Source organism: Camellia sinensis, chromosome 11 (assembly GCF_055761805.1).
Source record: "Camellia sinensis isolate YWXY chromosome 11, ASM5576180v1, whole genome shotgun sequence".
Classification (NCBI taxonomy): domain Eukaryota; kingdom Viridiplantae; phylum Streptophyta; class Magnoliopsida; order Ericales; family Theaceae; genus Camellia; species Camellia sinensis.
This window is the reverse complement of record NC_138971.1, coordinates 21,116,721-21,188,809: the sequence shown is the minus strand read 5'-3', so window position 1 is coordinate 21,188,809 and position 72,089 is coordinate 21,116,721. Positions and strand designations below refer to the sequence as shown.

General features: G+C 34.4%; 1 protein-coding gene across 13 annotated transcripts; it reads left to right on the top strand.

Moving 5' to 3' along the window:
- The first annotated feature begins 17,157 nt into the window (after nucleotides 1-17,157).
- LOC114274207 (UPF0725 protein At4g28920) lies at nucleotides 17,158-60,886 on the top strand. Of its 13 annotated transcripts, XR_003633332.2 has the most exons (6): nucleotides 17,171-17,550; nucleotides 17,703-17,834; nucleotides 18,018-18,214; nucleotides 22,651-22,966; nucleotides 23,395-23,455; nucleotides 24,584-24,825. XR_003633332.2 is itself a non-coding variant. In XM_028216090.2 (4 exons), exons 1-3 carry the CDS (start codon nucleotides 17,287-17,289, stop codon nucleotides 18,207-18,209), a joined length of 588 nt encoding a protein of 195 aa, XP_028071891.2. In that variant the 5' UTR covers nucleotides 17,158-17,286; the 3' UTR covers nucleotides 18,210-18,214; nucleotides 24,584-24,825. The 13 variants fall into 13 exon arrangements, 6 of the variants coding, with proteins under 6 accessions (XP_028071891.2, XP_082749782.1, XP_082749783.1 ...); XR_003633331.2 differs by lacking the exon at nucleotides 22,651-22,966 and having other exon boundaries at nucleotides 17,158-17,550; XR_014343644.1 differs by lacking the exons at nucleotides 22,651-22,966; nucleotides 24,584-24,825 and adding an exon at nucleotides 47,041-47,153.
- The last annotated feature ends 11,203 nt before the right edge of the window (nucleotides 60,887-72,089 follow it).

Genomic DNA, 72,089 nt, shown 5'->3' with positions numbered 1-72,089 from the left:
AAACATGGCATGACATAAACCAATAAAAACAGAGTTATGGCATGGTAAAACAAGACCAAAAACTCACTTGGATGCCATCCCAAAGACCTACGCATGGAAGCATGCACAATGGTTCATTCATGAGGCATAAAACATCAACTTTTTAAAGCATTAAAGGAGTGATAAGTGCAAGTGTTTGAGCATGAAATATGGACTGAAATAGTATAACAAATGATTCCAAATCATTGAAATGGTCCAAGTAAAGCATGCTAGTGACTTGGACACTTAAGGCTAACAAGCAAGAATGCCTTATGGCTATACAAAGCATGGCATATATGACCAAAACAACACAAATCAGAGCTTAAGCATGTTACAACAAGGCTAAAAGCTTCATGGAGTCGAGCCAAAATCATGCTAGAAACATGGCTTAAAGCACAAAGCATGTTAAGGCAATTTCATGGAAATGCATTACAAGTGCAAGGAGCATGCAAAGGCTAACCAAACCAAATCTAAAAAGAGGTATGATATGGCAACATATCACCTAAAACATGCTGAAATGGACACAACATAGGCTAGAAAGACATGCTCAAACATAAAGCATATAAAGCTAGTGTGTGTGATTTACACTACAAGTGTATAGTACATGAAAAATGCCACTAAACCAACCTTAGACAGAGGTAAAGCATGGCAAAGTAACACCAAATACTTGCTGAAATGAAGCTAAGACAAGCTTAACAAACATGCTACCAACATAAGCCATTTATGCAAGCATACAAGACAACAAGGAGAGGGGATGACCCTCTCCTATTTAGGACTCCAAAACCACCTTCTCACCACTGAAAATCCTCTGGATTTCAGTGGTAAAAAGGTCATGCAAAGCCAAGAACAAAGGCCAAAAGGGATGGCCTAAAATAAGGCCAAACAAGGCCTAAGAGGGGGTAAACAATCCCAAACCAAAAGGTGACCTTAAACAAAGGTCTAAAGCAAGTAAAAAATTGAAATTTTATCAGTTAAGAGCTAAGCTTAAAACAATAAGCAAGAAGGGCTAAAAGCTTAAGCAAGAATGGGGTATTAAAAGCAAGTTTGCTCACCCTTGAAGAACCTCTTCAAGAACACCACTCCAGCAAATTTTCCAAGCTTAAACCACTCCAAGAACTCTGAAATCAACCTCAAGTGACCTCAACTCCAAGAGGATGGTGTTCTAGTGTGTGTTTGTATACAATAGTAAGACAATACTACACTTTTGAGTACAAAACAAGATCAAAAAAAGGAATATAGATACAAAAGTATATGTATCACTCAACCCTAAATTTTCTAAACCCTTGAGGAGGGAGGAGATGGTTCTCTTTTATAGAGAACCAAAAGCAAAGCTTCTTGAGGAAGCTAAGCAAAGGGGCTAATCCCTCCATACGCGTGTATGGAGGGGGTGAATTGTGGATGCCAGCTGTGACAGCTGGCATAAAATATCTGTATAAAGCAGATGAACAAGGTTCGGCCAGAAAACATGGCCAATCAACCAACACAAGGGCCGATCGACTAAAAAGAGTGCCGATCAGCCAACCCTTTTGGCCGATGGCAAGAAAACAAGGCTAATGGCTTCATGCCTTGGCCGATGGGTTGAGGGAATGGCCAACAAGCCACCTTCTTCCCTCAGAAGCAAAAACACAAGTGCTTGGTCCACAACCAAGCACAAAACAGTCAAGTTGAGAGATCTTGAGGCAAGGCGCGCTGCCGAGACCCCCGAGAACTCAAAACGAACACGAGCATGGATGATCATCGAGTGTTCAAACAATGACGTCCAAGTCTTGTGGATGGTCAAAAATAGGGTGTCTATAAGGTTGATAGCCTTTCTTTACACCTTGCTTCTAAGGCCTTTGTCCTTGTGTTTCCCACCTTGTTGTCAACTCTTTTTGAGCTTTTTAATACTGAATTTCAGAGTTATTTTAATAGCTAAAATCATGTTTTGAAGTCCAAAAATGGAGGAGGTAGCCTCCCCTCCTTATGCTTTGTTTACTAGCTTAACATGCTCAATGTTTTAGCTTATTTTTCTAGCTGTTGTTAACTTAATTCCAACATGTTTTAAGACTGTTTTAGACCTGTTTTAGGACTGTTTTTGTTTGTTTATTACATTTGAGCTCTGTATTGCATGCTTATAGTGTAATAGTCTTCATAGATTTGGTGGTTTAGGTCTTAACCACCATCCTATTTAAATTGATAGTGTTTATTTATGGCTTTCCATACTTGTGATCACTCTTAATCACCTCTGCAACCTCCCTCCTTTCTTGGCTTTTGCTTTGCTTTGAAAGTTGGTTCAAACTAGTTGCTTGTTTAAAGCATGAGATTGAGGTCTTGTGCTTAATGGTTTAATTCATTTGGGGTTCATTACCAACGGCATGAAACTTCTCTCATGTCTAAAATAACTCTTGGTTTGATGCTTCTTTCCATTAGAGGATTTGATCTTCACCTTTGGACTTAATTGATTAAGGAACGGTTGGTAAATTAAAATGGAGTAATTAAAAATTGGAATTAAAAGTTATGCAAGATAATAACTTGGTTTGGGTTCAATCGGACGTTAATTGAACCCTTGAGTCTTGAGTCGTTACATACTTGGTAGTGATGTAAACGGTTCAAGAGTTAATGTCAACCACTTCCCTTGATCAATTCATGATAGGGAGGAGGTTTTAGAGTCTTTACTTGTTGTTGCAGTTATTGAACTTGCACACTTTGGTTCATAGGCCATCATGTAATGAAATTACATCGATTGATAGTTTCTGAATCAAACTTGCTCTCCTTTAAGCTGTTTGATGATAAGGAGGGGTAAGTTGTGCAAACATACCCTTGAAAATACCCTGCTCTTGCTCTGTTTGCTCTCTGTTGTAGCAAGAAGAACCAGGAAGCAGTGCCCGGCAGGCCACCATCTGTGGCTGGCAAGCCACCATTTCTAGCCTGCCGGCCACCTGTGCAAAAATCCAGCAGTACCCTTTCAAGGTGGAACAGAGTTAGTTCTGAGGTGGAAAACAGTGCAAGTGTTCTACTGTACAACAGAGGCATCTGGAAGCAGAAACAATGACTTTTTCGGGTGGAAATTCGCGCGCATGCATGAGCATTCCTCGTTTCTCGAGGCGGAGTAGTTTAGAATAGTTAGCTTAGTTACTTTATTCCATGTTGTATACATCTTGTAATTCATTAGTTAGCTAATTAGAATTTTGTAATTAATTAATTAGTGTAATTAGTTAGTTCGTTCCAATTTGTAATAATTAACTAGAAGAGTTAATTAGTTGCGATGTTGTAATAACTAGCTAGAATAGTTAGTTTCATTCAGTTTGTAATAATTAGTCTATTCCACTACTAGAAAACAGGGCTTTTGAGTCGGCAGCATGCCGTCGCAAATAGCATATTTGCAGACGCAAAAACTTTTTGCGACGGCGTTTCGACGGCAACTCAAGGGACGAAAATGGTGGGGTCGCAAAAAGGTTTTGAGTCGGCAATCTACCGACGCAAAAAGTTTCAATTTTTTGAGACGGTAGATTGCCGACTCAAAAAGTGGTTAAATGTTTTAAAAAAATTTAACCCACAATTTTCTCATTGAGGCTCCCAAGTTTCGAACACACTCCATTTGGACGATTTGACCCGAAGTCACCGCACTAAGTCCACTTGACCACCATACCTCTTTCAGATATTAAATGAGATATATATTATTTATAGTATATACACTCAATATTAATATAAAAGTATATGTATAAATAAATATATTTATTAAATATAATCAAGTAAATATATATATATATATATCTTGGCTATAAAATTTTTTTTTTTTGCTACGACATCAGTTGCCGATACAAAAAGGTATAATTTTTTGCGTCGGCACAAATTTGCCGACGCAAAAGATCTATGCCGACTCAAAAGGTCTATCTTTTGCGTCGATAAATTGAACCGACTCAAGTAATGCTATCAAATATTAATTTTTTGTGTCGGCCAACGGTACTGACGCTAAAGGTTTGGTATTTGAGTCAGTAACTCTGTGCCGTCTTAAAAAGGCTACCTTTTGCGACTGTAAAATTTGCCGACTCAAAAGGCCCTTTCTTTAGTAGTGTTCGTTTTGTAATAGCTAGTTAATTAGTTTAGCTAGTTAGTTTATTCGAACCCTCCTGCGTGAGGGCGTAAATGTTGTAATAATGTGTATGTCTTCCAACCCCACGTCTTTCTCCATGTTATTTACTGGCTTATGATGGTTAGTTTAGGGCATTATATTTTGTTTAGCATACTTCATGTTTGCATCCATTGCCTTGCATGCATTGAGCTCGGCACATCATTCTAACTTGCATTGTTAGTTTTAAATATTTCTTTGAATACGTGCTCAGACTGCATGCTATCAAATCAATTCATATGCCATCTTAGTAGCTGAGCTTAGTAATTGCATATCGCATGTGTCGCATTAGTCATATCACATAGTTAGGATCATGCATTTTTCTAACTTTTTATCCTTTTGACTTGGAGTACTAGGTGAGCCTTTACTTGCTTTAGCATATCGCATGCGTGTGATTGTTGACATGTTTAGCATGTTCACCATGAGACTAAATGCTTAAGTGGAAAACTATTTGAATGCCTTTGAATGAAGGCTAATCACTTGAATTGGAATATTTCAATTAATGTCTATTTTAATATAGCGACCCCGGTCTTTTCCCATTTGATTATTGTATCCGGACTTAGGTTCCGTTTATTCTGTCATTGTATAATTGTTGTTGTCGTCCTTTATTTTCTCATTTGGAGTTATAGGATGTGTTGGGCAGATTTGTTTCAGGTTGGTTGGGTTCGTAAACCAAGTGTTGCTGTCTAGTTTTTGGGTTGGTTGCTCGAGCCAGGGCTTGGTCGCTCGAGCCAGGGTTGTATTTTGTGTCTTCTGGCTCGATCCAGCTTTGCTTCGCTCGAGCGAGCGATGCGTCTAGTATAGACCTGAGGGTAGTGCTTATCCGCTCGAGCGAGATTTTCTTCGCTCGAGGGAGCGAGGTGTATGTTTTCGAGTTCCTTGCTCGAGCGAGAATTCTGTCGCTCGAGCGTGCTGCTGGGTTGCAGACCTGAAGCATTGCATTTTTGGCTCGAGCGAGGTTTTCGTGTGTCTGGTCGCTCGAGCGACCAAGTCTTCGCTCGAGCGAGCCTGTCAGGTTTAAATAGGCAGCAGCGTGTTTCAGATCAGTTTTTCATCCACTTTCATATTCCAAAACCCTAGTTACGAGTTCTCTCTCCCTCTACACACCTTCTCTCTTAGGATTGATCTACTTAGAGTGAGTTTCTACCTTAGATCCTTTATTAAAAAGATAGAGTGAGTCGAGGGCTTCCATTTAATCTGAACGTTTGGTGATTTGGAGCACATTGGAATTTGGGTCTTCATCTCTGTCTTCTCCATTTGGGTTATTTTCTTCGAGGTAGGGATTTCCTACTCCAATGTATACGTTTTGTTCTAAGTTCTGGCATTTTAATAGGTTGGGGGTATTTTGGTAATTTTGGAAAAAACCCTAGTTGTTTAAATAAATTGAATTGTATATTTAATTTAAGGAACATTGGGGAAACTAGTTAAATTCATGAGGTTGAGCAATTTATTGATTAAATGGGGTAGTTGGTTAATTTAAATCACTCGTCCATTCAATTGTTGAGTTATTTATTTCCAAGTCTAGAAATAACTGTTTTGGGCTATCGGTGTAGGATAGTCGTGATTGTTGTAGACACTGCATGTGGATTAGGAATAACTGAAACTAATCATTGATTAAGTCATCAATTTTGACTGTTGAATTAATACAGACATTATGTGTATTGATTGTGTGTTGTATATGTTATGTGTTTACATACATTGTTTTATGTGGGAGGAGATAGGGGATGTACTCCACGGTTTAGGAGAAGATAGGGGATGGACCTCTAAACCGGATTTTGTTTGGGAGGAGATAGGGGATGGACTCCATTAGCATCACTTTTATGTGTGCTTATTTATATTGAAGTGTTTTTATTGATACAGCACTAAAATGTGTATCAAACTGGAAGTATGAAGTGTTTTAATTTGAGCCTGAGTCTCATTTGTTTGTTGACACTGGAAGAATGTGAATATGATATATATAGTTCACTGTTGTAAGTTTGGCCAGGTTCTGAGCCATATTGATAATGTTGGAAAGTAAAACGTGTCTTAGACATTAGTGTCATGAGGCAGTTTAATGATATAAATGATTATCTAGGTTAATCATCTATTGAATGCTATCGCTTTATTCATTGCTTATATTTGGTTTAGTATATTTCTACTGGGCTGTGGCTCACCCTATATGGGAACATCATTTTCAGGTTCAGGTGATAAGCTACCTCCAAGAACTTAGCTTGGAAGGACTTGGATTTTGAAGACTATTTTCAGTTATTTGTTTTTATTTGTTTGTACATGTAAACACTCAAGCCTAGGGCTTTATTTGTATTTGAGTTAGAACTCATACTTTTGTGTCCAAGTGTTGGCTTGGAAAGATGTAAGCCTGTAGGGCATTTAATTTGATGTTACATGTAATGTTTTCATTTAGTAGTACTCTGATGAATGAGATAATAAATTGCTTTCTTTTAATATTGCATGTCAATGATATATATATTATGGGTTTAGTTTGAGGGCGTGACAACTTGGTATCAGAGCATACCGGGTTTGAATACTTTGGGTACGTGGGAAGTGATTAGTATCACATTGGGTTCGTCTCGTTTGATAGAGACTTAGTGTAATGTTATATGCTTATGTGGTAATATGTTTATGTGATTATGTGGGTATGGAATGTAGGTTCTAGGATGTTGATTGGACCCTTGAGTTTCTAGTAGTCTTGTTGGAAAGGCACTTGATCACTGCTGCTTCCAACCGGAACTATAGTAACGCATTGGGACTATCATTATCCGGGAATGAAATTCGTAGGTGCTTATGTGATTATGTGCTTACGTGGAATGAATTATTGTTGTCCAATGCATTAGGACGCGAGTGTTTAGCTTCGGCACATTTATTAATGTGCTAACGTCTTTGTTTCCTTTATTAGGATGTCAGGACGAGGACGAGGACGCGGTAGGCGTGGTAGGCCGGGTAGGCAGGAGGTGCCTGTGCCAGAGGAGATTCCGGCAGTTCAGGAGGGAATTGGCCAGGCCAATGTGGCCGAGCCAGTAGGCCAGCAGGCTATGGGCGCTCTAGCCCGAGAGATAGCAGGGGCATTCAGGGAGTCAGTAGGCATTCTCAGAGCTGAGAATCAAGCTCGGGATGTTGTTGTAGATGCAGGACCTTCCTTTCTGAAGAGGGAGTTCTTCCGATCTAATTCGGATGAATTTGTGGGTGATCCTAAAGAGCCGCTTAAGGCAGATGAATGGCTCGAACAGACAACGAAGACGTTTGAGATGCTTGGCATCGAAGACGAGGGGTTGAAAGTGACCTTGGCATCTTTCCAGCTGAAGGGGGATGCGGGTCAGTGGTGGAAGTTCACTAAGGGTCGTATAGGAGGTACATGGAAGGCTTTTGTGAATGCTTTCCAAGAGAGGTTCTTATCTCCAGCAGTTAGGGAGAAGCTGAGAGACCAGTTCTGCCAGCTTAAGCAGTCAAGTTCTTTAGTGGCCGAGTTTGAGGCTGCATTTACTAGCTTGTCCAGGTTTGCACCTGAGTTGGTGGTGTTTGAGGAACGCCGTTGTATCGAGTTTGAGAAGAAGCTGAGGCGTGGCCTCAAGCTGAGAGTTGGGGGAACTATGATTCGGGATTATGGGCATTTGGTTGATGCTGCAGCCCACATGGAAATCATGATGCAGGAGGAGGAGAAAGGACAAAAGGGCTCCAAGAGGAGTCAGGATGGTCAGAGTGATGGTAGGAGACAGAAGGGTTTTAATCCTCAGCAGTCTCAGGGTAGCTTTTCTAGATCGACTTTTCCTGTGCCGAGTGCTAGTTCGGAAAAGGCAGTCAGGGAGACATTACCTGTTTTAAGTGTGGCCAGCTGGGCCACAAGTCTCCAGTTTGTCCTCAAAAGGGAGGAGTGCTGAGAGCAGCATCATCTTCGGCTCGATCTCTGAGCCAGAGTCAGGGTGGAGGCCAGCCACTTTCGTGTTATCAGTGTGGTCAGCCAGGGCATATGAAAAGGTATTGCCCGCAGTTGGGTGCACTTGGGGAGTTTGATTTACTTTTGGGCGAATCCGTTGAGGCTGCGGCCATGTTTTTTGTTGTTGCACAGCCTACACTCATGACTCGAGTGTTAGAGGCTCAGAGAGGTGACCTTGTGGTAGAATCTCTCCGTGAGAAGATTTTCGGTGGGAAGGTTGAGAAGGGTTTGACGGTGTATTCCGACTTGAGTGTGAGATACCGAGACCGTCTGTTTGTGCCGGAGTCTTGCCGAGAAGAGGTACTCCGAGAGTTTCATCATTCACGTCTTGCGGTGCATCCGGGAGGCACTAAGATGTATCGGGATTTGGGTCTCCAGTTCTGGTGGCGGGGTATGAAGAGAGATGTGGCAGCTTTCGTATCTAAGTGCCTTACTTGTCAGCAAGTGAAGGCCGAACATCAGAGGCCAGCGGGTTTGTTGCAACCCTTGCCTATTGCCGAGTGGAAGTGGGAACACGTCACTATAGACTTCGTTGTGGGTCTTCCGAGGACTCAGCGGGGTAGTGATGCTATTTGGGTGGTTGTAGACCGGTTGACTAAGTCGGCGCACTTCATTCCTATGCGCGTGAGAGATTCTGTAGATCATCTTGCCGACTTGTACATTCGGGACATAGTGAGGTTGCACGGGGTCCCAGTGACGATCGTCTCAGATAGAGATCCTCGTTTTACTGCCAGGTTGTGGCAGAGTTTGCAGAGTGCCTTAGGCACTAAGTTGACCTTTAGCACGGCTTATCATCCTCAGACTGACGAGCAGTCCGAGCGTACTATTCAGATCCTTGAGGATATGCTTCGGGGTTGTGTTCTAGACTTTAGTGGGTCGTGGGAGAGGCACTTGCCGTTGGTGGAGTTTGCCTACAACAACAGTTTCCAGTCTAGTATCGGTATGGCACCATTTGAGGCCTTGTATGGCCGACCGTGTAGATCTCCTGTTTGTTGGGCCGAGGTGGGTGATGCACCTCTGTTGGGCCTGGAGTTGGTGAGGGAAACGACGGAGAAAGTTGAGCTGATCCGTAAGAGGCTTGTTACAGCACAGAGTCGTCAGAAATCTTATGCCGACCGTAGGAGGAGACCTTTGGTGTTCGACATGGGAGATCATGTCTTTCTGAAGATATCACCTAGACGGGGATTGATGAGGTTTGGGAAGAGCGGGAAGTTGTCCCCTCGGTTCATTGGTCCTTTTGAGAGCCTTGAGAGGATTGGCGAGGCTGCCTATCGTTTAGCTTTGCCACCGCAGTTGTCCGGAGTACATGACGTGTTTCATGTGAGTATGCTTCGGAAGTATGAGCCGGATCCATCACATGTGTTGGATTGGACCGATTTAATGGTTGATGAGGATGTCTCGTATGAGGAGAGACCGATTCGAGTCTTGGATAGGCGGGATCAAGTTTTGCGAGGCAAAACCATCCCTTTGGTCAAAGTTTTGTGGAAACATCACGTAGTGGAGGAAGCCACTTGGGAACGTGAGTTAGAAGTCCGCGAAAAATACCCGGACATGTTTATCGATTTGTAATCTTGTATTTAGATTTTGTAATATTGTTGAACTTAAGAGCTTTACATATGTCTTAAGTTGTAAAACATTGAGTATGTTTTGGTAAATGGGTGTATCTTGAAACTTGCTTCATTATAGAAGCTTAGTGTAACATTGCATATGTTGATTACATTGTTGAATGTGTTGTATATATCAGGCAATTGAATTTGATATGGGAATTGCTAACATTGAAAGGAATAATGCTTAATAGTGATGCAGGTTGAAATATATGTTGTTTTATATATATATATTGTGAGATGCCTCTTGATAAAGAGATGAAATGACCAGTATTGGGTCAAGTTGTGTACTATTGAATTGTCATATTTTTAAAAAAAAAAACTTATGTTTAATTTCGGGGACGAAATTCTTTTAAGGGGGGGAGGTTATAGCGACCCCGGTCTTTTCCCATTTGATTATTGTATCCGGACTTAGGTTCCGTTTATTCTGTCATTGTATAATTGTTGTTGTCGTCCTTTATTTTCTCATTTGGAGTTATAGGATGTATTGGGCAGGTTTGTTTCAGGTTGGTTGGGTTCGTAAACCAAGTGTTGCTGTCCAGTTTTTGGATTGGTCGCTCGAGCCAGGGCTTGGTCGCTCGAGCGAGGGTTGTATTTTGTGTCTTCTGGCTCGATCCAGCTTTGCTTCGCTCGAGCGAGCGATGCGTCTAGTATAGACCTGAGGGCAGTGCTTATTCGCTCGAGCGAGATTTTCTTCGCTCGAGCGAGCGAGGTGTATGTTTTCGAGTTCCTTGCTCGAGCGAGAATTCTGTCGCTCGAGCGTGCTGCTGGGTTTCAGACCTGAAGCATTGCATTTTTGGCTCGAGCGAGGTTTTCGTGTGTCTGGTCGCTCGAGCGACCAAGTCTTCGCTCGAGCGAGCCTGTCAGGTTTAAATAGGCAGCAGCGTGTTTCAGATCAGTTTTTCATCCACTTTCAGATTCCAAAACCCTAGTTACGAGTTCTCTCTCCCTCTACACACCTTTTTCTCTTAGGATTTTTCTACTTAGAGTGAGTTTCTACCTTAGATCCTTTATTAAAAAGATAGAGTGAGTCGAGGGCTTCCATTTAATCTAAACGTTTGGTGATTTGGAGCACATTGGAATTTGGGTCTTCATCTCTGTCTTCTCCATTTGGGTTATTTTCTTCGAGGTAGGGATTTCCTACTCCAATGTATACGTTTTGTTCTAAGTTCTGGCATTTTAATAGGTTGGGGGTATTTTGGTAATTTTGGGAAAAACCCTAGTTGTTTAAATAAATTGAATTGTATATTTAATTTAAGGAACATTGGGGAAACTAGTTAAATTCATGAGGTTGAGCAATTTATTGATTAAATGGGGTAGTTGGTTAATTTAAATCACTCGTCCATTCAATTGTTGAGTTATTTATTTCCAAGTCTAGAAATAACTGTTTTGGGCTATCGGTGGAGGATAGTCATTATTGTTGTAGGCACTGCATGTGGATTAGGGATAACTGAAACTAATCATTGATTAAGTCATCAATTTTGACTGTTGAATTAATACAGACATTATGCGTATTGATTGTGTGTTGTATATGTTATGTGTTTACATACATTGTTTTGTGTGGGAGGAGATAGGGGATCTACTCCACGGTTTAGGGGAAGATAGGGGATGGACCTCTAAACCGGATTTTGTTTGGGAGGAGATAGGGGATGGACTCCATTAGCATCACTTTTATGTGTGCTTATTTATATTGAAATGTTTTTATTGATACAGCACTAAAATGTGTATCAAACTGGAAGTATGAAGTGTTTTGATTTGAGCCTGAGTCTCATTTGTTTGTTGACACTGGAAGAATGTGAATATGATATATATAGTTCACTGTTGTAAGTTTGGCCAGGTTCTGAGCCATATTGATAATGTTGGAAAGTAAAACGTGTCTTAGGCATTAGTGTCATGAGGCAGTTTAATGATATAAATGACTATCTAGGTTAGTCATCTATTGAATGCTATCGCTTTATTCATTGCTTATATTTGGTTTAGTATATTTCTACTGGGTTGTGGCTCACCCTATATGGGAACATCATTTTCAGGTTCAGGTGATAAGCTATCTCCAAGAACTTAGCTTGGAAGGACATGGATTTTGAAGACTATTTTCAGTTATTTGTTTTTATTTGTTTGTACATGTAAACACTCAAGCCTAGGGCTTTATTTGTATTTGAGTTAGAACTCATACTTTTGTGTCCAAGTGTTGGCTTGGAAAGATGTAAGCCTGTAGGGCATTTAATTTGATGTTACATGTAATGTTTTCATTTAGTAGTACTCTGATGAATGAGATAATAAATTGCTTTCTTTTAATATTGCATGTCAATGATATATATATTATGGGTTTAGTTTGACGGCGTGACATTTAAGCCCCCTTTTTCATGTGGCACATTCACAAACTCTTTTCAAAAAACAAAAATGAAACCAAATGTTTCAATTTTTACAAATTTGTCTATACTTGTGTGCGCGTCACATAGTAAGTGTAACAACTCGAAAATTTAAGTTTTCTCCTAAATTTTATATTAATATTATTTAATAATAATATAATAATAATATAAGTATATGGAATAATATATCTCATTACATAGCTATACGTGCTAAAGATATAATTTAATTTGGCCTTGGTTTATTAAAAAAAGATGAACATATTTTACTTGAAGGCCAAGGCACAACAATTAATTGTGCAAATTGTTGGCGAGATGTAAACGAGCCAGCTATGCTGCCTAACACTAGGAGGGGTGAGTCATTAATTGGAAGGAATCATTACATGGGTGATTCATCACCCAGGTCATGTATATATATATATATATATATATAGGGGTTGTGTGAAGTAAGGCACAAAAGGGAAAGAAAAAAAAAAAGAGAGGATCAAGAGAACCGTCTCGAGCAGTTGAAAAAAAATAGGAAGAAAATAGTAAGGATCAATATTAAGGTGAGTTATATTATACCTTGAGTTACCATAATATATTTTACGTATGTTTTGAGTTACCATAATTTATTTTACGCAATTTATGTTTTATAAATTATATTAAAATTTTGATTACGTAGATTATTTTCTGACCCCTATTTACTTAAATGGAAACCCATGGATCTGTTTGTTAAATTTTAGAAAGTATTTGATAATGATCTTGTAAGCAATTATTTTCTGTAAGTACCACCACAGAAGTCCCACGCCTTGGGAAACTTAAATAACCATTGGCCCCTGTCTGGCCATTTTGTGGTCCTCTGTTTGTCATGGATCCATTGACCCCTGTCCTGATTGTTACTCTGGTGACCCATGTTCTGTTTAGTACCGTGGTTATAGTTATTTATATAATTTATGTATTATATGTCAAATGATTTCCATATTACATATTCTGTATTTTAATATAAAGCTCTGTTTAGTCCCATAATTATCCATGGTCAGTTTTATGCCCTTATGCTCTTAGTATAATATTTTTCACTCTGCCATGTGCTTATAGTTGTCTACAACTTTCAGGTGACATGTCAGCGCCAGCGTATGGAGTAGGCACAAAGCACTTTGTAGACATAGTTTAGCTCGAACAATTTAATTAAATAGAAACTCCAATGATTATTTTAGTACCCTCACTTAAATATTATTTTCACTCGCGTTTATTAATTTGTTCAAGAATCGGCCGTAGGTAACTTCAGTTACTAGCTATCACGATGCTTAACCCTTGGGTACGGGGAGCGGGTCGTGACAGTAAGTTATCCTAATAAATTGGAACAAGAGCATATAATGTAAATAAAAATCACATCATGATTAGTAGAGGCCAATCTTTGATCGGACGAGCGGAGGTGCTCAATTCATGACATTCCCATCTCGTACTTAAGTTCCTGATCCGAGACAATCTTGGTGATGACAGACACGTGGCCTTTGGCACGAGTCATGGGTTTCCTAAATTTCTCAAAAATATTTAGGTGACAAGTTTGTATTTGGTAAAGCAGTCTATTTTTGGCAATTTGATTCAAAATCGATTTTCTAAAAGATTTGTCGGATTTGAACTCTTTAGTGTTTTTTTATTTCACATTACACTTGTGAAATTAGATTCAGAACCGTGGGAGTCCGATACTGTAAGGCTATTCGTCTTCCAAAAGGAGCGCGAAAAGTCGAGTTACACCCATGTGAAGGTACAACCATAGTGCAACGGCTCCAAGATACAAACCAAGCGCTCACAGCCTTCCTCATCCGATGTTCATGTTCACCAGGAAGATATGCACGAGTCACGAATAAAAGTTGTTCAAAAATACAAAAGATAGAACGAACTATACTCCTCAACAAAATCTCAATATATATTATACTCAAGTATACTATTGTCTGTCTCTTATGTACCCTTCATCTTTAGAAAACATAAAAATATATTTAAGTGAAAATCTTATAAGAATTAATACTAACATTTAATCATTACATACTTATAATAATAAAACTTAATAATAACTTTGTAGCTGAAATGTTTAAATAAGCATCATCAAATAAGCATAAGACAAATATGCCACTAAACCAAACAAAACGATATCAACATGGAAAATAAATGCTAATAGAGAAGGCATAGAAAGCTATCAGACCAATAAGCATAATTTACCTTGGCTAGGTGCTAATTTTTGGCCTACTAATTAGTTTTGCAGGATGGCCGACCCCATCTTAGACACAATTGAAATTCCATATTACCACCATTAACAGCATCAGCATCTTGACGTCAAAGGTAATATAATACCTAAACCAGCACAAATTGCCATATTTGCCTTCACAACTTTCATGAACTCCAGATTCCTATTCTGCACACATATTTTCCGACATATATTATGAACAAAGGCTAATTAAAAGCGTTGTGTTATAATACATATAGGCCTATTTTGGGACCAATTTTAGTAATCTTAACTGTTCACATTTTAACACTTCATTAAGTGAAATATTTATGTAAAAAATCAAAATGATTGAATCATATTTGTTTGGGGATTTGGTCAAAGCCCACTCATAATAATAAAACTTTAATACATTAATAACAAACACAAAAAAATTTCATTGAAAAGTCTAATACATACCATTATTACTAAAATATTAAACTTTAAAATAATATAACTTTTGATCTAGAAGTAAATTTGAAATAAAATTAGTATTTTTGGAATCTTCTCATCAAAATCTATCTAATAAGATCCATTTTGACTATGAAATTCTTAAAATAATAATAATAATTTATTACCGTCAAAATTGATGTAAACAATAACATGTCACTCTGTCTCACAGTAACATGTTACTTTGACAAATTGTTTAAGAAAAAAAGAAAAAGATATTTTACTTTATTCTTGTTCAATTATGTGCCTCCTCCGTAGGGGGTTTATGAAGCAAAGTATATTGGACTATCATTTTCATCAAACAAGAGTTAAATTGAGGGGTTTTGACTAAATTTTTCTATTTGTTTTACAAAAATAAACGACAAAAATAATTTCAAAAATAACTATTCATTTTTTTGAAATATAAATTTGATTTAAAAATATAATTACCGATATCCGATCATCTCATATTTTAGTAATTTTGTACAAGGGGAAGTGATTGAGACCCTCTCCAATCACCACCCCTACATGTACGTGGGGGTTGGTGATTAGAGGAGAAGGAAAAAAATAGAAAAAGAAAAAAAGAAAAACTGGCCAATCAGAGAGAGAGGGGGTCATGGGGGTGCCCCTTGTGGCGGTCCAAGTCATTTTCCTTTATACAAGGATTGCAGTGTAACCAAAAAAAAAAAAAAAAATTTCAAATTGAAGGGTGTAATGAGTTGAATTAGTGGTGTAAATAGAATTACCCTTTCCTTTTTCAAGAAACTAAACTTATTCTAAATAATGGTGTTTTATGATACTTCTGTTAGTTTTGATAGAAAAATTAACGGTAACTATAACGCCTTCAATTTCATAAGACTTGACTCGTCCATATTCATTATACACTCCAAATATCAATTGTATTAATCATCCGGAAGTGATAAATTATCTCTAACACATCGTTAATCATATTATAGTAAATCTCTACTTTCGATTATATTTCATTCAATTCATTATAAGATTACAAAAGGTGAATTACATGGGAGTATGCATTCATAATCTTTAAGACTTGAATCTATAACATATAATGTAATAACTACGAAAGTAAATTACATCCAAACATATGTCCTATAGGCTTATAAATACTAATGGACTTAGGGAAAAAAAATCCCCAATAAAAAATGGGTTATTTTTCGAGTTCCATAACTAATTATTTTATTAGTTTAAAGACAATTAAAACATACTTGTTAATTTGAGGACACAATTTTTTTTGGATAAAATTATCCTTATTGTAGTTTTATTATTCATTTACCTTTGACTTCCATCAACAATTATCGATTGTTGGTGTCCATCGTTGATTACATGTGACCTCTTTCTAATGCAACTTAATAGTAAAGTGAAATTTCATTGATTGTCACACAAGGTTAGAAATTTCACTGTCTTAAAAGTAGTGAAATTTCTTTGACCAATATCACTAAAATTGCAAAAGATTGGAAAATTTCCATTATTTGGAAATTCAATAAATAAGTGTATTTATTTTTTTATAAGTGTACTTTTATTTGGGTTATATCACCTCTTTATTTTTTTAACACATTTTTTCTTAAAACGTCTAAAAATGCACTAAATAAGCAAACTTCAAACAACTCTAACGTCAATTAAATTTTCATTATATTAGTGAAATTTCACTACTAATTCAATTAAAGCTTAATATAAAATTTAAATGTCTTTATATTTACAATGAAAGTTTTCACAGTGAAATTTCATTGGTTAAGAATATCTTATAGATTAATTAAGATACTAGTACATGAAAAGAAAATTTTCACTAAATTCTCCTTTAATTTAGTTGTATTTTATATTTTATTTCCATCCTTAATTATAGTGGAGTCTAAAATCACGAGAGAGTAAAATAAAATTTTGAAAAGATTGGTCTGGTGGTCTAGATGTAAGACATGGAGGTGTACATTCTCTATGGTTTGTAAGTGCATATAATTTTTTTGAGGATAGGAGTAAAAGTCTTGACTTTAATTAAACATGTTCGTGAATGATGAAATTAGTCAGCCTATTAACTAGATATCGAATTTTTAAAAAGTTTAAAAATTTTGGCCTTTCTATTTTAATTTTTAAAAAGTATTACATATCTCAAATAATCTGCCAAACAACTTACATACACATAAGATTAACACAAACCCACATATATATATATATATATATATATCTCACACCTTAAAAAAAAAAAAAAATTTATTTAAGATGAATAACATCACTCTTAGGCCTAGTTTGGGGAGATTGAAAAAATACAAAAAGTTAAAAAGTCACTATCCTATTTAAGTCACATCATCTTATTTAAGTCACATCATCTCTCTAACACATCACTTCAAACCCAACCCAAACTTAACTTATATTTCATAAAAAGTCAAAAAGTACACTTATTTAGTCTTTCCAAACTAAGCCTTAATTTTTTAGTTAAATTCTATTTGAAGGTAGATGGGCCCACGGCCCTATTTTATTTTGCATCGGGTCTGGTGTTTTTGTTTTAGGTTGGGTTGAGCTCCCTTGTCCGTCGGTTGTCTAGGTTTTCATTGTCGTTCTCGTATCATCTGTGCTGGGAGGTGTGTATGGCTTCCGATCTGTGCAACGAAAGGAAGGATTCCAAATGGGAGATTAGAGATTCACCGGCAAAGAAGCAAAGGTGCGAGGATTACGGTTCACCACCACCGCTTTGTTCATCAGCAGAAGAAGAAAAAGAAAAAGAAGACCCTAGATCAAAAATTGTAGTCTATAACTACGATGATTCAGATGTGGAAGACGACAGTGATGGAATGCATGAGTTTACTGAAAGGGAATACCAAGAACATAATCGACAGATGACCGAAAGCGATGTAAGTGTGTGTTTGTTTTTGTTTTTGTTTTTGTGCGCTTTGATTCATTTATCTCAATTTTCTTCTAAATCATATATTAATTTACTACTAGTGTTATTATTATTGTATTATTAATTTGTGGGCTTTACATACATACATACATATACAAACAGGGCTTTGATGTGATGTCGTTCCCACGCTCCTTTGCTTGCGGTACAACAACCCCTCTTTCTAATTTCAATGAGATTGCCGACGACCTCAAAGCTTTTTCCGAATTGGCTCTTAAGGAATACAATGAGAAAGAGGTGTATTTCTTTATTCAATTGAAGTTTTGTTTTGTTTTGTGTGTTGTGTGTGTGTGTGTGTGTGTGTGTGTGTGTGTGTGTGTTTTTTTTTTATTGGGAATATATATATAACATATATACATATATTAGACAATGTTTTTAATTTGCTTTGTTGTTCATATATATTGTAAAATATGTGTGCAGCATACGAATTTGGAGTTTGTGAAGGTTGTCAAGGTAAACAAAGCGGTTGTTGCTGGTTTTTTGTATTATATTACCTTTGATGTCAGGGATGCTGCTGCGGTTGATGGTGGTACTACGGAATTTCAAGCTTGTGTCTGGGATGGGATTGCCCACACTGAAGTACTCATTTCTAGGCTGAAAACTAGCACATAATCGAGGTAAATTAACTACTTTGGGTATATCATTTGTACCTATGTAATGATCTTTATTGGTCTGGCACCTTTATGTTGCTTTTATATCAATTATATTCCGTGTTGATATCAAGTTTTGTTTGCTTTGGTGGCATATTTGTCCTAATGGAATTGTGTGGTAATTGATCGGTTCAATACCTTTCTGTTGACAGAAAATCTGTGTTTAATATGAATCGAGCTTGAAACATAGGCTGATTGGGCTGGATCAATAATAGATCGGAGGAGGGACTCTTTTTTTTTTTGGGTGAATAAGAGGAGGGACTTCAATCTGTTGTTAGGTACACTTGTTTAGGGTGTTGTGTTGCAGCAAGAAATGGGTCATACTCATTTAGTTTTGTAGGATTAGGGACCTTAGGAAGGAACCAACCAAGTGATTAGAGTAGAGGTAATTTCTTTCAAGATAGCATCACCAGAATTGAAAAAAAGAAAAGAAAAGGAAAGATGTAATAAAATAAAATGACAGGCCAAGCTATCTTGAAGAACAAGGCACTATAGCCATTGGGGCCAGGAGATTTCTCATCTTTGAGAGAGAACTAGGTTTCTCTAATCCCTTCAATGGCAACATCCATGTCCAGTTTCTGTTTCTGTGCATCATTTAGCTGATCACTTTCAGTACAAGTTCATGTCTTCTATGCTTGCCCCAGCACTGCCTCCATTATGGCCTAGCAGGTTCTGAAAATAGGTAATAATCTTAGCATTTACTTGGTATCATCAGTAATGGTAACTCCATCATCCCTTGTTATACCCATAATCATATTTCTGCCCCTTCTTTGATTGACAACTTGAAAAATAATGGAGTGTTTTACTCCTTGCCGACGGCCTGTGCACTCCTAGGGATTAGTCGGACTTTGATCCAGACATCCCATTGCCAATCAAAATAAAAAATAAAAATGAAAAATAATGGAGTGTTTTGGTCCCCCAAATTGAGCCATTGAACTCAAGCCTTCTGCTTAGTATGCTGTCCTCATTCCTGCACAGCTCATTAAATATAGTTGTAGCTCTTTTCTCCACCCCAATCAAATCTGCATCATTGGGGTTGGTATCAAAACTTTTATGAACTGCCTCAAATTTGAGATCTAACTTCCTCCACCTTCTTTGAGATGTCGCCATATCTAAATTGGCTTAGCTTCTTCAACTCAACTTTCAGCATTTTCAGCTTTTGGCATAGACAAAACATGGGAGTGCCCAGAACATGGTTTCTCGAAACTCTGGCAACATAACCAAGAATTGAGGGTGGTCAGCCCAACAGTCGAAAAATGTTAAGGGCTTCTTTTGCTTAATAGGGGCAGGCAGCACTTTTAACCAAGATAGGGCTATGATGGTCACATATTCCCGCAGGGAGGAATTCTACCTCAGCCATCGGCACTTTCATGGTCCAAGCCTCATTGATGAGAGGTCTATCATTCTCCCGAAGCACCTGACCATTTGTTCGTGTGAATTGCTTTCCTCGATATTTAAGATCATCGAACTCAGCCCTCACAAATCAGTCATTGGAGTTGTGCATGTACCTGGGCCACTTGACAGAGCCCCACAAACCTACCATGAGTGCTGGTCATTCATGCTAATGCACATTACATTCAGTATGTCTTGATCCCATAGGATCCATATTCTTTCCAAAGTGGATCATTGTAATTGGACACCTTTTTCAGCTTCTATGTAATAAATTCAAAGGCCATATCCTTATTTACACTTTTGACTTTAGTTTCCGACTGAGAAGCATGGACGCGGCCGCGGACATGCAAATTTTCAACATGAACAAACACGCGGACATGCAAATTTTCAAAAATGTAGGACATTTTTATTATGACATTTTTTAATATTATATTAGCTGTTGTAAGATAGTTTTTCTATATAATTTGTTTCATGTGTTAGGAAGTGTTTGACGAGTGTCGTGTCGGTAGAAGTGTTCATACTTCTTAGATACACATATATATACAAATTGTAAGAAATATATATGCACTAGTATACATATACATATATCCAATTTGTATGTGCGGAATGACAAGGGAATCCCAAAATGCAATACATGTGTTATATACAAATTATACTTGGGAAATAGAGAGTTACATCCAAAACAAGAATAAGTGATGCCATTAATTTGAAATGGGTACTTTTTTGATTGGCACCGGAGTGTTCGGATCAAAACCTAACTAATCCCCAAGGGTGCACAAGCCCACAGCAAGGAATTTTTCGCAAGTGCACCACAATTAATTCAAAAGTTTTGTTCCAGTCCGATGGTCTCAAGGAATTGTTAGCACCTAAGAGGTTTCGATCCCTAAACCTTGGAACCTTGGAGAGAGCACACACCCACCTTCCCCCCTCCCCCCTTCCGCCGACCCAAGGTCTTGCCACTAGGCCAACCCTAGGTTTTTTTTGAAATTGGTACATTGTCCACAAATGCATCATCAAAAGTAGAGTGCTGATCATTATAGTTGGGGAAAATGTTACATAAGAACTCTAAGGTGGTGTTTGTTTTGAGGGATTGAGGTATGGGATTGGACTATTAGTCCATTGTTTGGTTCAAAATTTTTGTAGCAGACTATTAGTCCCTCTGGATTATTAGTCCTAAATCTATTGGACTATTGTGTCCCATGTGGGGTGGGGGTTGGGACACAAATGGGGGATAAGGGGATATGGGATTAGGTGGTGAAATGACCATTTTAACCCTGTACTATTTAATTATGTATTATATTTAGTAAAATTCAATAAAATTTAAATGTCTCAATTTAAAAATAAAATAATTTTATTTAATTTTTATTGATGCTTTATTTATTTAATTTTTTAAAATAGTTTTTTATAGATATTTTATTTTAAAATTTTGTTTATATTTTATTTTATTATTATTTTTTAAAATAAATTTATTTAAAATTTTAATTAAAAAAATAACATATATTTTATTGATATTTTATTTATTTAATTTTTTAAAAATACATCTATTTAATTGTGTAAAAAATAAAATAAAATAAATTTTTATTTAATCTAGCTAAAAATGATTAAAATATTAAAGATATGTTTAATATTGCTATTACTTAGTAAATAATTGAAAATGGTAAAATAGTCATTTGAACATTTATCATTCTCCATAATATCCCAAACAACCATAGGATTCATATCTTATCCATCTAAATAGTCATCTTCTGACATCTAATCCCATGACTAAACAAACATAGGATACAAATCCAATTCAACCAAATAGTCGGGGGACAATGTATCCCAGGACTAATAGTCTGAGGGATTCCAATCCCCCCCTTATCCAGTCCGTCCAGACAAACACATGCAGGGTTAATGATTTCTCTGTTGAATGAATCTAGGAAGCAACTGTACATTGGGTGGGGATGCAAATAGAGGCTTTTATAAAGGAGAAGGCTGGACTGGAAGTCCTGGGACAAGGTCCTTGGTGTGGATTTTTTGAAGAAGAATGGGAGGTAAGAAAGCAAATCAAAGAGGAATGACGAGGGAGGTGAGGGAGGAGGACGGACATGGCAGGGGAAGATGAAGACAACGATTAAGTTTGACTTGATAAATTTTTTTTCATCCTATTCTCTTAACAAGTGCGTGTTTCACAATATCTATCTGTATAGATGGAAAATATAATGATAGCACTTTAGTACCAAAATCACATGGATGGTATTTGGCTATTTTTAAAAGGCATGAGATAAAGTGCTCTTGGCCATGCCACATGGGGTAAAATGGATCATGTCAAAAACAATATTCTTAACGGAATTAAAGCTCTCAGACTAACCTTGTTTTTTTTGTTGCCACCAAATTTAGTACAATGTGTATCTTTGGACTAAACATTAGATGAGTATTGGATGATATAGCATGACTTCACAATAATAAAGTGATTTTCTCTCTTGTCAGGTATGTATTTGCCAGTCTTAATTTGGTCTTGCCCTTCCTTCTACAAACATGAAATCAGAATACATAGTGATTAATTTAAGATTAGAGAGTATGTTAACATTACATATGGTGGTGGCCTTTTCTTTCTTGAATTTTATTGATGAGTTCATGGGTTGCTATTCACACTTCCTTCCCCTTAGGACCTTTTTTTCCAGCAAGGTGGTGGGTAGGGTCGAGTAAAAGACATCACTCCATGAGGAACTTCACACTCTTTGTATCAGAAGCACTATTAATTTATCATTAATAAATGAAAATGACCAACTTCAGCGCCTCTATGAATACTTATTTGTTTACTTATTCGGAAAATAATAGATTAGTCCTACTCTTCCCATGGAAATACAGTTTAGTCCTATCCTGTTTTTATTATGACAATTCAGTCCTACTTTTCATAAATATTTTTAGAAAAGTCCTATTTTTCATATATTCCTCCTTTACCTTTTAAAGTTTTATTATGAAAACGCCATACTAGAATTTTATTACATCAGCGTTCTCTCTATACCAAGGTTTTCAAAGGCGCAATTGAGGTGCGACTTGAGGCGCATCTTGAGGTGAGGTGCAACAAAAATGCACAGATGCGTTCTTTTTTAGGTGAGACTCCAGCTATGCACATGCCTCAATCACAGAGACGTGCGCATTTCTCGCGCTTTATGCTCTTTTTATGCATCCGATGGCGAGGCTCAAGCCTTTGAAGGGTTAGATTTCAAAAATAAAAAACGGAAACGATAGAGTATTTACCTTATAAGTCGATCTTCTTCAAATCAGAGTCCCAACAACTTCGAATTAGTCTTTGAATCTTCTCCAACGAACTAGGGTTTCAAGGTACGAAGTCTATCTCTGTCTTTCTCTCAAGTTGGGTCTCTCTCTCTCTCTCTCTCTTGTTGTTTCTCTGTTTCTGTATCGTCTCTTCAAATATCTATAGAGACAGTATTCTTTAATTATTTATTTATTTATTTATTTATTATTATTTATTATTATTATTATTAAATTAATTTTGTATTTAATAAAAATTCAAAAAGGCTTACAACTCCCCTCAACAAGGGTAAAACGCCTTTTTTTTATTAAGTCTTAGTCGAGTTGAACCAAGTGTGTGGATGGTTAATTTATGTGTTATTTATTAGCACGTTGATTGTTTGTTAACAATTAATTTTGAGTTTTCTGCTATAACGACATTCTTTTTCATTTTTATTTTTTCTTCAGCATATCTATGTTATGTATGGTTTCAAATTTATTCTTACTGTTCATTTCAGTTTGATACTTCCCAAATTTCTCGTTCAATGCAATAAAATTCATCAGCTTTCCTTCTATGAGGTTTGTGTTTGTAATTTGTGTAATAACAATCTTCAACTTTTCTTGTATTTGGTGTACTGACTAGTCATGTTTTACAAGAAGGTAGTTTAATGACATACATAGACTTAGGGCTGAGCAAGAAATCCGTAAAATCTGCAATCCGATCTAGTCCAGTCCAATCCGATAAGTTTGGATTGATTTTTTGAATCCGTAGTTCGTTCCAGATTGAAGAATTAAAAATCCGTAGTCCACAGATTGGTTCCGGATTGAACCCCATGGTTCTGAATTGGAACCCGATCCGGACCGTATACAAATAGTCTATATTTTTATTATACATCCTCCCCATAATATCTTCTCTTATTCTATATAAAACCTAAAGTTAAATCTAAATCTGTATAATATCTTTTTTTATTACTTTTGTTTGTTAGTTTAGTTTTAATTTGTAATGGTCTAAATACTTACGGTGAAACTAGTTTTCTTATAGTTATTTAAATTCTAGAACAGTATGTCGCTATTATAAAATAACATGTTGCTATTGTGGAACTAGTATAACGTTATGTTTATGTTTTTATGAAATTAGAGTGTTATATATATATTTTTGTTATTTAATTATGTGAATCTGTGGTCCTAAACCGATCCAATCCGTGTTTAAATGGATTGGTTCGGATTGGTTCCATGATTTAAACGGATTGGATTGGTTCCAATTTTTCAGGAATGATAACGGATTGGTCTTGGTTTTACCCCAATCCGGTCCAATCTGGGTCATGCTCACCCCTACATAGACTAGCCTTGGCATTTACAAGCTGAAAATGTTTAGATAGCCGAGTAAAAGTTGAGGATACAACTTGAAATGATTAGAGATTCTGAGAGCCAACACCAATTTGGGTTGCCCATAATCTAAACAAATGACTGCGCTATGCTGTATCTTATTTTGAATAAAATCTATACTAATAACTGGCAAATATAGAGTGGGTGAAGCAATAACTGAACACTAAAAAAATTGATGTTGCAAGCGCTTGCATATTTGCTTTGATCACATATAAAACTATACAGCCATAAAAGTGTTTTGTATAATCCAACGTTGGTGAACAAGTGGTGGCTTTAGATGCCTCTGTTTTAAAGCTGATCGTATAGTTTGGTTACTTGCAGGTGAGATTGAAGATTTCACGAAGGTAATATGCATATGGAGTCCGAGTCAGTTGTTGGAAAGGTGTGCTTCTATGAAACAAAATGAATATAATATTAGAATCTTTGTACATGTGGTGGTAGGTTGTGTTGGTAAGGTTTTGTTGACGTCAAAAACTTTGGATATTGACAATTATGTTGTTACTTGATTTAGTATATGTCTAGATTAATATTCTAAGCTAATATCTAAACTAATATTTATAAAACAATGTCGTCCGATGATGTTTTGTTTGACAAGTGAAATGTATGACACATAACAACTAGAGTAGATTGCTTGTCTAAGTTGTATTTTAACTTTAAACATGTAAAAGAACGTAAGCCCAAAGCATCCTAAACAATGGAGATGCTCGATACGCATGCTGTTAAATTTGAAAGTGTGTGAGGTGTCTGCAGAAGTTGTTTCAATGTGATGGAAGTCAAACAGACTGATGTCTGTTTACTGTGCCTATGGCTGGTTGGTGTTTAGTGTGAAACAATGGTGCCCACATGTTGTGTTTCGCACGAATTGAAAATGATCTGTTTGAGTGACTTCAGCATAATTATCGAATTCCCCCCTTTTCGCATATTTTGTTGATAGTGCATTGCTTGAGAATTAAACCCTAGGCTCAGTTGGGAATCTCATGACTATTTTGAGACTATTTTGCACATTGTTGACATCTATAGTGCAACGACGACTCAAATCAATGTTTATGAGAGGGTGAGACTACTTGAGTGGTTTGTGAAGTATCGCATTGATCTAGATGCATTGTGCAACTGTATTTCCTAAGGTGATGTAGATAGATCCTATGGAGTGACTAACCTCATTAGTAGGAATGACAACGGGGCGAGGAGTGGTGTGTTTTATAGTCTGTCCCTGATCTTCGATTTTGATTTTTTCCAATACTCGTTTTATACAACTACCCGTGCGCCTAACAGGGTTAAAACCCGACCCCGCTTCTTCTGTTTCAATTTACTAAGTAAAGCAAAAAACCATTTCTACTACTTGTTTTTACAAAGAAAAACAAAAATTTAAAAGGACAAAAAAGTAAGATAAGATAAGCCAATTAAAAGAAATATTTTTTTATTGAAAAGATCTCACACTAGGAAAACAAATTAAAATAATAACTAAAGCCCGTTTCTATTGCTTCAATTTACTAAGGCCTCGTTTGGCAAGTGGTTTTTTAACCAAAAAGTCAAAGTCACTAAAAAAATCAAAAAGCTAACAACTCATATCAAAAAATCAAAAATTCTTTTTTTTCTCTATTTTTTGCACATATTTTCGTAAAAGTCAAAAAGTCATCCCAAACATACTGATTTTTTTTAGCTTATATTTTAGCTAAATAGCTTAAAAGTTATTAAATTAGTCTGTTCTCAAATGAGGCCTAAGTAAAGCAAAAAACCGTTTCTACTACTTTAGTTTAGAAAGAAAAATAAATAAATAGATAGGACGAGTCAACTAGGGGCATGTTTGTTTGAGCGAACTAGATAAAAGGGAATTGTAATGCAACGGATTATTAATCTTGGGGTAAATAATTCTTGGACTATTTAGTTAGAAATGATGTGTGGCCTATTTGTTTTGTCATGAGATTAGATGTCATGGGCTATTTTTACTGAATCTCATTTTTCATTAGGAAATTATGAAGAATGGTTACTTTTCAAAGGATCATTTTGTCCTTTTGAATTGTTTACAATGACAATACTAAATTTGAAATATATTTTATTTTTTTATTTGAAGTTTATTTATATTATTTTACTAAGATCATTTTTAATTTTGTTTAAATACGACATTAGAATTATATTTTCATTTATGATATTGCTAATACGAAAGGGGGAAAAAAAGAAGAAGAGAAGACTAATATATCATGAGATTAATTTATACATATTTAATGATGTGTAGCCCATATTTGTTTTGTCATGAGATTAGATGTCTAGAAATGATTATTTTAGTGAATCTCATGTTTGATTAGGAAATTATGAAGAATGATGACTTCTCAAAAGACTATTTTATCCTTTTGAATTGTTTAGAATGATAATACTAAATTTTGAAATTTTTTTTTTTTATTTGAAATTTTTTATTTTATTTTATTTTTTGGGGGTGGATATTTATTATTTTATTTTATTTTACTAAGATCATTTTAAATTTTGTTTAAGTATAACATTAGAATTATATTTTCATTTATGATTTTGCTAATACAAAAGGAAAAAAAGAAGAGGAGGAGACATATCAGATTAATTTATACATGTTTAAAAAAACAATTAAATGAAAAAAATAGATGCTATGTATTATTTTTCTTTTAAATATTAGAAGTATATATCTTTTTATTATTTTGCTAATATAAAAGAAGAAGAAAAAAAAAAAGATTGTTATATATCACGAGATTAATTTATACGGGTTTAAAAAACAATTCAATATGTTTATAAAAATAAAAGAAATAAATGTAATATATCTGAGGGTCAATTTCATCATTTAACTATTTAATCTAGAGGTTGGCTCAATCCACCTATTTCTATCCCATACCCCCGTCGCTGCTTGAAAAATGATTACGACCTATTACGGGAATCAGCCGATACGGTTGCGATTTTCGGTCACACCGCGATACCGATGGGTATCCGTAACGAGACCTAGTTTTTCCGGTATGAATCGGCCGGTATGCTACGTACCGGCCGTTTTTTAAAACTATGGATACCATTGGATTATGAGTCTTTAGTAATTCTTTTGTAATTTTTTGTATTGAAATCTTAAATATTTTCTTTGAAATAATGTGATTATAGAAACAAAAACAATAAAGTAGAATTTAATATTTCCACTGTCAATTTTAGATATCACTTGGGTTACTTGTACCTGTTTGTTTGTTTTTTTTTTTTTTTTTTTTTGAGTTAACAGAATATTATGATTGTACTGTTCTTTCTTTCTTTTCTTAAAAAAAAAAAATTCAAATTCAAATTTTGGTTGTGTTTTTGAAACATGATTCTACACCTACATTTGCAAATGATGTTTGGAACGAACTCTGCAGAGAACTCTGAGATAGGCGCGATTTTCGGAATTTTTTTTTTGCAAATTTTGTCTAACCGGTCGTCCCATCGGTTGATCGGAATAGTGAAATTTTTTTTTTTTTCAATTGATATGGTAATTTTTATATATTCGAAAAAAATATTTTCTGAATTTTTTAAAAAAAATTTATGTGCTTTAAAATAATTTTGAGTTGTATGTTTGATTATGAGATGTAATTTTTTGTATCAAATATCAATTGTCACATCAACAATTCCTTACTCAATTCAAAACTCTTTACCAAATAAATTTTCCACACTCAAATCATAATTTCAAACCTCACAAATTCAAAATACAGCTCATACTCTCAAATTATATTTTTAAAACTTTACCAAACGCAACTTAAAATTTTCATTGTTTCCTCCATTTTATTTTCCAAATCCCAGTTAAAATCATGTTCTAATTTTAATCTTGGGAAAACAGTTACCACAGTTTCAAATTTCAATGCAGCTTGTGATCGGTTGGCCAAATTCTTTGCACCAAAGTCAAGGATTAGGGGCTTGTTTGATTGGGGAACTATAGTATAGGATTTTGGATTAAGATTATTAATTTATTAGTTACAAATTTTATTATTCGGATTAGAAGTCATTCTATGTAACAAAATTGACGCATTTTTTAATACTACGACTAATAACGTAAAACATATATATAATTAAGATTATATATTATTATATCTATTGCAAAACAAACGTGGATAAAGCCTTGATAATACAAAATCTTACTATGTGGTGTTTTGGAAAGTTAGTAAAAAGCTGGTGTTTTTAGTTTTTTTAGTTTATTTTGTTTTTTTGTGAGTAAAAAATGTGAGAGGTAATATGATTCAAAATGAGTAAAAAGCTAAAAACTGACTTTTTAATTTGTTGCCAAAGCACCCATATCTGTGTAGTTTTTAAATATTTATGTTTGAGTATCTCTTTTCTATATAAAGCTTTTTTTCTCTTACTTTTATGTTTTATTAACCCTTTGGTATTATAAATACTAGCAGCAAATTTGTGCCACGCACGGAATGAAAATTGTCATAATATATAATATAGATGGTGTGATATGAGGTGCAATTTTTTTTTGTCATAATAAAAAAATTAATAAATAAGCAGCTTAATTATAACTGCATGGGGGCCAACTAGTGAAATAAAAAAGTCAGAATTGTTTAACAACAAGTTCTTCCAATGGTTTAGGAAAAAAATAAAACTATTTTGCTGAAGTGTCCAAACCGATTGATGTTGAAGAATTAGTGAATGAGTTTGTGGTTAGGTGTGTAACGCCACTTTAATCCAGAGTGCTCAAATCTTAAAAAAAATAAAAAATAAAAAAATTCTTTTTTTTTTTGTTTTTGTTTTTTTTAAGGACAACACTGGACTCCCAATCCACCATTGCGTCAATAGATTTCCAACAATAGAAAGGATCTCAAGACTTTTTTTAAGGGTAAGTTACATGAAACTAACTTAAAGTTTAGAAAAAAATATAGTGATTTTTATAATTTTGACATAATTATATAAATTTTTCTTTTAAAAAATTTAAAAAGATCAAAATTAATGCAAATGGTTTGAAGGCGCAACACAACGATATACAATGTGAAATGTACGTTTCAATATACAAGAGATGACAACATTATATATTTATTTATTTATACGACTAATAAATTTTTAATGAAAATTGAGCTAATTGTTATATGAATTAAAATCTTAAGGGAGCCCATTGTAGTTATGCTAAACTTATGAGATTTACTAATATTGTAAACTATTAAGTGATCTCTAGACCAATACCTCTTAAAAATGCACCATTTTGAAAGGGCCTGTTTGGAAGGTGATTTTTTTAAATATTTTTTTTTATTTTTTAGTTAAAATATAAAGTGAAAAAAATCCAATATATTTAGAAAAACACAAAAGTGTTTTTCTTGAAAACAGGCAAAAAATAAAATGAAAGAGAATGAATTTTAAACTTTTTTATGAGTTGATTTTTTTAAAAACTTTTTGACTATATTAGGATTGTTTTGGAAATATGTTATTTTAGTAACTTTCACCTTTTTCACTAAAATCTGAGGTGAAAAAAATGGATTTGGAATGGCTGTTGTGCAGTCCAATGGCTCCAATTTGGGACCCATTTGGATGATCCAAATCGTTCACATTTTAGAATACATCGAGTAAAACATACTTGCAAAAAATTAACTTAATCAGATATCGTTAACCCTTTTGTCCACTCACATTTGTATTCATTGTAATACTTCAAATCACAATTGACATTTATTTGTATTCATTTTAATACTTCAAATCACAATGTTTATTTGACCTTTTGATTGTATTAATTAATTTGCAAATGTACCTAAAATAAAAATAATAATATTTTATCCACACAAATTGTGATGTCAGAATTAGCCCGATTGAGGTGGAGAGCTTTGGTCTAAAAAATTGCCCACTCGCCCAACCCCCCTCTGTCTCTCTCTCCCCTTACCCACACTCTTGTTTCTCTCTCTTGTTTTCTCTCTCCTATATGCTCCTCTTTTTTCACTCCTCTCTTTTTTATCTTCTTACCTATGCTGACCTGCCGACAGCAACATTGATGCTCATGCCGACCACCGATTTTCCTTCCCAACCCCCTTCCTCCATCGTCAACACCAAACCCAGCAAACACTCTCTCACTCACAACAGGAGAACTCATTTCGCTCAGCTCCGAAATGCAAGACCTTGCCATCTTTTACGGGTAGTGGAAAGCCCAAGGCTCTTACAAGACCTTGCTATTAGTTAGGGCTCCTGCAAGACCTCGCTATCAAGGAGAGTCGGAAGGTGGCCGAAAGTCACAACGGGAGAATGCCCAATCCCTCGTTAGAATGTGTCCCACATCGCTTGGAGTTGCCTCATCTGTCACGTCCTAATTTTAATTACTCGGAAATATTACCAAAAGCCTTTAATTTAGATCCCTTTTTTTATTTATTTATTTACAAATATCTATTGCCCTCGGGTAATAGAAACATAATAACACGTGTTCTCTCTCGCAATGAATACAACAATAATAATACATGCCAACTTCCACTACGGAACTACAAATGCATAATTACAAACGTTAATGTACAGAATTCATTTCCTTCACATCTACTATAAAATTACACATAAAAGATATATGAACTTCTTAACTCTCCAACCAGGGATGAGCATAATTGCCCAGTAGGAATTTCATAGTTCCACAACAATAACTAACACATAGATAGAAATGATCATGCATGCAGGATGATACCATATAGTAAGGTGATGTTTCGTAATTTCAAAATATCATACGTAAAGTGCCTTTTTCTCAAAATTTATTTGAATAATTAAGGAAAACTTTCAACCATAAAAATTTTCCCTTATCATCAGAAAACCATAAATCCTTTTTGAAAACAATTATGTTAAGGGAACAACATTATTTTAAATTTATTAACTAATTCCAAAATATTCCTCATTTAATTTCCATCTTAATATTCTTCTTTTTATTCCCCTTTTTCCTTTTTACTAATTACAGTTATTATAACACCATAACCTCAAGTTCAAGTTCCCTTAATACTCAAAAATTGCCCTCATACACTCCATTTCCACCTGTAGATCCATTATTGCTATAACTTCTTAACGCAAAAATCCAAATCACCTTTATATTCAATAGCAGTTCTCTTACACTCAACTCCTACTTGTTTAACAACTACATCACATCCACATTTGCATTATCAATTATAATTCAACATATCACAACTACGTCACATCCACATTTGCATTATCAATTATAATTCAACATATCACAAGGATAATAAACCCTTTTTATTCAATTTCTCCATTACTTACAAAACAAAACTCTTGATCTTTCCTTATAGTTACAAATAACCCGATGAATTCATTATCACCAACCCCTTATCCAGTTGCTATTTCCTTATCCATCATTTTTAAATAATTTCTATATGCATTTCCTTTCCATACCAAATTACACATCAAATGGTAATTTCACAAGTCCATTAGAAGTCATGCATATCATCACCGACCTCAACACATTTCACCTTTTGCCGACTTGATACGACGGGATAGTGGGCGCCCAATTCATGGCACATTCCACCTTTTGCCGGCTATTATACGGCGGGAAGTGAACTCTCAAAAACCCTTTTCTCAAAAACCATATTTTTCCAAAAATCACGTTTTTCCATATTTACCGACTGTCATACGACAGGATGTGAACCCCCAAAAACATTTTCCATTTTAAAACTATTCCCACATTTGTCGGCTATTATACAGCAGGACTGTATGGACACCCAAAAATAATTTTTTCCACTTTTGCCGACTATTATACGGTGGGACTGTATAGACACTCAAAAATATTTTTTCCACATTCATCCAGCGATAAGCCTAAACAGGGCATTTGGGCACCTTTAATTCAAAACCACTCTCACATTGGCCGCTATTATACAGCGGGACACGGGCCCCCAAAAAACCTTTCTCAACTCCTCGCGCGGGTACCAACATAACACAACACAACCCAACACAACTCAACTTAACACAACTCAACTCCACATAACATAACTCAACCAAACTCAACACAACTCAACACGTTTCAACATAACTCAAAGTAATTCAACATAACACACAACAAAATTCAACACAACCATTTTAACACCATTCAATACAATTCGATATAATCCACTACAACTCTTAAACCTCCACATCATCATTTCATCACAAAGCTCATATCATCCATACCATTAGCCATTTCTTTCTCCAAGTTTGGTTTCATATTATAACATAATTTAAAACATCAACAATAAGAGTTCAATCGCAACTTTTACATAAATTTTCAAATTCTTTACAATTTCAATTAACTTGTATATGAGTAATTTAACACCTCAATTTCATGATACTACTTCCAATTTAAGCAAAACCATCAGCTATCTTCATGAACCAAATGAGAGTTTTCAAGAGAAATTAAAGCTTTTCACCAAACACATTTTATTCCAACCCTTCTACTACTTTTACACCCAAACTCGTGACCCAAACCATAACCCAACAAGTAAACCCCAACAAATAAACCCCAACTCTTCAAACCCTAACCCCCAATCTCATGATTAATCACAATATACATAAAAATATAGACTTTGTATTTGTATAAAGAAAATACCACAAATCTATCTATGAATGAGAGTATTGAAGGAGAACTAGAAACCCCTACCTCTTGAAGCAAAGAGATGACGACCCAAAAATCACCGGCGACGAAACCACGAACTATTTGGACCAAAAGGAAGCCCTTGACGAGATCTACAATCTTTCCCAAAGGATCAAGGTGAAAAGATCACTCTAGGTGAGTAGATCTAAAGATCTTGAGTGAAAAAGTTTGAGTTTTGAGAGAGAGGAGAGAACTCACGGCTTGAGAGAGAGAAAAGAGAAGAAAAAGTGAAATGAATATATGTTTGGAGCCTATTTGTAGTAGCAAGGTAATAATAGAACAAAAGCCCCAAAGCCAAATGAAAAGAACAAGTCAAAAACCCCCAAAAGTAGGGCCCAAACCAGCCTAAAAAGCTGAAAATTACACACAGGTGTTGATTCTTCGGGCAGAGGTGTCGACTCTTTAGGAAGAAAAGCAATCTATGCAACAGGCAAGGTGTCGACCCTTAGATAGGAAGGGTCGATACTAAATTCCAGCAACTAACACCCAGATTCTGCAACATACAAGGGTCGACCCTTTCAGACTGGTGTCGACCCCAAAACAAGATTTCTATGTTCCCAAACAACTTTTCAACGTAAACAAACATGAAGGAACAATCCCAACAAGATTAAATCAAATTGTACTCCTCCAAAACCAAAATACAACAACTCCAAAGACTCTCAAAATTAAAATAGTGAAATTAAATACACCCTCCAATAGTTTAAAGGACCAAAATCACAATGTTTATTTGACCTTTTGATTGTATTAATTAATTTGCAAATGCACCTAAAATAAAAATAAATATTTTATCCACACAAATTGTGATGTTTGAATTAGCCCGATTGAAGTGGAGAGCTTTGGTCTAAAAAATTGCCCACTCGCCCAACCCCCTCTCTCTCTCTCTCTCCTTACCCACACTCCTATTTCTCACTCTTATTTTCTCTCTCTTATTTTCTCTCTTTATATGCTCCTATTTTTTCACTCCTCTCTCTTTTATCTTCTCACCTACGCCGACAGCAACATCGGTGCTCATGCCGACCATCAATTTTCCTTCCCAACCCCCTTCTTCCATCGTCAACACCAAACCCAGCAAACACTCGCTCACTCACAACAGGAGAACTCATTTCGTTCAGCTCCGTAATGCAAGACCTTGCTGTCTTCTGCGAGCAGTGGAGAGCCCAAGGCTCCTACAAGACCTCGCTATTAGTTAGGGCTCCTACAAGGCAAATGAAAACTTAATTTCAAAACAAATGAAAACATTTTTTTTTTTTACAAATTTTGAAATTTTGAACTTGATTGTTTTTTTCTTTTTAAATAAAAAAAGTATTTCAAACAAATTTTTCGTTTTCATTTCCAAAAAAAAAAAAATTTGAAAACAAAGCTAGTAATTAGAATGTACAAATATAAGAATGTTTCAAGAAATCCAAACCTTGTACGCTTCAAATTGTTATCTAGCTTCTATAAATACTTACTAAACATCATCAAATAAGCATAAGACAAATATGCCACTAAACCAAACAAAACTTGATATCAACATGGAAAATAAATGCCAATAGAGAAGGCATAGAAAGTTATCAGACCAATAAGCATAATTCACCCTGGCTAGGTGCTAATTTTTGGCCTACTAATTAGTATGTGAGGATGGCCGACCCCATCTTAGACACAATTGAAATTCCATAGTACCACCATCAACAACAACATTGGCATCCTTGACGTTAAAGGTAATATAATACCTAGACCAGCACAAACTGCCATGTTTGCCTTCACAACTTTCACGAACTCTAGATTCCTATTCTGCATACATATTTTCCGGCATATATTATGAACAAAGGTTAATTAAAAGCGTTGTGTTATAATATATATAGGGTTTGGCGAGCATTTTATCTTGATAGGCCTATTTTGGGATCAATTTTAGTAATCTTAACTGTTCACATTTTAACAAGTAAAATATTTATGTAAAAAATCAAAATGATTGAATCATATTTGTTTGGGGGATTTGGTCAAAGTCTCCTCATAATAATAAAACTTTAATACATTAATGACAAGCACAAAAAATTTCATTGAAAAGTCTAATACATACCATTATTACTAAAATATTAAACTTTAAAATAATATAACTTTTGATCTAGAAGTAAATTTTAAATAAAATTAGTATTTTTGGAATCTTCTCATTAAAATCTATCAAATAAGATCCATTTTGACTATGAAATTCTTAAAATAATAATAATAATTTATTACTGTCCAAATTGATGTAAACAGTTACATGTTACTCTGTTTGACAGTAACATGTTACTCTGTTTGACAGTAACATGCCACTCTATCTCACAATAACATGTTATTCTGACAATATTGTTCAAGAAAAAAAAGAAAAAGATATTTTACTTTATTCTTGTTCAATTACGTGCCTCCTCCTTAGAGCGTTTATGAAGCAAAATATATTGGACTATCATTTTCATCAAACGAGAGTCAAATTGAGGGGTTTTGACTAAATTTTCCTATTTGTTTTACAAAAATAGATGATAAAAATAATTTCAAAAATAACTATTCATTTTTGCAATACAAATTTGATTTAAAAATATAATTACCGATATCCGATCATCTCATATTTTTGTAATTTTATACAAGGATTGCAATGTAACAAAAAAATAAAAATAAAAATAAAATAAAATAAAATAAAATAAATTCAAATTGAATGGTGTAATGAGTTGAATTAGTGGTGTAAATAGAATTACCCTTTACTTTTTCAGGAAACTAAACTTATTCTAAATAATGGTGATTTATGATACTTCTGTTAGTTTCGATAGAAAAATTAACGATAACTGTAACGCCCTCAATTTCATAAGACTCGACTCATCCATATTCATTATACACTCCAAATATCAATTGTATTAATCATCCGGAAGTGATAAATTATCTCTAACACATCGTTAATCATATTATAACCTCCACACTTTCGATTATATTTCATTCAATCCATTATAAGATTACAAAAGGTGAATTACATGTGAGTATATCTTCAGAATCTTTAAGATTTGAATCTATAACATATAATGTAATAACTACGAAGGTAAATAACATCCAAATATATGTCCTATAGACTTATAAATACTAATGGACTTGGAAAAAAAAAATCCCCAATAAAAACATGGGTTATTTTTCGAGTTCCATAACTGATTATTTTTTTTTAGTTTAAAGACAATTAAAACATACTTGTTAATTTGAGGACACAATTTTTTTTTTTGGATAAAATTATCCTTAACGTAGTTTTATTACTCATTCACCTTTGACTTCCATCAACAGCCATCGACTGCTGGTGTCCATCGTCGATTACATGTGACCTCTTTCTAATGCGACTTTATAGTAAAGTGAAATTTCATTGATTGTTACACAAGGTTAGAAATTTCACTGTCTTTAAATTAGTGAAATTTCTTTGACCAATATCACTAAAATTGCAAAAGATTGGAAAATTTTCATTATTTGGAAATTCACTAAATAAGTGTACTTATTTTTTTATAAGTGCACTTTTATTTGGATTATACCACATTTTTATTTTTTTAACACTTTTTCTTAAAAAGTCTAAAAATGCACTAAATAAGCAAACTCCAAACAACCGTGACGTCAATTAAATTTTCATTATGTTAGTGAAATTTCACTAACTAATTCAATTAAAGCTTAATATAAAATGTAAATGTCTTTACATTTACAATGAAACTTTTCACAGTGAAATTTCATTGACTAAGAATATCTTATAGGTTAATTAAGATACTAGTACATGAAAAGAAAATTTTCAATAAATCCTCCTTTAATTTAGTTGTATTCTATATTTTATTTCTATCCTTAATTATACTAGAGTCTTAAATCACTAGAGAGTAAAATAAAATTTTGAAAAGTTTGATCTGGTGGTCTAGATGTAAGATATGAAGGTGTGCATTCTCTATGGTTTGTAAGTGCATATAATTTTTTGAGGATAGGGGCAAAAGTCCCGACTTTAATTAAACACGTTAGTGAATGATGAAATTAGTCAATCCATTAGCTGGATATCGAATTTTTAAAAAGTTTAAAAAATTTGGCCTTTCTATTTTAATTTTTAAAAAATACTACAGATTTCAAATAATTGCCAAACATTTTACATACACATAAGATCCACACAAATCCACACACACACATATATATATATATATATATATAAATCTCACTCCCATATAAAAATTTTAATAAATTATTTAAGATCTCAACAATAATTGAGACCTTTTTTTTTTTTAATCCCACAATCCCTATTAGATCTTAACAATTGATGGCGTGGGCTCCATACATATATGAGTAGATTCCAGTATACATCAATAGTTGAGATTCAATGGAATTGTGAGGGTTCCAAAAAAAGAAAAAAAAAAAATCCCAAGCATTTTTCTTAAGGGCCCTAACATCATACTTCATTTTTTTACCTCAATTCTATTTAAAGGTAGATGAGCCCACGGCCCTATTTCATTTTGTATCTCGTCTGGTTATTTTGTTTTAGGTTGGGTTGAGTTCCCTTGTCCGTCGGTTGTCTAGGTTTTCATTGTCGTTGACATATTATCTGTGCTGGAAGGTGTGTATGGCTTCCGATCTGTGCATCGAAAAGAACGATTCCAAATGGGAGATTAGAGATTCACCGGCAAAGAAGCAAAGGTGCGAGGATTACGGTTCACCACCACCGCTTTGTTCGTCAGCAGAAGAAGAAAAAGAAAAAGAAAAAGAAAAAGAAGACCCTAGATCAAAAGTTGTATTCTATAACTACGATGATTCAGATGTGGAAGATGACAGTGATGGAAGGCATGAGTTTACTGATAGGGAATACCAAGAATATAATCGACAGATCACTGAAAGCGATGTAAGTTTGTTTTTGTTTTCGTTTTTCATTTATCTCAATTTTCTTCAAATCATATATTATTATTATTATTATTATTATTGTATTATTAATTTGTGGGCTTTACATACATACATACATATACAAACAGGGCTTTGATGTGATGTCGTTCCCACGCTCCTTTGCTTGCGGTACAACAGCCCCTCTTTATAATTTCGATGACATTGCCGACGACCTCAAATCTTTTTCCGAATTAGCTCTTAAGGAATACAATGAGAAAGAGGTGTATTTCTTTATTCAATTGAAGTTCTGTTTTGTTTTGTGTGTTGTGTGTGTGCTTTTTTTATTTTATTTATTGAGAATATATATATATATATATATATATAACATATAGACATATATTAGACAATGTTTTTAATTAGCTCTGTTGTTCATATATATGGTAAAATATGTGTGCAGCATACGAATTTGGAGTTTGTGAAGGTTGTCAAGGTCAACGTCGCTGGTGTTGCTGGTTTTTTGTATTATATTACCCTTGATGTCAGGGATGCTGCTGCGGTTGATGGCGGTACTATGGAATTTCAAGCTTGTGTCTGGGATGGGATTGCCCACATTGAAGTAGTCATTTCTAGGCTGAAATCTAGCACATAATCGAGGTAAATTAACTACTTTGGGTATATCATTAGTACCTATGTAATGATGTTTATTGGTCTGGCACCTTTCCATGCCTTCTGTGTTGACATTTATACTGCTTTTATATCAATTATATTCCATGTTGATATCAAGTTTTGTTTGCTTTGGTGGCATATTTGTCCTAATGGAATTGTGTGGTAATTGATCGGTTCAATACCTTTTGTGTTTAATATGAATCAAGCTTGAAACAAAGGCTGATTGGGCTGGATCAATAATAGATGGGAGGGGGGACTTCAATCTGTTGTTAGGTACACTTGTATAGGGTGTTGTGTTGCAGCAAGAAATGGGTCATACTCATTTAGTTTTGTAGGATTAGGGACCTTAGGAACCAAGTGATTAGAGTAGACGTAATTTCTTTCAAGATAGCATCATCAGAATTGAAAAAAGAAAAGAAAAGGAAAGATGTAATAGAATAAAATACGTTGTTATAAATGACAGGCCAAGCTATCTTGAAGAACATGGCACTATAGCCATTGGGGCCGGGAGATTTCTCATCTTTGAGAGAACTAGGTTTCTCTAATCCCTTCAACGGCAACATCCATGTCCAATTTCTGTTTCTGTGCATCATTTAGTTGATCACTTTCAGTACAAGTTCATGTCTTCTATGCTTGCCCAGCACCGTCTCCATTATAGCCTAGCAGGTTCTGAAAATAGGTAATAATCTTAGCATTTACTTGGCATCATCAGTAATGGAAACTCCATCATCCCTTGTTATACCCATAATCATATTTCTGCCCCTTCTTTGATTGATAACTTGAAAAATAATGGAGTTTTTTTCCTCCTTGCCGAGGGCTTGTGCACTCCTGGGGATTAGTCGGGCTTTGATCCAGACATCCCATTGCCAATCAAAATAAAAAATAAAAATGAAAAATAATGGATTGTTTTGGTCCCCCAAATTGAACCATTGAACTCAAGCCTTCTGCTTTAGTATGCTGTCCTCATTCCGGCACAGCTCATTAAATATAGTTGCTCTTTTCTCCACCCCAATCAAATCTGCATCATTGGGGTTGGTATCAAAACTTTTATGGGCTGCCTGAAATTTGAGATCTAACTTTCTCCACCTTCTTTGAGATGTCACCATAGTTAAATTGGTTTAGTTTCTTCAACTCAACTTTTAGCATTTTCAGCTTTTGGCATGGACAAAACATGGGAGTGCCCCGAACATGGTTTCTCCAAACCCTGGCAATAATAACAAAAAATTGAGGGTGGTCAGCCCAACAGCTGAAAAATGTGAAGTTCTTCTTTTGCTTAATAGGGGCAGGCAGCACTTTAACCGAGATAGGGCTATGATGGCCACATATTCCTGCAGGGAGGAATTTTGCCTCAGCCATCGGGACTTTCATGGTCCAAGCCTCATTGATGAGAGCTCTATCATTCTCCCGAAGCACCTGACCATTTGTTCATGCGAATTGCTTTCCTCAATATTTAAGATCATCGAACTCAGCCCTCACAAATCAGTCATTGGAGTCGTGCATGTACCTGGGCCATTTAACAGAGCCCCACAAACCTACCATGGGTGCTGGTCATTCATGCTAATGCACATTACATTCAGCATATCTTGATCCCATAGGATCCATATTCTTTCAAAAGTGGATCATTGTAATTGGACACCTTTTTCAGCCTTATTTACACTTCTAACTTTAGTTTCCAACTAAAAAGTACGGATACAGACACAGACACACGAACATGCCAATTTTCAAAAATGTAGGACATTTTTATTATATGACATTTTTAAATATTATATTAGTGGTTCTAGGACAATTTTTGTATATAACGTGTTTCATGTGTTTAAGAGTTAGGAAGTGTTCGACTAGTGTCATGTCGTGTCGGTAGAAGTGTTCATACTTCTTCGATACACATATATATGCAAATTGTAGCAATTATGTATGCACTGGTATACATATACATATATCCAATTGGTATGTGCGGAATGACAAGGGAATCCCAAAATGCAATACTTGTTATATACAAATTATACTTGGCAAATAGAGAGCTACATCCAAAACCAGAATAAGAGAAACCATTAATTTGAAATGGGTACCTCTTTGATTGGCACCGGGGTGTCCGGATCAAAACCTAACTAATCTCCAGGGGTGCACAGGTCCTCGGCAAGGAGTTTCTTGCAAGTGCACCACAGTTAATTCAAGAGTTTTGCCCTAGTCAGATGGTCTTAAGGAATTGTTAGCACGTAAGAGGCTTCGAACCCTAAACCTTGGAGGGAGTGCACCCTCAAGACCTAAGGCCTTGCTACCAGGCCAACCCCTTGGGTTTTTTTTTTTGTTGAAATGGGTACATTGTCCACGAAGGCATCATCAAAAGTAGAGTGCCAATCATTATAGTTGGGGTGCCAATCATCAAAAATAGGCATCTCGAGCGCTGAGACAAGGAGATCCTTTTATCTCCTTTTCTCTTCATTTTGGTAGTGGATGTGTTAGGAAGGATAGTGAATAGGGCTAAAGAGGCAGGTCTGTTTGAAGGCTTACAAGCCGGTAGAGATAGGATTAGTTTGACACATCTGCAGTTTGCGGATGACACTATTTTCTTCTCTACGGGGGACGAGAGTCAAATGGTTAACCTCTTTTCGGTGGTGAGGCTTTCTGAGGTGCTCTCAGGTCTTAGGGTAAATTTAGAGAAAAGTAGTGTAGCGGGTATTAATGCAGATTTAAGTAAGATTCAGTGAGTGGTTGAGCTACTCGGCTGTGGTATTGAGACATTTCCAATGAGGTATTTGGGACTCCTATTGGGAGGGGGGTAACCCAAGAGGTAAAGTGTTTTGAAATCCAATTGTGGAAAAGATAGGTAAGAGGTTAGAAGGGTGGAGTAGGGCTTTTACTCTCCCGAGGGGGTAGGTACACTTCAGTTAAGACAGTGCTAAGTCGAATTCCAATTTATTTCTTTCATTTGTTCAAGATTCCGGTCAAGGTGGCAAAATCTCTAGAAAAGTTGATGTGGGATTTTCTCTGGGAAGGGAAGGGAACGATGAAGGAAAGAAGGATTATGTGATGAAATGGGAGACGGTGCCCTTACCTAAGAAGAAGGGGGGGTTTGGCCATTGATAATATTGTGGCTAGAAACATGGCTTTGCTAGTAAGTGGTTATGGAGATTTCCAATTGAGTGTGACTCACTATGGCATGCAGTTATTAAAAGTAAATATGGGACTCATGTTAATGGTAGGGACTCAGGTGGTCACTAGGGGTAATGGGCGTGCTCCTTGGAAATCAATTTCTCATATTTATCCAGTCTGGTCTCGATCCATTTTTGTGAGGGTGGGTAATGGGGAAGTGGCCAAATTTTGGGAGGATGTTTGGGTGGGTTCTTCTTCCTTTGCTGTGTCCTTTCCACTTTTGTATAGAGTTTTTCAATCTCATAATTGTTCTATTGCGTCCATGGCATGCTCTTTGTTGGCTCCTTTTTCCTGGAATTTTAATTTTCTCAGGAATCTTCATGAGAGGGAAGTTCGGGAATTGGTATCTCTATTGTCAAGGCTCGAAAACGTTTCTTTGATTCCAAATTTGGAGGATCGGTGGGTTTGGAGTATTCATTTGTTGAGTTCTTTTATTTGTAAATCTTTTCTTGACAAAATCATTGACAGTCCTCATGTACCTCAATTTCTGTTTCATAAGAAGATTTGGAAGGCATGTGCTCCTCTTAACGTGAAGGTATTCATGTGGATCTTGGTTCATGGGGGCATTTTGACAAATGATTCATTGCAAAAGAGGAGACCTTCGCGTTAATCCTCAATGGTGCATGTGTTGTAAGAGTGGAGAATCTCTAGATCATCTATTTTTTGCACTGCTCGGTGGCTGGGCATTTGTGGCATAGGGTGTTTGGATTGGGCAATGTGATGTGGGTGGCTCCAAAAGGAAGTATTCAAATGATATATTTGATTTTCAAGTTTTAGGAAGGCAGAAGAGGGCTAAAGTGCTTTGGAGTTGTGTTGTCTTTGCAATTTTCTGGGTCATTTGGTTGGAAAGAAATGGGCGTGTCTTCGAAGGAGTTTCTTCTCGTGATATAGATTTTTTATGGGAAAGAGTGAGATACTCGGAGTCTTTTTGGGCCTCGGCGAGTCTAGTGTTCCAAGGGATTCCACTTTTTATGCTTGCAGGTGTCGGTTTGTATTTTGTAGATGTCACTGAGTGTTTTTTTGTTTTTCTTTTCGCTGTTTGGAAGCCTCATCCTCACTTATTTTTTGGCCTTGTGCCTTAATATATCTTTGTTGTTGCTGATCAAAAAATAAAATAAAATCATTATAGATGGGAAAAATGTTACATAGGAACTCTAAGGGTTAATGATTTCTCTGTTAAATGAATCTAGGAAGCAACTGTATATTGGGTGGGGGTGGAAATGGAGGCTTTTATAAAGGAGAAGCCTGGACTGGAAGTCCTGGGACAAGGGTCTTCTTGGTGTGGATCTTTTGAAGAAGAATGGGTGGTAAGAAAGCAAATCAAAGAGGAATGATGAGGGAGGTGAGGGAGGAGGACGGACATGGCAGGGGAAGATGAAGACAACGATTAAATTTGACTTGATTAATTTTTTTTCGTCCTATTCTCTTAACAAGTGCGTGTTTCACAATATCTATCTGTATAGATGGAAAATGTAATGGTAGCACTTTAGTGCCAAAATCACGTGGATGGTATTTGGCTATTTTTGAAAGGCATGAGATAAAGTGCTCTCAGCCATGCCACATGGGGTAAAATGGATTGTGCGGAAAACAGTATTCTTAATGGAATTAAAGCTCTCAGACTAACCTTATTTTTTTGTTGCCACCAAATTTAGTACAATGTGTATCTTTGGACTAAACATTAGTTGAGTATTGGATGATATAGCACGACTTCACAATAATAAAGTGATTTTTACTCTTGTCAGCTATGTATTTGCCAATCTTAATTTGGTCTTGCCCGCCCTTCTACAAACATGAAATCAGAATACATATTGATTAATTTGAGAGTAGAGAGTATGTTAACGTTACATATGGTGGTGGCCTTTTCTTTCTTGAATTTTATTGATAAGTTCATGGGTTTCTATTCACACTTCCTTCCCCTTAGGACCTTTTTTTTCTGCAAGGTGGTGGGTAGGGTTGAGTAAAAGACATCACTCCCATGAGGAACTTCACACTCTTTGTATCAGAAGCACTATTAATTTATTTTTAATAAATGAAAATGACCAACTTCAGCGCCTCTATGAATACTTATTTGTTTACTTATTCCGAAAGTAATAGATGAGTCCTAGTTTTACAAAGGAAATATAGTTCAGTCCTATCAAGTTTTTATACGACAATTCAGTCCTACTTTCCATAAATATTTTTAGAAAAGTCCTATTTTTCTTATATTCCTCCTTTACCTTTTAAAATTTTATTATGAAAATGCCATACTAGAATTTTATTGCATCTGCGCTCCCTCTATACCAAGGTTTTCAAAGGCACAAACGAGGTGCGACTCGAGGTGAGGTGCAGCAGAAATGCACAGATGCGTTCTTTTTTAGGTGAGACTCCAGCTATGCGCATGCCTCAATCGCAGAGACGTACGCATTTCTCGCGTTTTATGCGCGTTTCACGCATCCGATGGTGAGGCTCAAGCCTTGGAGGAGTTAGATTTCAAAAATAAAAAACGGAAACGATAGAGTACTTACCTTTAAGTCGATCTTCTTCAAATCAGAGTCCCAACAACTTCGAATCAGTCTTTTAATCTTCTCCAACGAACTAGGGTTTCAAGGTACGAAGTCTATCTCTCGCTTTCTCTCGAGTTGACTCTCTCTCTCTCTCGTTGGTTCTCTTTTTTTGTATCGCCATTTCAAATATCTATAGAGACAGTATTTATGTATCTTTTTGTTTTGTACTCATCTAGACTATTATTAATATTATTATAACTTAGTTTCTTCTTCCTTAATTTATTATTATTATTATTATTATTATTCCATTCTTCTTCTTCTATTATTATTATTATTATTATTATTATTATTATTATTATTATTATAACTTAAGTTATTTTTTTATTATAGTATTAATGAGAATGACTTAGAAAACTCTTATAATACTTGAATTTATTAATTAATTTTGATTTTATGCTTAGAATGGCTTTTATGAATTTTATTTGCTAATTCTTATTTGTTTTTTTACTCTTTTTATGCTATATTAAATTAATTTTGTATTTTGTAAAAATTAAAAAATTCAAAAGGCTTACGCCTCGCCTCAACAAGGGTAAAATGCCTTGCGTTGCACTTTCACCTTTAAAAGCATCACTCTATACGCCTCACTCTAGCTTTGTCCTTGTGACATTGATAGCTACGAAACCTACTCTTGTATTTCTTGCTTCATCTGCCTTGGGAGCAAAAATGATAGCTTGCTTTATAGCTAACTCCTGGCATTTGCAGCAAACATGTGTTGTCAATATCAGTATACTCATAGCTCCTTCTTGGTGAAGATGCTCATATAAACCCACCCACCCACCCACCCTCCCACCCTCCCTCTTCCTACCATTTTAGCCTAATAAATCATTGCTGTTTAATATGAGATTATTTTAGCAAATTTTTTTTGACAATCACCTTTAGTACAATTATAATTTTGATTCAAACATTTTTTTCTTTGATGTTGTGAACTGATTCATAATTTGCCTTAATTTACCTTTTTATTGATTCATATTTTTCTTGACAACAGCAAATACAATTGTTCATGATGGGTTGGTTATTAATGGGGATTACCTGTGGATCAAAATTAATGTTGAATTGGTAAAGATGGATGAGAGAAAGGAAAAAAAGGGTGATAGAAATGTGTCAATGATCACTGAGTTATGTGTATAGTGATTAATGGCCATGACAAGGGGTAAAGTTGAAAGAAAGAATTAGTATTGAACTACTTTGGAACAAAATTTGCAAAGTAGGACTTAATTGTCCTACTAGAAAATTTGTACGACTTGTTAGTATTTTTCTAGGAAAAATAGGACTAATTGGTTACTTTTCCTACTTATTTTGTACAAGGTAACATTGGAATTTGGACTTTTTTGTTGTTGGTGTATGGCTGAAATCAGGTATAGTTGAAATGGGATTGGAGTTTATATTTAATAAAATCTCTGAACATTAAGGATATATTGGTGGCCATCTATGATGTGAATGCTATTTATGCTTTTAGTGAAATGTGGAAGTCTAATTTATGTCTTTTTTTTAATTAAGTCTTAGTCGAGTTGAACCAAGCGTGTGGATGGTTAATTTATGTGTTATTTATTAGCACATTGATTGTTTGTTAACAATTACTTTTTCGGTGGTGCTACATGCACCAATTAATGTACACACTAGTGTACCAACTAGTGTTATGCCATTATTACTGACCCCACCTATTAAACAAATTACAAATACCTAAAACTTCTAAAATTATGCCACATCATCCGTTAGTACATTAATTGGTACATATAGCATTATTCTTAATTTTTAGTTTTCTGCTATCATGACATTCTTTCTCATTTTTTCATTTTTATTTTTTCTTCAGCACATCTATGTTATGTATGGTTTCACATGGATCATTGTTCCGTGTTAATGCAATGCTCATCTGCATTGCCTTTTTGTATCTTACGCATCACACTCTTAACATGTTTGTATTTTAATTACACATTGTGACTTTTTTTTTTGTTGTTCCCATATCTGTTTCAACAATGCTGAGTTTAGTTGAAACTTCTAATATTTTTCTTTTGATTTTGTTGTTAGCGGGATACAAAGATCAAATATTAATTCTATGTCTTGCATGTGCATCCCAATTTCAAAAATTAATTCCAAATTATATCACATCAAAAGTTATTTGAGATGATAGACGAACAATTTACGAGTCATAGCCTCACAGGACAGTTATTCAATTTTATCTCTGCACAGTTAATCCAGCAATTTGATAGGGATGTTTTATATTTCTACTAGTGTTGAAAGAGTTGCACTTGATGTTGTATTGTTCTTGACTGTGTATCCGTATAAAAAGAAGAAAAGTAAATGTGGTCTGCATGTAGAACAATATCCTGATCTGATATTAGGAAACCAATTAAAAACAAAAATAAATAAGCTGAGTCATTATGTAATCAGATTTTACAACTTTAGATCTGAGTAAGAAAGGGTTATTTATGAGTATGTTAATTTTCATCTTCATTTATTCTTGCGTGTTTGTATGTATGTGTCTATATATATTTATTCTTACTGATCATTTCAGTTTGATATTTTCCAAATTTCTCGTTCAATGCAATAAAATTCATCAACTTTCCTTCTATGAGGTTTGTGTTTGAAATTTGTGTAATAACAGTCTTCAATTTTTCTTGTGTTTGGTGTATTGACTAGTTATGTTTTACAAGAAGGTAGTCTAATGACATACATAGACTTAGAGCCTTGGAATTTACGAGCTGGAAATGTTTAAATGGCCAAGTAAAAGTTAAGGATACAACTTGAAATGATTAGAGATTATGAGAGCCAACCCCAATTTGAGTTGCCCATAGTCTAAACAAATGACTGCATCCTGTATCTTATTTTGAATAAAATCTATACTAATAACTGGCAAATATAGTGGGTGAAGCAATAACTGAACACTAAAAATTGATGTTGCAAGCACTTGCATATTTGTTTTGATCACATATAAAACTGTATAGCCATAAAAGTGTTTTGTATAATCCAACATTGGTGAACAAGTGGTTGCTTTAGATGCCTCTGTTTTAGAGCTGATTGTATAGTTTGGTTACTTGCAGGTGAGATTGAAGATTTCACGAAGGTAATATGCATATGGAGTCCCAGTCAGTTGTTGGAAGGGTGTGCTACTATGAAACAAAATGAATATAATATTAGAATCTTTGTACATGTGGTGGTGGTAGGGTTGTGTTGGTTAGGCTGAACTGGGTTTGTTGACGTCAAAAACGTTGGATATTGACAATTATGTTGTTACTTGATTTAGTATATGTCTAGATTAATATTCTAAGCTAATATCTAAACTAATATTTATAAAACAATGTCGTCAGATGATGTTTTGTTTGACAAGTGAAATGTATGACACATAACAACTAGAGCAAATTGCTTGTCCAAGTTGTTTTTTAACTTTAAACATGTAAAAGAACCTAACCCCAAAGCATCCTAAACGATGGAGTTGCCCCATACGCATGCTGTTGAATGGGAAAGTGTGAGGTGTCTACAAAAGTTGTTTCTATGTGATGGAAGTCAAACCAACTGATGTCTGTTTCCTGTGCCTATGGCTTGGTGTTTTGTGTGAAAAAATTGCGCCCACATGTGTTTCACATGAATTGAAAATGGTTTGTTCGAAGGACATTGGCATAATGATTGAATTTCCCCTTTTTCGTATATTTTGTTGATGGTGCTTGATTAAGAATCACACGCTAGGCCCAGTTGGTAGTATAGCTGTTGCATTGTGATTCTCATGACTATTTTGCACATTGTTGACATCTACGAAGCAGCAATGACTCAAATCAATGTTTATGAGAGGGTGAGACTACTCGAAGAGTGATTTGTGAAGTATCGCATTGATCTAGATGCATTGTGCAACTGTATTTCCTAAGGTCATGCAGACAGACTCTGTGGAGTGACTAACCTCATTAGTAGGAATGGCAACGGGCCGAGGAGGGGTGGGTTTTAAACTTCGTCCCTGATCTCTAATTTTAATTTTTTCTAATCCTTGTTCATGTCCCCTAACAAGGATAATTTTTTTGTCACCACCTGTGCCCCTAACAGGGTTAAAACCCCATCCCGTTTCTTCTGCTTCAATTTACCAAGTAAAGCAAAAAAATCCTTTCTACTAATAGAGTTTACAATGAAAAACAAAAAATTAAAAAGACAAAAAAGTAAGATAGGACAAGTCAATTAAAATAAATATTTTTCTATTGAAAAGATCCAACACTAGGAAAACAAATTAAAAGAGCAACTAAAAACCCGTTTATACTGCTTCAATTAACCAGTAAAGCAAAAAATTGGTTTCTACTACTTCAATCCAGAAAGAAAAACAAAAAAGAAAAAAAGAAAAAAAAAAAAGACAGATAGGACAAGTCAATTAGGGCAATGTTTGTTTGAGCGAATTGGATAAAAGGGACAACAAATTATAAGTCTTGAGGTACATAGTCCTTGAACTATTTAATTGGAAAAAATGTGTGGCTTATTTGTTTGTCCTTTTGAATTGTTTACAATGTGACAATACTAAATTTGAAATATATTTTATTTTTTATTTGAAGTTTATTTATTTTATTTTACTAAGATCATTTTTAATTGTCTAGATACGACATTAGAATTATATTTTCATTTATGATTTTGCAAATACAAAAGAGAAAAAAAAAGAAAAAAGAAAAAAAGAGGAGACTATTATACATCATGAGATTAATTTACACATGTTTAAAAAAAATTTAAAATGAAAAAAAATAGATGTTATGTATTAATTTTCTTTTAAATATTAGAAGTATATATCTTTTTATTATTTTGCTAATATAAAAGTAGAAAAAATTATTATATATCACGAGATTAATTTGTATGTGTTAAAAAAATTCAATATGTTTAAAAAAAATAAAAGAAATAAATGTTATATATCTAAGGTTTAATTTCATCATTTAATTATCTAATTTGGAGATTGGCTCAATTCGTCTATTTCTATCCCACACCTTTGCCGCGGTGAGTATCGGCCCATCGAGGCTTGAAAAATGGTTACAACCCATTACGTAATGGGAATCGATCGATACGACTGTGATTTTCAGTCACACCACGATACCAATGGGTATCCATAACGGGACCTAATTTTCTCAGTATGAATTGGCCAGCATGCTACATACTGACCATTTTTTAGAACTATGGGTACCATTGGATTATAAGTCTTTAGCAATTCTTTTGTAGTTTTGCGTATTGAAATCCTAAATATGTTGTTTGAAATAATGTGATTATAGAAACCAAAACAATAAAGTAGAATTTAATATTTCCATTGTCAATTTTAGTTATCACTTGGGTTACTTGTACTTCTTCTTCTTCTTCTTTTTGTTTTTGTATTTTTTTTTTAATTTTAAGTTTTGGGTTAACAGAATGTTATGATCATATTGTTCTTTTCTTTCTTTCTTTTTTTTTTTTAATATATTTTTTTATTTTTTTGTTTTTAAATTCAAATTTAAAATTTAAAATTTTCATTGTTTCCTCATTTTATTTCCAAATCCCAATTAAATGTTCTAGTTTTAATCTTGGGGAAGCAGTGACCATAGTTTCAAATTTCAATTGAAAGCAAATATATTATTTTTGAGTGTTCAACTCTAAAAATAAAGAGATAGTTGGTCTATATAGCACTCTTCACGACTTTTAAAAAATATAGTAAATTTGACTTTTCGTTGACTATCTATTCAAATTTATATCTATCTGTTCAAATTTTTTGTCTGTGTTCACATTTGTATCTATCTATTCAAATTTTTTGACTATTTGTTCAATTTTTCTCCTAAATTCTATCTACCTGTTCAATTTTTTCCCCTTAAATTCTATTCATTTATTCAATTTTATATTTGTCTGTTCAACTTCCCCTCATAAATGCTATCTATATGTTCAAAATTTTCCCTAAATTCTATCTATCTATTCAATTTTTTTTTCTTTCTATTTGTTGAAAATCAATGTTAAATTTTTTGTTTATCTTTTGCAATCATCATCATCAGCATCAATTTTTCCCCTATCTGTTGAAAATTTGTAGATTTCTCTCTATCTGTTTAAAATTTGTGAATTTGTCACTCTCTCTCCCTGTGTGTGTGTGTTTAAAATCTATCATATTTTTCCCTATCTCTTGAAATCTATCTGTTCAAAATTGATTATATCTAACATAAATTCTTTTAAACCTATCTGAACAACAACAACAACAAACCCTAAACCAAAAAATTCAGATATGAGAAAGCATAAACAGATCTATCTGCTGAATAACAACACATAAATTTTCTGCCACTATTTGTTGGAATTATCATCAACAACAACAGCAACTAAGAAAGAAAGAAAAAAAAAAAGATAATTAGATTATGAACAACACCGATCTGAGCTACTCTCTTTCAACTTCTCCTTAGATATTTTCAACAATATATATATATATATATATATAGTTTCAGATATGAGCCACTGTGTTTGTATAGTTACCCCTATTGACGTCGGTGTAAACCTTAGTCTTGGAGGGGGCATTGGGTCTCGATATTTTGCGCCAAGGTTTGTGACATCAAAAACAACGGCTGAAGATGGTGCAACGGTGGTGGTGACGTTGTTGTTTTTGACGGTGTAGTGGTTGGAGAAGAAAGAGAGAGGAATGAGAAGTGAGAGATGGAGAGAGGAGGAGGAGGAGGAGAGAGAGAGAGAGAGAGAGAGAGAGAGAGAGAGAGAGAGAGATGAGGAGAGAAAAACATGTGCCGGTGTATTGGATTGACGCAGCAGTAGTACTCGCCCTGACCGCCGCCTCGACATTTGGAGATGGATTGGTTGGCTTTCGGAAGCGTCGACATTGAAAGATAAAGAGAGAAAGAGGAGGAGAGAGAAAGATGGGTTGAAAGAGTTTGACCTGAAAACAATATATATAGGGTAAATTACACTCACCTCCCCTGAGGTTTCTGACAAATAGAAGGACATCTCCTGTGGTTTGAATAATTACATAAACCTCCCCTACTGTACTTGACATTCTCCAAATTCCCCTCTGTTATAACTTTTGTTATCGCAAGTAATAGAAAATGTTGAGGTCATCAAAGACAATCCCAAAAATGCCAATAATTCCCTCAGGGCTTTTGAACCCAGCTATATATACCCAAGGCAATATCTCATCTTCAGAACTAAGCACAACACACAGAACTGGAAGTAAATAAAACAAAAGACAAAGCTCCACAACCAAGCACAACACAAGCATGCTACCATTCACATTCACATTAAGTAATTATTAAAAAAAAAAAAAAAAATCAAGTCCACAATCCACAGTCTAACATAAGTCACAAATAGAGCACAGTCAAGCACAATAATGCAATATATGTTCTAAAAATGCATTATAACTCTCACATTCCATAAAATGTAGGATCATATGGATATGTCATCATCGAGTAATGGAGTGGGGTGATCAAGTATAGGAGTAAGATCTGCTATTGTGGGAGCAAAGCAGCAATTAAAGTCACAAAATCAGAGAAAAATAGAGGCAAATTATATTATTTATGCCTACATGGGAAATGCTCTTTCTGGGACTGGTGCAAACCAGTAAACTTATCTGTTGGAGAACAAATGATGATGGAAGACGCTAAAGCTATTGTTAACAGGCACACTCTACCCTATGAAGAAGATACCACTACAGTGAATTTAATGAACCAAATAGGGGCTATGCAAATAAGGATGCAAGTACTTGAAGCAAACAAGGGGTTTATGAAGATAGTAATGATCAAGAATGTTGTATTGTGTTTGATTTCCTTGATGGTTGCTCTGAAAATGTAATTGGAATTGCTAGGACTTTAAAGCTTTTGTAATGTTTTGTAAGAATGTTTTTTAATGGACCTTATGTGATCATCAATATATAAGTATGATGCAGTTTTTTGACTATACATCATTCCATTACATTCCCAAAATATAAACATAAACACCAAGTGTGCACTATACATCATTCCATTACATTTTGTACTAGCCGCTATGTCCACTACAAAAATACAACAAGTGGAACATTGTCTTCATGGTCTATGCTTACTATTTCATGTCCACTACAAAAATACAAAAAGTGGAACATGATCTTCACTAATTGTGCACTAAAGAAATATGTATTATATACCTTAAAGTTATGGTAAGTACTTGTACCAAAAACGTCGTCATCATCATAGCTAATTCATCTGCAAGAAACGATGAAACAAACAAAAAGAACCACTGTTGGATTCATGCTATATGAAAAAAAAAACTTACACGTGCATGCTAAAGTAATGTAATAGGAAGACTAAACAAATATGAAAAACTTACACTCAAACATGCTTGGCATTGGCCTTGCCCTTGCCTCTCCCAGTTGATTTTTCCCTCCAGTTGAAGTGCCCCTCCCAGATGAAATGCCTCTTCCAGATGAACTGCCTCTTCCAGATGAACTGCCCCTTCCAACTGAATTGCCTCTCACAGAACCTCTGCCCCTATCAGCAGTTGTGTCATTGCCCCTATCAGCAGTGGTGCCATTGCCTCTACCACCAATTCTGCCACCGTCACTAGTTCCACCCCTTATTGGACCTATTTGGCAAGTTTTTCTATTGTGTCCAAATTGCATGCACCATTTGCATCTCAAGGTACTAGACCTCTTGCTTTGACTTGTTCCAGCTGGAGGCTCATGAGCAGCCCTTTTCCTAGCATTCCTTGGCCTTCTGGGCAATCTTTTTAGAGGTGGAGGTTATAAAGGGTCCCCTGGTATAAGTGTCCACATGGTATGGTCTAAGATGGGATGAATTATCCTGCCATTAGCTGTCAAGTAAGTTTGCTTAGAGTAGTATGGGTGGACCAAATCTTCTAAGGTCAATCTACTATGAGAAATTGCAGCCACAACATGTTTGCATGGGACCCCAGAAATTTCCCACTGTCTACATACACAAGTCATCATGCCAAGATGGACAATGTGATTCACCCCTTCATTATCCTTCACCTCATACTCATGACCTCTTGCATACTCTACTCTACAATACCTTGACCATTTCAGTGTGACTTGAAGTTGTTTCTTAATGTTCAAAGTGACATTAGATTTCCATTGTAGAGCCTTCTGATATCTCATGTGCAACTTACCCATCAACTTGCATTTTATCTCCAACATGGTTAAAATAGGCTGACATCTCATATTTCCCAACCAATTGTTGAAGGACTCTGTTATGTTATTTGTGATGTGATCAGTCCTCATTCTAGCATCAAATGCATACCTAGCCTTTCCTTCAACTGGCACTTTTTGTAACCATATGAAAGCATCATTTGATATATCCTTAATGGTATGAATATCCTGCTCATACTCCCTCTGATTATATGCCTTCGCTGCCTTCCAGAATTGCTTCCTTAACATAAATCCAGGAAATTTTGCTCTAAAATTGTTGAATAAGTGCATGCAACATCTTTTATGAGTAGCCTCTGGTATAATGTCACTCACAATCTTGTCAAGGCCCTGTACACACAAATAATAAAAGATTAGTAACCATTACAAGTATAAAATTAGAGGATAATGCATTATGCAAATAGATTAGTTGTTGAACAAATAACCAACAATGATTGAGACTCTATTTTTTTGGAGACCCCCACAACCCCCTTTGGATCTCCACCATTGATGGTGTGGGCCCCACACATACATGAGTGGGCCCCACACATACATGAGTGGGCCCCACACATACATCAATGGTGGAGATCCAAAGGGGGTTGTGGGGGTCTCCAAAAAATGAGGGTCTCAAGCATTTTTCATAAGTAAATTACCTTTTGCTGATCAGACAAGATGGTCCATGGCCTAGAAGGCAGTGCATCTTCTATGACTGTTCTCAAGTTCTCCAAAAAGAATGTCCAGCTGTCCTTACATTCACCCTCCACTACTGTTAATGCCAATGGAAACAAACCATTATTTCCATCTAAGGCAACTGCTCAAATTAACACTTTACCATAGGGACCCTTCAAGTGACAACCATCCACCCCTATGAAGGGCCTACATTCATCAATAAAACCTTTTTTTTCATTGCCTCAAATGATATGAAGATTCTTTGGAACAATGGATACTGAGGAATATGAATAGGGTCTAGTTCTTCTCCATCTTTTGAGACTTGGGTAGGAGGCAGCTCATAATTTATGACAGCTAAGCTACTAGGGTTTGTTTTCTTATTTTCCTCAACATATGTTGGCAGCAACACATACTGGCCCCCATGATCACCCTCCAGCTCTTTCTTGTACTTCCTTTTGGCTCTACACAATTGAATTCTTAAGGCCTCAATCTCATAAAGTTTGTTAAGCTTCACTTGCATAGTGTCTAACCCCATGTGTGGATTCTCCTTAAAACTATCAACCAATTTCTTGGCAATCCAAGTTGATGTTGCTTCACTATTTTGGTTCATCCTACTACATGTGTGATTAGGTACCAAGGTTTTGATCTTGTAATTTATCCCATCTGGAAGAGAAGATGCATGAATCCTCCAAGGGTGTTCCTCAGCAGCACAATGGGCTGTCACTCTAGCTTTCTCATTTTTTCCCTCACTATCTTGAAACCAGTCTGCACTGTATAGTCCCTCAATGTAGCTCTGAACCTATGCACATCTGGAAAAATCATTCCCTTTTTCTAATACCACTTCTCCTTCTTGATTGAAATACAGTTCTTTTCCACTATAGGTACTATCAAATTGGTTGCTTGGATATGCCATCTCTTCATTATCCATCCACTCTACTTCACCATCAAATTCATCATCACTGCTAGAATATCTTACTTTATCATCACCAGATTGGTAATCACTAAGTACATTATCATCATCTTCATTTGACTCCTCATTACCGTTATCACTCAAACTCTTAGTGCCATTTGATTCATGTTCATCATCAACAGTTGCATTACAATCCTTATCCTCATCACTAAACCCATATGTTACCCAAAAAGCAACCTAAGAGGGGGGGTGAATTAGGTTTCTACAAATTAAAACTAATAATACCCCAATAAAATTAACTACTAGTACAACAAATTATTAACAAGCACAGTGATGAATTTAGCAATAAATGGTCAAGCAAAATAACAATGAAGTATAAATAACATACAGGGTAAATCAAATGATTAACACATGAATATTAGATAGCTAGAGCAGTAGTAAGAAAGTAAAGAGATTAGGGAAGAAGAGACAAACAGATTTATAGTGGTTTAGCTTCAACCAAGCCTACATCCACTTCTCAAGCTTCACTTGAGATTTTCCACTATCTTCTAGCTTCACAGGGGTGCTAGCAACCTCCTTCCAAATGGAGCAATCCTCCACGAATTTTACATAGACTTCACAAGCCAAAACCCTTGCAAATCTTAGGTGATTTACAATCACTCTCAAGATTTCAAGAACACAGTGTTTGCAACACTTTTACGAGATGAAATGGTATTTTTGCTTTCAAAGAAAGCTTACAATAAATATCTCTCAAAGATAGATATATAAAATAAAGCTTTGATTTTTTTGTAAATCTCACACGGGAAAGATGAGCTTAATGCTATAAGGCTCAGTGTATAATTTCTGAGAGAACATGTAAACAAAAATTGAAGAACACTTCTCAGAGAATTTTTCAGAGAATAGATGTGAGTGATTATAGATCAAAGAATATTTTCTGATTTTTCTTGTCACTTGTTTACATTAGAGGCTTTGGTATGTATAATGAAACTTATAGCCATTTATAGCCGTTTATAGCCGTTGTATTCATTTGAATTTATAGCCGTTTATAGCTGTTGTACTCCATCATTACTAATTTGAATTTCTTTCACTCTATCATTACTAATTTGAATATCTTTCACTTGAATCTTTTGGCCTGCTGCTGTGCTAGGCTGTTTGAACCTTTTGGCCTGCTGTTGGGCTGGGCTGTTTGAACCTTTTGGCATGCTGCTGGGCTGGGCTGTTTGAACCTCTGTTTTGGGCTATTTGAACTCCTTATTTAATCAAATATTAAATACATTCTAATAGCATTTAGGATAAAAGTTTTAGGTAAGAAATAATGGGACAAAATAAATTTTGATTCTATTTTTTTCTTTCAAAATAAATGTTGATTCTATTTTTCTCTTTCAAATAAATTATCAAAATAAATTTTGATTTTATTTTTCTCTTTCAAATAAATTAAAAACATAATTAAATAAATCATCAAAATAAATAAGTCTAACAATCTCTCCCTTTTTGATGATGGCACACAATGATGTTTTGATTTGATTTGGGAGTAAGAAAAGCTCCCCCTCAAGTCATGCTCCCTGAATTCATTTCTAAAAACATAAGTTAGTACATGTGTAATAAACAAGTTTTAATTAGAGACATGATATGAGACTAAGATATCAAACTATAAATACATAATCATCAGATTAGTTTTCAAATAATTCCATAATATATAACATCATATAATTTCTCCCCCTGTGACATTATCAAAAGGAAATCATGGGTCAGAATCTGGAGGAGGAAGAGGAAAATGATAGGGATAAATGGCATCTATACAATTCAAAACATATATATACATATATGCTTACACATACAACTCTCCCGCGCCTCTCTTTTGCCTTCGATAAACGCGTTTGACATGCGGCCTCACTTTTGTGTCATTGGCTGACAAAAGCAGGCCTTGATTTGTACGCACCTCGGCTCCCTCTCCCTTCTTGTCTTCTTCTCTTTTGCCTTTTTCTTAATCACACACTCTTCCATTTTCTTCTTCACCATTCTCTTCTATCTCTTCTTCACCACTCTCGTCTGTTTCTTCTTCTTCATCGAGAGACAAAAAAAAAAAAAAACTAAACGGAGGAGGCCAAACCTCAGTCTGTTCTCTTCTATTTCTTTGCAACTCATTTCTTTTACACCTCTCACCTCTAAACCATGGTTTTCTCATCCTGTCCCCTCACTCTATTTCCGGACCTGAATGATCCCAAAAGCTCTACTGGACCGAGTGCCCCTACTCCTACTCTTCCTGTCATTCCTCTTCCTAACCTTCCTATGATGTCGATTGTGCAAATCATGGTAGCTCAATCTGACATAGAAGCCAATCATTTCACACTGACGTCCTGTATGGAGATGGTGATGGCAGTCACAAAATTGGCTCACCGATTGCAGAACAGGACGATTAAGCTCCATCAGGTCAACGCCCAACTCTCTCTGCTCCAATGCATGCTTAAACGGAAGACCACCTCTATGGCCCGATTTGGAGCAACGTCGTTCTTGGCCTTTGATAGTCAACAAGGAGTCGCCACTCTCGACGAAAGCACGGGGGCAGGGGTGTCAAGGGTCGCCCAATGTGATAAAAAGAAGAAGAAAACGATGGAAGAGGCGAGTAAGTAAGATTGGCGTATGGCCGGAAAAAAATGAAGGGTTTTTTTTATTATTTTGATCAGCATGTGGCCGTAAAAAAAATGAAGGGTATTTTTTTTTTATGTAAATATTTGTATTTTGATTTGTTGTTGTGTCTATATTTAAGTACTGAAAAATGAAATTATAAAGCAGAGAAAAAATAAGAAAATTAAGCCAAAACAAAAAATAATAATGAGAGACCAAATTGTTAATGAGTATATGAGAAGCATTTGAGCATTATCTAATTCTCAATTTCTTAGCAAGAGCATACCAATCTCAAGATTATAATAGACATAACAATGCATAGATCAAACAAGGTTGCAAAGTAAGAGCATAAATATGGAGCTAAAGTTCAAGTCACTCTTCCTTGAGGAAAACAGTCTTCCTCTTACATTATCAACAACTAATCAGTCATGTTGTAAGAATTAAGATACCAAAAGCATAGAGATACCAAAATAATCAGAGATACTAAAACAATCAAGTCTCTTTTTTTCCCCCGATGACATTTTTAACAAAATCAAGCACAAAGATGGAGTATGGTACAACATATAGGATGAAAGAAAGTAAATCTCATTATAACACAAATAATCATCCATATTAAGGTAGCTCTATGATACCAAAAAAATGATAGCACATAATGATCATACAATTGAAGCTCATACCATTTGACAATAATGGGCAAAAAAAAAAAATAGTAACATGTGAAGGTGCAAGCCCATAAGTTTGATATCAAAAACAGAATAGAAACTGAGGGGATTTTAAAAAATAATCAAGTTGAAATTCTTCCCCTTGTTTCATTTGGCAAAATCAATAGGAGATATGATAATGAAAGCTCATAACTGAAATGTTCTCGTCAATAATATCAAATAGGATGCCAAAATAATACCAACATGCAATTTACCAAAGATACTAATATGCAATCTAGAAGATTTAACAATCATAGCTCAAGCATTATGTAGAATACCAAGTATTGCTCATAATAGGTTAAACTCAATATAATCTCATGGAGCTAATGTAATTCAAAAAAAAAAAAAAATGAAGCACGTTCAAGGTATAGCAATTCATATGCCAAGAAAAATCATGAATTTCAATATGTGAGAACCCAAATATAAAAATTAAGTAAATAATTAAATAATAACAATAATAATATTACAATCTCAAATATTTTGATGGTGAATCTTAAAGTGCAAATTAAATATTTGGAGGATCTTTTAATTAATTTTAAAACCTAAAATAAATTTATGGTGAAAGTCTTCAATTTAAAGGCAAGATTTATTATTTAAAAAAAAAATAAATAAATAAAATAAAATTAAGTGTCAAATTAGTAAGCATATTTTGATCTAATAGTAGTTGTATTTTATTTAAATTAATGGAGAGATAAAATAAAATAAAATAAAACAAAGGACATTTTTGTCTAGAGTCATTTATGTTATGTATAACAAAGAAAAGAAAAGAAAAACCCTAGGTTCCTAATACATTCTATAGCAGCAGCCACGGGGAGAAAGAAGTTGAGAGAAAAGAAGAAACAAAAAAGGGGGATTGCAAACAAGGAGTAATTTTTGGGTGTGGTAGGTCTTCATCTTTCTTCTTTTCTTTGTTTTTGTTCTTTATCCTTACTCTATTATTATTTAGTTCATTGATGGAGAGGTTGTAGATTTATGTATTTTGTATATATGTATACTGTTAAGAAATCTAAGGAATTAAATTCATGTATAAAGAATCGGTGTGAATCTTAGTCCAAAAATTCTCCACATAATCGCAAACTTTAAAAATCAAGAAACCATATCAAACGGATAAATTTTAATCTAAAATTTTTACAGTAGATCAATTACATATTGAATTGCATATCTGAATTTTTTCATAATTTTTGGGAGTCAAAATTCATATAAATTGAGGTATCCAAATCTGTCCAGGAAACCAGTCCGAAACAGTAAATTCGGGAGTGTTGTTCTCTTTGGGTATAAATCCAAAAATTATCAAATTAGTGTCATTAGAACCGGTTACGAGTCTAGTTTCGTACGTTTTTGGCTTTGCATTGATTGCTCGTGTATATTAAGAGAACCGTCAATTTCTTTAAAGTGCTGCAGAAAACAACCTGTTTGGATATAATAAATTGTAGATAATTATTTTGATAAGAAAATCAAGTGAAACCAATTGGGTTTGAAACTTAGGATATATTAGTTGATATCTGGAGGTTTTTGAAATTTTTCGAATAGCGTGGAGTGGGTTTTGTAATTTTCAAAGTTAGCGAATAGATTGGAAAAATTTGTTTAAAACTCTGTTTTATCTCAAAGTCACATTTAATTAAGTTTCAACCGGAACCCATGTCTTGGGTGATTTTAAACCTTGAAGAACATGAACTTAGGTAATATTTAAGAGTAACGGTGAGTTGGGTTGAGCCGTGTTAGTGCGCCTTAGTTTGAGGTTACTTAGTTCCTATTTTTTTTAGTATTTTTAAATTAGTTGTGACGTGTAGTTTTTATACTTGGTTTAGGGCACTAGTTGGACTTTTACACTCTATACGAGGATTATATTATTTCGTTTTCAGCTGAGTAGTTTCATGCTACGTATTTTTATAAATGTTCCCCTACCCTGAACTGTTGGAAAATTAAATTGTTGTTTCAAGACTAAACTGTTTTGATAAATTATTATATTATCAATTGAATCAAATTATTTCTGAAACATGTGTGAACTTGGCATACTGTAAACTATTTGTTTTGGTCTCATGTTTACAATGATGAACCACCAAGTTTTGCGAAAACTGATGTGTATTGATTATTGGGACCATGTGTGTATTTAGTCCAGGGAAATTATTCCACTGTGTGTGGTAACTCTGGCCACTAGGGAACAGATTCGGATTGGGCCGTGATGACTCTAGTGCTCAACGATTGTAAGGAAAAGACCTTTAAAAACAACTAGGTGACCTTCAATCGGATCGTCTTTGAGAAAAGGCCCAGGTGCCACCCTGAGGATGACTCTTAGTTCGGTATTGGATCCAACGGGGCTTATAGCCTTGAGAACTGTGTGGCAGATTATTTGTTTTTCTTGGTACTCAGAAAATTATTGGTGTTCATGTTATAATCTGTTTTAAGTGGAAAATGTCGTTTATCATGTTCTTGCGAGACATGAGTATTTTGAGTGTTGAACTGTGGAACCTTCTTTTTGAAACAGATTGTATTTACCAAACTATATGTCAATCTAGTTTCTGTGATATATATCTTATTTTGGAATTGAACCTGTTTTCAAAACTGTATTTACTATCCATGTTGCTACTCACTGAGCTATCAGCTGACTTAGTTGTTTAACATTTCCAGGTGTTAGAAGGACTTAGAGTGGACTCATGGCGTAGCGGGGACTCAATTGCATGGACCTCTAGGGCATTCCTTTAGTTTAGAGTGTTATGTCAAGTTTGTGCATATTTATATTTATTCTTATCGAAGTTCATTTAGGATTATTTTTTATATGTGGGTTGTTTATATCCCATAAGTTTGGATGGTTTTTTATTACGGTTGATTTTGCCGTTTATAATTGTGACATGTCTGGATTGAGTTTTGGTTATTTATTATTGGACTATTGTTCAGTTGTTCAATGTGATTGGATTCGTGTTTAGGCCTACGTGTGCCTTGGGCTAAGTCCCTGTGGGCCACATCCGATCATGCCCGGATTTGGGGTGTGACACAATATGTACCACACATTTAAGCATATGCATGATTTTTAGGTAAGAGTATCATCAAAGAGTATACATTGCAAATCATATGAAGCATAATCAATCTTTTTCATATCAAAGTAATAACAGTATTAACTTAAGGGATATAAGATAAAAATTTTACCTCAAAAGTTTAAGAGAGTATATAAGACATACCTTAGGTTCAAGAGATGGAAGCTTTTCAATCTTCAATTTTCTTTCATGAAGAGTTCATCTCAAAAGGGTTTAACAAGTATGTTAGAAAAATGATTTCTCTCCCTAAGTTAGTACTACCCTTTTCTATTTTGTGTAAATATAACATTCATAGAACAATCACTATTACTCAATAAAAATACAACACAAATCACTTCTTATCATAAACTAAAAAGGTGAAAAATAATTCAATGATCAAACAAGAGTTTGGAATGCTATTTTTCAGAATTTTCAAGTTGTAACGCATAGCATAATATGCATAGGAAAATAGTTTTATGCTCTTTGTTTTATTAAGAAATGATGCAACAATCTCATTTAATTATATAACATTATGAAGAGACATTTTCATCAATTCAATCCACATGCTCAAGTGTGATAAAACATTTTACTCAATATGGAACACAACACGAATGTTGTAAACAATTAATTCAACAATTTATCAATCAAAAGCATTTCATGAGATGTATGCCAATATAATCCATATTCAAAAGATATTCAATAGGATAGATGCAATGTATCTACAAACGTATGATACTTCTTTTCATTTAGACATTGTTGATGGATCATAATCAAGGAATTTCACAACTCATTCAAATATTCCAATGTATAGCATATAAGGATGAAATTTTCATATTGAGCATATTCTTGAGATCACAAATGTAGAATTCAAAATATAGATAGTATACATCTCAAAAACATACTATGACATCAAAATTGATTCTACAAAGATATGACTTAAAAACGAATTAATATATTAGTATGAAGTCATATATAAGATGTGAAAAGTATACTAAATTTTTTTTTTATCACTTCTTATATCTTTTTCATAGCAATGGATGACATGATATAAAATGTTAATGAATACATGAATCATTCATATTCTAATAGGCATTCATCAAAATAATATAATTCTCATTTTTGAGTTCAATGAATGTTTGAAAGAAACTAGTAAAACATGACTTAACAAACTTAATATAATTAGGTTACATGGAAGCAATGATTAGACACAACCTATTGTACACAAATCATACCTTAAAGAATATAGAACTTTAAGTTTAAAGGTGTGTTAGGAGTTATACCTTCATTTACCTCTTTGGAATCTTCACCTGTACATTACCTTTATTGTTCATCTTGGTGATTTTCATTTCATCATTATTCTTCTTGTAGGAACTGATTTTGCTCTTTAGATTGAACACTCTTGTTGTGCATTTCCTCTCGAAATCCTTGGTGTTCTTTGAGATTCTACCTACAAAATATCTTGATTTCTTTCTTGGTACCCATACTTTCTTGGGATCATGGGGATTAGTCTCTAGAACATTTAATCTCATAAAAAGTTTAGAAGGATCAAAACCAATGCCTACTTTGTCAAAAACACATCTTTTATTTTCAAGAAGCTTGTTGAGGTTTTCTTTTCCTTTTACAAAATTTTCAAGAGTTTTGTTTAAATCCTTAACATTATTTTTCAAAATATTTTTCTCATTGGCAATAGACGTAAAATCATTTTTCAAAGCAGCATTTTTCATTTTTAAAGCACCCACATCATTTGAAAAAGAAGTGACTAATTTCTTTAATTTAGAATTCTTAACACAAACCTTTCTAAATATGTCATGTAATTCATTGAAAGCACTTTCAAGTTCTACATAATTAGAAATTACCTCATCTTGAGCGGATTCTTCTTCTTCAAAAGCCATGAGACACAGGTTGACTACACCATCATTTTCTCCCCAAATGGCTTCCTTTTTGCTGTCATCCACCATTGAAAGTTCATGAGCAATGAGTGAGCCTAGGAGTTCTTCAATGCCTAATTTTGTCAGGTCTTTTGCTTCTTGGATAGCTGTAACCTTAGCTTCCCATTCATTTGGGAAAGACCTAAGTATTTTTCTTACAAGCTCATCATTAGTATAAGATTTACCAAGAGATTTTAGAGCATTAATAATATTGGTAAATTTATAAAACATCTCAGAAATAGATTCAAATGATTCCATAGTAAAGAATTCATAATCATGAATAAGCATGTCAATCCGAGACTCTTTTATTTGGCTAGTTCCTTCATAGGTGATTTCAAGTTTATCTCAAATCTCTTTAGCAGTAATACACCAAAAAATTCTATTGTACTCATTTGCATCTAGTCCACACACAAGAATAAGCTTGGTTTTAGCATTAGCTTGAAGGAGTTTATAATCACGCTCATCAAATTCATCCTCAAGTTTAGGTACATTGATATGGTCTACTACCTTGGTAGGGATTTTAGGACCTTTAGTGATAATGAGCCACAAAGCATAATTGGTAGCTTGAAGATACAAAGTCATTTTTTCTTTCCAATGAATGTAATTACTACCATCAAAGAGAGGTGGCCTATTGCTAGCTTGTCCTACAGCAAAGTAAGTAGAATACATAGTTACTATGGATCAAAAACTCAAGATTGTTAAATCTAAACAAGAGCCCCAGGTTCTGATACCAATTGTTACTCAAAAAGCAACTTAAGAGGGGGCGTGAATTAGGTTTCTACAAATTAAAACTAATAATACCCCAATAAAATTAACTACTAGTACAATAAATTATTAACAAGCACAATGATGAACTTAGCAGTAAATGATCAAGCAAAATAACAATGAAGTATAACTAACATACAGGGTAAATTAAATGATTAACACATGAATATTAGATAGCTATAGCAATAGTAAGAAAGTAAAGAGATTAGGGAAGAGGAGACAAACAGATTTATAGTGGTTCAGCTTCAACCAAGCCTACATCCACTCCTCAAGCTTCACTTGAGATTTTTCACTATCTTCTAGCTTCACAGGAGTGCTAGCAACCTCTTTACAAATGGAGCAATCCTGCACGAATTTTATATAGACTTCACAAGCCCAAACCCTTGCAAATCTTAGGTGATTTACAATCACTCTCAAGATTTCAAGAACACAATGTTTGCAACACTTTTACAAGATGAAATGGTATTTTTTCTTTCAAAGAAAACTTACAATAAATATCTCTCAAAGATAGATATATAAAATGAAACTTTGATTTTTCTGTAAATCTCACACAGGAAAGATGAGCTTAATGCTACAAGGCTCATTGTATAATTTCTGAGAGAGAATGTAAACAAAAATTGAAGAACACTTCTCAGAGAATTTTTCAGAGAATAGATGTGAGTGATTATAGATCAAAAAATATTTTCTGGTTTTTCTTGTCACTTATTTACATTAGAGGCTTTGGTATATATAATGAAACTTATAGCCATTTATAGCCGTTGTATTCATTTGAATTTATAGCCATTGTACTATATCATTACTAATTTGAATTTTTTCCGCTCTATCATTACTAATTTAAATATCTTCCACTTGAACCTTTTGGCCTGCTGCTGTGCTGGGCTGTTTGAACCTTTTAGCCTGCTGCTGGGCTGGGCTGGGCTGTTTGAACCTCTGTTTTGGGCTATTTGAACTCTTGATTTAATCAAATATTAAATATATTCTAACAACATTTAGGATAAAGGTTTTAGGTAAGAAATAATTAGACAAAATAAATTTTGATTTTATTTTTCTCTTTCAAAATAAATGTTGATTCTATTTTTCTCTTTCAAATAAATCATCAAAATAAATTTTGATTCTATTTTTCTCTTTCAAATAAATTACAAACATAATTAAATAAATTATCAAAATAAATAAGTCTAACACCATAGACATTGTCCTCACGGTACTCTTTATCTATATTTGAACGATCCATAATTTTTCCTTCCGCTCAAGCAGGGGAGTTGACGCTTGAGCGGACTTGTGAGGCTCCCAGTACTTTTGCAGTCTGTCTAGACGGCCGCTCGAGCGCAAGAAGTGGCGCTCGAGCGTAGAATTGTTGCTCCCAGTATCTCGCGTGTTTGCAGGCGGGCCGCTCGAGTGTGGAAAACGACACTCTAGCGTGGAAAGTAAGATTGCCCTTAACATTTTTATTAGTGTATTTGGAAGCTCCTTGTTTTATTTTGGGACATTGATCGAAGTGGTAACATAATGGTAAAGTAAGAGTGAACCAAGAATTTAATTCGGATAATTTTTCCTACAAGCAGTCGTCATTCTTTTGCCCTTTTCTTTTTCCACACTTTGAATTTGTGTGTGAGGCTAGAACCATTGGAAAGCTTGTTTCCGGGGCTTCAATTTGGACACAAGAATGACCTAGAACGGAGTCTGGATGAGAGAGTTATACCCGTTTGAAGTTTTCATATTTGTATTGGAAGCAAGTACGCTCGAGCGTGGAAAGCAACGCTTGAGCGGACTGTGTGAATTCAACAAGTTTAAAGGCACCTTTTTAGATCATTTTTCACGCCTTCATCTTCTCTCTTCATCTCTCTCACCCTTAGTCCAAAAACCCTAGAGATTTTGGCGAAGGAAATAATTGTTGTATATTGATATTTGTATTTATTTATTTGTAACTTCTTAGTAGGAGATTGGCATATATTGTTGTCATTATAATATTCATTGAGAGAGAGAGAACATATATTATTGTATTTCTATTACTCAAGGGTAATAGGTAATTTAAAAAAATGGACCTAAATTGAAGGCTTTGGTAATGTTTTCGTGTAATTAAAACTTAGGGTGTGACATACATGTACTGTATGTACTCCACCCCCTCCACTATTTCTATCTCCAACATCATTTCTATCTTCACCATCTTCCATTCCATGAGAATATGCAATATCAACATATAAGTTAATTGTTTTACTCCTAACTTGCACATAAAACATTTCCAACACATCAAGATCATTTTCTATTAATCTCATATTCTCAGTACCAAGCATATCACAATGCAATGTGATAGCTATTGCTTCACTACATGCAATGTGATAGAGGAATATTGCAGTCACATCCTTCAAGGCATCAATGTAGCAATACATATTTGGGTCCACATCATATACTCTGCCCACTTTGCCTTTATAGTTGATGATTAGATCAAAATAAGGGAATGCAGCCATACTGTGATCACAATGAGTAACAATTAATTACAAAAAACAACTCCATTCAACAATTACTCGCCCAAATGTAACAAAATTCATAAGTAGGAGACATAAAAAAAACATAATAAAAGCTCATATAATCATAATTGCATAACAAAAACAATAAAATTTTTTTTTTCCTTAAATCATTATTCTAAGAAAATTAAGAAGAAAACTGTTTTTTACAGTAAATTGACAAAACTAAATCCCCACTTTCATAACAAACACAAATAAAAGTTCATATAATACAATCATAATTGCACAAAATCAAAAATCATAACAAAAAGAAGACAAAAAAAAAAAAATGGCTTGGCTGGTTGACTGGCCGGATGTCTGGCAGGACATCCCCACGAATGACCGGTCACCCAACATCTCCCAGCTAAACTGCTCATCCGTTCGTAAAAGCGTACAAATCCGAAAGGGACTACAAATCTAGAGTTTCAAAATCAAAACAAACATGAGCTAGATGACTGTTACTCCAGAAAACAAACAGGATGAAGTATGAAAGAATTGGACTACTACTCCATAAAACAAACGGAGACGAAGTATAAAAGGTTTGAAATATTACCTGGAAACCCTAAAACTAACTTTTCGCCGATCAATCTCCTTCACATTTTGCACTGGTAACGATGATCGAACCAAAATCTCACCAAAATCTCAAGCTTATTCGTCATTTGTTCACACCGGTCTTCTTCGAAGATTTTGTCTTTCTCTCTTCTTTCTCCCACAAATTCCATTGAAATCAAAATAGATAGTAAATTAGAGATTTAGGGTACAAAGGCTATTATCGTCTTTTCGTGCTCCAAAGCAAGGGTAATAAGGTCATTTAGTATATGTAAGTAATGTTGTTTGTGCCAATTTGACAGAATAGGAGAATCTTGACAATGTCAAGTAAAGCAGGGGAGGTTTGTGTAATTATTCAAATCACAGGAGAGGTGAGTGTAATTTACCCATATATATATATATATATATATGTCTACATAGTTTGATCATTTTGTTCAGAGTTGTCCTTATAATCGAACTATTTTAACTCGTGAATTTTTAGAAAAAAAATAATTTAAAATTCAATTTATGAACCGAATGTCCATATCAATACTAGTAGCAAATTTGTGCTAGGCACGGAATGAAAATTTCATAATATATAATATAGATGGTGTGATATGAGGTGCAATATTTGTTTTGCCATATTAAAAAAAATTAATAAATAAGCAGCTTAATTATAACTGAATGGGCCAACTAGTGAAATAAAAAAGTCAGGATTGTTTAATAACAAGTTCTTCGAATGGTTTAGGAAAAAAAAAACTATTTTGCTGGAGTGTCCAAACTGATCGATGTTGAAGAATTAGTGAATGAGTTTGTGGTTAGGTGTGTAATGCCACTTGAATCCCGAGTGCTCAAATCTCTAATTTTTTTTTTTTTTTTTTTATTTTAAGGACAACACTAGACTCCCAATCCACCATTGCGCCAATAGATTTCTAAGGACAAAAAGGATCTCAAGAATTTTTTAAGGGCAAGTTACATGAAACTAACTTGAACTTTGGAAAAATATTGTGATTTTTATAGTTTTGACAATTACATAAACTTTTTTTAAAAAAATAAATAAATTAAAAAGATCAAAATTAATGCTAATAGTTTGAAGGCACAACACAACGATATACAATGTAAAATATACATTTCAATATATAAAAGATGATAACATTATTTTTTTTATTCATACAACTAACGAATTTTTATTGAAAACGGAGTCAATTGTTATATGAATTAAAACCTTAAGGGAGTCCAGTATAATTATGCTAAACTTGCGGAATTTACTAATACTGTTAACTATTAAGTGATCTCTAGGTTTTTTCGTTGGTTTCTCACCAATTTTGGAGGTGCTAGCAAATGAGAGTATGAGCTTTTTGGTGCCAACCTAATTTGAATGATTTAACTCATTGTAATGCTTTTGCATGTCCCTTTTCTTTATTGATGTTTTTTGTTTTGTTTTGTACTTTATACTTGATTCTTGCATCTATAAAACTTCTTCTTTGCCGATCAAAATAAAGTGATCTCTAGACCAATACCTCTTAAAAACGCACCATTTTGAAAAGGCTCATTGGAAAGTTGACTTTTTAATAAATTTTGATTTTTTAGTTAAATTATGATGTGAAAATAATCAAATATATTTAGAAAAACTTTTTTGTGTTTTTCTTGAAAACATGCAAAAAAAATAAAATGAAAGAGAATGAATTTTTTTTATGAGTTGATTTTTTTAAAACTTTTTCAATAGTGATTTGACTTTTTAACTATATTAGGATTGGTTTAAAAATGTGTTATTTTAATAATTTTTTACTTTTTTAACTAAAATCTGCGGTGAAAAAAATTAGTATGTTTAAAAAGATTTTTTAACTTTTTACAAAAAAATACAAAAATAAAGAATAAAGAAAATCTTTAACTTTTTAATATAATTCTATAATTTTTTTATTTTTTAATAACTTTTTAGTTTTTTTTAATTATTTTTTTGAAGTTTCCAAACTTACCTTTATGCTGTGTTTGGTTAGAGGATTTAGAGAGGGATTTGGAAAGGAAAAGGAAAAAAGTGTGTGAAACTATGTGAAATTTAGGCATATTTTATTCTCATTTCACCTACCTTTTTCATTTCTCTTTCTAAATCTCTCCTCAAATCCCCCAACCAAACATAGCATTAGTCTCTTTCCAAATACACCTAGAAGTAAAAAAATATGACTAGACTCATTGCCTAACAAATTGAAAATATGATCAGACTCATTGCCTAACAAATTGAGCCCAAGCAGCCTTTGACACAGTATGCTATGCTCAATTACTTCTCTTCGTCTATCTCAAATCCCAATTCTACCATAAAGATTCAATCTCATTTCACAATTGATATAGTTTACGCATAATTTTATTTTAACACACTAATTCTTTTTAATTTACACATTTAATAAAATAAATTTAATACATTTTTATTTTAGAATAAAAATACCATAATGCTTTTATCTTCTTCCACCTAAACCCTAATCCTAAAACAATATAACCATTCTCCATCTCCAGCGCTACCTCTCTCTTCCATTACCCCCTTTCGTTGCCTCTTTCTCCATCTGTGTTTGACCACCTTCTACCATGAAACATATACTCCTACAAGCCCCCGTTGCGAACAACTCACTTTTAAGGTCTAGATAGGGATGAGGTAGGAGTGGCAGTGGTGGTAGCAATGAAGGGCTATGAGCGGTGGCAATGATGGCAAATGAAAGGTCGGTGGATGAAAAAAGAATTAATTAGGATTATGAAATTGAAGAGAGCATTATTAGAATAAAGATACGTGTATTGAGAATTTTTATTTTTTTAATGTATACATTGAGAATGTTTTCATTAAATGTGTATATTGAAGAGAGCAAAAATGGAATTACTCATAGTTTGTTTACATTTGATATGTTCTACCATAATCAGTTTAAATTGAATTTTTCTTCAAAAAAAAACCTAAAGTTCAACCATCATGGAGGAAAAAAAGAAAAGAAAAGAAAAGAAAAGAAAGGAGAGGAGAACTATTAAAAGTTTTATGCATGAGGAAACATGTTAATAGATGCAGATGGTGAAACTAGCAATTTTATTCTCAAATGACGAGTTACTTGTGTTTATATCATTAAACAGAAAAAAAAGATTTATATTTTATACTCATTTTATTCATATTTTTTTCCTTTCTCATTTCAATTTCCTATTCTAACCATGATCCAAACACTTTTTGAATTATTTGACATTCAAAAATTGCTCCAGTCTTTTTTATTTATTTAATTATTTATTGTTATGTAGGGTATTCTGAGCCAGCTTACGCGCACCAGACTAATTCCTTACAGCCCGAACAAGCCTTCTGAAAAAGGGCTTACGGCCTGCTATTCGTGGCCCAAAGTATGCATTTGCTGGCTAGAGTATTCAAACCTGAGACCTGAAAAAGAACAAACTTCCAAACCCCAATCGTCACCCACTAGGCCAACCACCCTGCGATTGATCCAGTCTCTTCATTCACCGTGCATCCTAAAAAAAAAAAAATGATTTTAGTAGAGCTTAATTTGCTGCTTATTTTTCTTGAGCACAAAAGGTATCATTTTTGCACCACTTGCACTGACACTTGGAATTTTACATAAATCTTTAAAATCTAAATGTTCTAAATGAATTAATATATTTATAACAGTTATTTATTTATTATTTTTTATATTTCTTATATGCACAAAGACCAATTACTTTCATATGAGTAGAGTGTATAAAAAGGTGAGATTCACTTATATGAGAGAGTTGTTATTAAAGTTTTGTCTCCAATGTTTTTTTATTAATAATACAAAAATATTAGAGACCTTAAATTGTTTATTAAAATTTCTATCATACACTCTCATGAATGTTGTGTTTGGTAGAAATTTTGTATCACTACTAGTGCTCTTAATAAGCCAAATACTTCATTTCTTATAATTTTTTACCAAATCATCTCATCCAAACAGAGTGTTATTGTTGACTGAGTTGACCCGCAAATGAGTCGGATCTGATGTGTGCTGGACCATTCGAAGAAATTAATTAAAAGGCCCAATCAAGAACCGAGTCGAATGAATCTTATCTTCGCCCCCAAGCCAGATCTCTCTTTCCATGCAACAACACCGTTTTGACTGGAAAGAAGGCACTGCCGATAATCTTCTCCGGCGACACTGAGGAAAACTGTTTTTCCACTCGTTGCAAACATATATACATTGGTGCTTCTTTAATTTTTATTTATTTTTTCATGTCATACATGTAAATATAGATATGATGTAGATATCGATATAAATATAGATATATACATATATACAGATATACATGTGCACTGAAAGTGACCATGAGGTTTTTTATTTGCTATTTCAGTGCAAGCAGTGTGGTTGGAGTAGGGATTTTTGGGTTCTGTTATCCTTCCTTTTATCTGATTCAGAGTGTTTTTTTCTTTGTTTCTCTCTCTCCCCCTTTTGTTTCTCTCTCTAAAACTATCCCTTATTCCCTATCCCTTGCACACAGACACACACTCTCTCTCTCCTCCATTTTGTTGCTTCTCCTCTCCTTATGGAGAATGTTACCTGTACTACTACCTGTCCTCTGTTCCTTTTTGTGCAAGATGTGCAGCCTAATTTTGTCCTAGTCTTTTGTTTATCTTTCTACAAATCATTCTCTCTCTCTCTCTCTCTCTCTCTCTCTATCTCTACATTTGTATCCCCCTAGTCTCTCTCTCTCTCCCCTTTTTTTCCCTCTCTCTCTATAAAGAAAACGCCAAAGATTTCTTTACTCTTCATTTGTCTTTCCTCTCACCCTTCCACTCTCTCGCTCTCCTCCATTCTACTCCTCTGTCTCTAAAGAGAACACTAACTTTTTATTTTTCTATGAGTTGAATTTTTTTTTCCTTTATACTTTTTCAATGGTGATTTGATTTTTTTACTATATTAATCAGTTTCCAAATGCACCTAAAATAAAATAAAAAAAATTGGTCAGACTCATTGCCTAACAAATTGAGCACAAGCATTATTATTGCCTTGCCTTGAGAGAGTATACTATGTTCAATTTCTTCTTTCTTCATCTATCTCAAATCCCATTTATAACACAAAGATTTAATCTCATTTCACAATTGATATAGTTTATTTACATTTGATATGGTCTATTTTAATCAATTTAAAGTGAAGTTTTCTTGGAAAGAAGCCTAAATGTTCAACCATCATGAAGGGAAAAAAAGAAAAACAAAAACAAAAACATAAGAACTATGAAAAGTTTTATGTAGGAAGAAACACGTTAATAGATACAGATCGTAAAAATTAAAATTTTATTCTCAAAGGATAAATTACTTTGTGTTTGAATTATAAATTTTAATAGAGACTTGAAAAGAAAAAAAGAAATTTTACTTCTATTTTGATCACA

Excerpts from the sequence above, each read along its gene's own strand:
- LOC114274207 (XM_082893654.1), top strand. The coding sequence starts at position 37,390 with ATGGCTTCCGATCTGTGCATCGAAAAGAACGATTCCAAATGGGAGATT. Across the intron at positions 37,666-37,792 it reads GACAGATCACTGAAAGCGAT|GGCTTTGATGTGATGTCGTT; the intron begins GTAAGTTTGTTT and ends ATATACAAACAG. Across the intron at positions 37,925-38,100 it reads AGGAATACAATGAGAAAGAG|CATACGAATTTGGAGTTTGT; the intron begins GTGTATTTCTTT and ends ATATGTGTGCAG.